Here is a 72,089-nt window from a genome sequence, read left to right as displayed (position 1 = left end):
CAAGAAAGATCTAGAGGAGAAGCTTGCGCAGGCTATGTCAGAGCTGGCCGAAAAGCTTAAGACGAGCAACCAGATGATCAAAACTCTGGTGTCTAAGGCGAAGGCTTACGAGGCGGAGGCGTCAGACATTGACGAGTTGATCTTCCGTAAGGACTTCACATCTCCGGCATCTCCATTGCATTCTTTTTGTCCTATCTCGGAAACTGACCGTGCGATTGTTTGCGTATCCCAGCATGTCTCGGGTTTGAATGGACAGCGGAATTTGGTCTTTCCAGGACTGAAGCTTATGAAGAAACCCATAACTCCATTGACGATCTCTTCGAAGCTTGCTGTGGCATCGCCAAGACGATGTCCCTGAAGAGAGCCCGCACTTCAATCATCGACAAGATGGTGAAGCTAATGAATATGGTGCCAGCTGATAAGGGATTGGCAAGAGTCTTCAGCTCATGGAGCCGCCTCGATTGCCTTGGCCATGTGCAAATCGTACTTCCCCGCCATGGACTTTGCGACAGTCGCACGCGGAGTCCCCAAGGGCACGAACATCAAGAAAGCTCTCGCGGAAACTGAAGGCTTTGACACGCTCTTTGCCCAGCGAGTGGATCACTCAGCGTGGTACAAGAAGCATGCTCCTCCGCCTGGTTTCTCCGACGATAAGGAAGATGGCAAGGAAGGCTCCGGGTCCAGCGCGCGTCGATCCGACGATGACTCAGGCGACGGTTCCGACAAGGATGGCACATATCAAGCCTCGGAGGATAACCCAGAATCTTCCGAGTGATTCCTAAAAAACAATGAGATGCATCATTTTGGCCTTTTCGTGGGTTTGTAATAAAACTAAGTATTTGAAGTAGTTAGGACGAAACATATGCATGTGGGCGGAAAACACTTATCCTGCGATCCATTTAATTTATGTATGCATGATTCGTTTGTTTGGAAAGCAAGTGCTAGTTTCTATGTTTTTCTGGCTTACTTATTTGACCTTCAATGAGCCGGAAGACCTTTAGCCGGAAACGCTCGCCGACGGCGACGAAGCCCAATGGCGATCCGTCAATAACCACGGAAACAATCCCCCAGCCAAGGTGCCGGAAGTTACTACCAAGAATCCATAGTTCGCAACAAAAAAATATTATTCACCCGAAAACTTAAGCTCACGTCCTGAAGGACGATTTTGAAAATCCCAACTTTTATACACGCCTAGGAGGAAACATCTAGCTCTGCGGTTTTAGTCGGAAAACATACACGATACAAAAATAAACAACTAAAGGAGGTAAAAGACTCAGAGAGTGAACCATATGCTTTATTTTATCGATCATGTATCATAACTATTACAAAGTATGTAATGCGAAAATTGCTAAGTATGGAAAGGACGTAGCTGTGCTATATTCTAGGGACGGTTTGTTTCATCATATATGTCACCCGGATCCTCCCTCTTGCGTTTCCGGTACCAATTGGCAGGTCTATCCTTTAACTCACGGAAATCAACGAGGTAGTAAGATCTATTGTGCAGCACTTTGCTGATGACGAAAGATCCTTCCCATGGAGATTGCAACTTATGCTCTTTCACCTGTCGAAGGCGGAGGACCAAGTCACCTTCCTGAAACGAGCGATTCCGAACTCGACGGCTATGATAGCGTCGGAGTTTTTGCTGGTAAGTGGAACGTTGGTTGGCCAAGTTCCGAGCTTCTTCGAGCAGGTCCATAGATAGCTGTCGAGCCTCGTCAGTAGTTTCTTCATTGCAGGCGGAAACTCGCGGGGAATCGCGGATGATGTCGGAGGGTTGCACAACTTCAGATCCATATACTAGGAAGAAAGGTGTGAATCCAGTCGATCTGTTAGGGTAGTTTGTAAACTCCACAGAACAGAATCTAACTCCTCAACCCAAGCTTCGGCTGCTTGCCGCAGCGGTTCTTCAAGGCGAGGTTTGACTTCGGCTAGTATGAGGCCGTTGGCTCGCTCAACCTGCCCATTTGATTATGGATGGGCCACAGAGGCGAGATCAAGCCGGATCCCTACGTCATTGCAATAATCCTTTAGTTCTCCCTGTGCGAAGTTTGTGCCATTGTCTGTGATAATGATGTGTGGGATGTCGTATCTCACTACTAGGCTGCAGACAAATTTTAGTGCCGTAGCACCATCGGCTTTTCTCACTGGCTTTGCCTCGATCCACTTACTGAACTTGTCAATAGCGACCAAGATGTATTCAAAACCGCCAGGAGATGATTTCTTTAATTTTCCGACCATGTCGAGCCCCCAGATCGCGAACGGCCAAGTGATAGGGATGGTCTTAAACTCCCGAGCCGGAGCGTTTGGTTGAGTAGCATAGTATTGACAACCTCGGCAAGTTTTCACTATTTTCTCAGCGTCTTCTTTAGCTGTCAGCCAGTAAAAACCTTGCCGGAAGGCTTTTGCAACAAGGGATCTGGGAGCTGCGTGATGCCCGCAATCACCTACGTGGGCCTCTCTGAGGATTTCAATGCCATCTTGATTTGAGACGCATTTCAGAATTACCCAGTTTGCACTTTGTTTATAGAGTTGTCCATCAACTATTGTGTAGGATCTTGCTCGTCTGACGACCTGTCGTGCGAGGACTTCATCCTCCAGCAACTTTTGGTCAATGAGGTAGTCCAGGAAAGGTTGGGTCCAAGCCGGAGTGATTGCCATCACTTCCTTAGCCGGAGACACCGCCACATCTGGGTTTTCCGGGTTAGCGCCCTTTACCGAGGGTGTCCGTAGATGCTCAAGGAAAATTCCAGGCGGAATGGGTTTCCTGCCGGATCCGAGCTTGGATAGCATATCTACCGCTGTGTTACCATCTCTGCTGATGTACTTGACTTCATATCCGAGGAAGCACTTGGCGATCTCGTCAACTTCGTCTCTGTAAGCCGCCATAACGGAATTTCTGGCGTTCCAGGTTCCGGCTACTTGTTGTGCCACCAGGTCGGAATCTCCGCAGCATATGATGTGCTTGATCCTGATTTCCTTAGCGATGCATAGTCCGTGTAGTAGAGCCTCGTATTCCGCCATATTATTTGTAGCTTCGAAATGAATCTGAAGAACGTACTGCAGTTCTTCTCCGGTTGGTGACTTCAGGGTAACTCCAGCCCCGAGCCTTGATGCTGTTTGGATCCATCAAAATGCATGACGCAAGCTTCAGGCTCCGGCACAGGTGTGCCCGCCGGTGCTTCAGTCCAATAAACGAAGAAATCCGCCAAAATTTGAGACTTGATCGAGGATCTGGCTTTGTAGTTGATGTCGAAGGAGGAAAGTTCTATTCCCCACTTCGCTACACGCCCTGTTGCGTGGGAGTTGTTGATGATGGTTGATGAAAGTATAGTGATGGTAAACCTAGAGGGGGGGGGGTGAATAGGTTTCTACAGATTTTAATCCTTTCTTTGCAATATTAGGCTTTGCGGAATATAAAGGTGAGCCTAATGCAAACTAGGTGAAGCAACCTATATGAAGATACAACTATCTCGAGCACGAAGGCTCTCTCAGGCAGTTTAAATCACAAGTAAGGAGTTCGGTTAGAGATAACCGATAGCACGCGGAGACGAGGATGTATTCCCGTGTTCCCTTGCTTTGCAACAAGGTACGTCACGTTTGGAGGGGTGGAGGTCCCACGAAGGATTCCCCACGCCACGAAGGCTCACCCTATTCTCCGGAGCCTATCCCACGAAGGAATAGCTCACTCACTTGTGGTAGACTTTGAGGTAGCCTCCAAACCTTCACAATCTTGCCCGGAGCAAATCCACAGCCCGGATGCTTCCGGACTCCTCTTGCCCACCTAGGGTTTCCAAGGAACCCTAGAAAGCAAGCTTCTCGATGAATACAAGGGGGAATGAGATTTGGCTTGGTAGAACAGTAGATCGGGTCCTCCTCTAGTGATTCCCGGAGGGATTTGAGTTTGGGTGGAGGAGGAGGGAGATCGGAGGCTTTTGGTGTTTCTAATAATGGAGTAAGAGAGAGAGAGCTCAAGAACAGCTTGTAGTATGTTGCCTGACCCTTCCAAGGTAGGAGAAGGGGTATTTATAGTGCTCTTCGAAAATTGGCCGTTGCAACTTGCCACATCATCAATTTCCTTGAGGAACCCGGTCGACCGGATTTGGCGCCGGACTGGCCGGCGCACAGGCCGGTCCGACCGGGTCTGTGACCGGGTCGGCCGGTTTCAACCGGAGATGGGACCGGGTCTTGACCGGACGAGCTTCTGAGCTTACTGGATCATGCCCGGATGGCACAAGTGCAAACTCCGGTTGGGCGCCGGGGATGGTCGGTCTGTAACCCGGTCCAACCGGGTCCTGGACCGGATGGGCCGGTCCAAACCGGGCTGGCGACCGAACGCTGACCGGGTGAACGCCCAGCCTTTACTGGATTCTGCCCGGATGGCACAGGCGCTGGATCCGATTGCCGCCGGGCTGTCCGGTGCCAGGGCCGGTCTGACCGGGTCTGGGACCGGCCAGGCACTGGGAAAACCTTGTTGATTTTTCGTCGAAGTGGGGGGTCACCCATTGCCATCTTGTTCCATTGTTACACCATTAAACCTCTTTGGCTAATACCTGAGAATCATCTTGTAGACATGTATTAGACCAAATACACTAGCACGGTGTCATAGTTACCAAAATAATGGATAAGGGTAAAATACCCTTACAATCTCGCCCTTTTTGGTATACGATGACAAACCGAGCTAGAGTCACATAAAGATATTATGATAAGCTTTAAACCTTGATTCCATATAAGATATTGAGACGGCTCCCCCATAAGGTGTGCACTTGGAGAATTTGCGTTTGAATGCAAAGTGCAACCTTTGTGGAACATGAGAAGCTCCCCCAATATCTTTATGAAACAAGCATGGTATGGAGATGTGCATATCAAGATACATAAGCATAACACACATAATCATCCTAACATAGAGTAGCACATATAATAGAGTTTAAGCATATAGGTACATGTCCATACACGAATTACTTAAAAATAGCAAATGGTTCTTGAAACGATAAAAGCGAGGAAGCACAAGCCATATAAGAATCAAATAAAGCAACACCCATGGCTTGTGACATCCAAAGCAACACCCCGTGAATCCTAGACTCTACTCTCTTCTCCCCCTTTGGCATCGGAACACCAAAAAGGCGAAGAAAAGAGGAGAGATGCTAGCGCACCCATCAAAAGATCTCATGCCCAACGGAGTATGAGCTCTCGCCATCATCACGCGTATCAGTAGCACCTTCATCCTCTTCAGCATCATCATCAGTAGGGACACGAGCAGGCCGAGGATGAGGACCGCCAAAGGTGTACAAGGAGGGGTCAAAATTCTGGAACATCTGATCAGTGAGAAGAGGCATCTCCCAGTTAGGTGCATGTACGGGCTCCAACTCAGGACCAGGAGGAGGAACGGGGGCATTCCTAGCAGACATGAACTCATTTTGGCGCCTCCTCGTCTCTTGGGTCATGGCAAGGCTTTGGTGTGCAACATCATTGGTATTTTTGCACATCTGCCATAAGCTAGAGAAGAACCGAGAGACACCATGCTGTGGGCGGCTAGAGGAGCTGGAGCTAGCATGGTCATGGCGTTCCTTGGACCGGTGCTCATAGGGCATCATCTCAGGTACATCTGGTCTGTCACCTTGGATAGGAATCCTGAAGGCTTCCATCCTAACCCTTTCACCTTGAGTATTGAGAGGTGCTGGCACAACCCTATTGATGAGCAGCTGGACATATTGAGCATAGTTAGGTGTCATCCGTTCGCGAACACATCGCCGCAGCTCACAGTAGAGGAAATCACACCCATCAATGAGTTTCCGGTACTCAGGATGGCAGTAGTACATCAAGTTCAGATGATAGCCATGGCATTCACTTGTATCGCCGGACTTGCTGATGAGGGTCTCACGGAAGAGCTTGGCAAGTAGCAGGTAGGAGTAGTACATGCCAGAAATAGTGGGAGGTCCAGCCGTGGGATTCGACGGATAGCAAAAGGCAATGTCTCCCTTGGCGAACTTCTGCTGAGAGTATATCTTGAAACCACGAGCACGACCTCCACCAAACCCCAGGGCTTCACAGAAATCAAGGTAGTTGCAAGTGTATTTCTTTTTGATAGTCATCCAAGTCATAGTCCGAGCTGCATCATCATGGAAAAAGACTGTGCAATGAAACTGCCTCACCAAGATCGGACAGTAGCATTCATCAGTGGGCATCAGGCACATAAGCTCATACAGTCCCATCCGCTTCAAGGTCTCAACCGCAAAGCGAAACTGAGTGTCTTCATGCAGTGCAAGAACATCCTTGATGGCCTTGGGCATAACAAAAGTACCATTCTTCATGTGATCTTGGGTGTCATAGTACTCTTCCCACATCCTCTGCTGTGTCTTAGTCCAGAAAAAACGATCTCCCCCTGTATAAGTGGGTTCCTCAAAGCGATAGGGGTTGGAATCTCTAAGTCGTCTCCATGCCCCAACTTGTACATCGCCAACATTATATGTTGGCAAGATCTCATCTTCTTCCTGGGCTGCTTGCTTATCTCTCTTCCTGTTGGGAACCGACTTGGTTCTTCCAGAGGAGGTACCATCAGTAGGCACACGACCGCTCGTACGTCGTGGTGGGTGTCCTACATGCCTCCCTCTCTTGGCAGTGGTGTCACGGTCCTCACCGCTCCAATCTCCTGTGAATAAGCAATATAGGGCGAGGAGAGCAATGAGGTAAGTGTACATGTCATCAATATATAGGGAGGCCAAAGAAACATAGCATATATCCAAGTGTTTCGACGAGTTTGTGCGAAGAACTGGGCGAGCCGGCGCACGGGCCGGTCGGACCGGACTACAGACCGAACGGGCCGGTTGTACATCCGGTTGACCGGGCGGCACACCGGAACGGCCGGTTGAGAGGCCGGTCGACCGGGTCTGAGACCGGGTGCTGCTGACTTGTGATGTTTGCCCAGAAATTCGACCACAAAATCATACAAAAACTCACAAACTTGAACATAGACTATACCAAGGGAGTGAATAATGTGCATAGGGGTGTGAGACACTCTAGATGGCATGAGGACTTACAAACCCTGATGGGGATATGCCCATAGGGGGTGGGTCGCCAGTCCCACTCGCCACAAGGATGAAGGCCCAGGAAGGACCGCCAGTCGCCCAATCGACTGGGCCCGAAGGCGACTGGGCCGAAGCTCTAAGGAGAAGATCTGCTCGATTCAAGATAGAGATTACTTGAAGAAGGGTGCGGTATCCCGGATTTGTAGTAACTGATACGATTCGGAGTTATCCCTTTGTAACCCTAGGTCGGGGGTGGAAATATAAACCCCCGGGCTAAACCCTAGAGGGACACATCATCTGAGATCCAATCTCCTCATTGTAAGCTCTTGGCTTCTCGCCGACTGAGCCCCCCCATTGTAATTCTCCACTGAGCAATAAAGATCTAGCAGGACGTAGGCCTTTTACTCTCCGGAGGGGCTGAACCTGGGTAAAACCCTTGCGTCTCTTGCACCTTGACCCGTAGATGGCGACGTTCCCTTACCCTCGCATCAATGAAGTGCTACCCCCTGTAGCATCTGCCGTGGTCACATCCACGACAGTGGCGCCCACCGTGGGGCATGGGACATCAAGCCTCCGAGCTACGGCGAGGCCCTACTCGCCAGTGCGGCGGCCGGTTGCTTCCGGTAGGATGATCGCCACCGGCAATTTCTTCCACATCCAGCCAAGCACCTACCGGCCCGCCTCGTCACCTCTCAAGCACGCCTGGATGGTGCCGATCGGCTCCATCAACCTCTTCGTTGGGCTCGCCGGTGTCAGCGACCCCACCGAGCCTCGCCCCGGTCGGTCGCACGACCCCTTCGCGCCAGGACAACTCCTCACTGCTACCCGCCCGGTCACCGGCGAGGTATACGCAGAGACCGAGTCGGCCCTAGAAGATGATGCCGATTCGGCGGTCGTGGCGCCGACCGCCAACTCCATCGTTACCTCGTCAGCCGCCGACTCCATCGACACAGTCCCAGCCATCGACTCCGTTATCGCCGCGATCGACGCCGACTTCACCGACATCATCGCTATAACATCGGTCGCTGGGTCCACCGCTGCGTCCCCGACTGCCCGCTCTATCACCACGGTGTCGGCCAAGGACTCTATCTCCTTGGTTTCTCACCCAAGCGACTTCGAAGATGGCTTCGAGGACGACTCCATCCTCTCCCTCTTCGGCAGCGACTCCGACCCGGACTCCGTCGAGGCCCCACGCTACCGCTACCCGACCGCAGTCTTCATGGCGGGGGGCGAGGAAGAGCTTCCGGTCGACGCCTTCACCACCCCCCTCCCTGCAACCGCCACCGCGACCGAGATCGAGGCGCACCGGGTGGCCCTCGAAGAGCAGAGGAAAAAGGAGCTCGCCGAAAGGCAGAAATTTCGTCTCGAGCAAGATGAAGTAAGAGCCGTATCTCATTATCGTCAGCAGCGAAACCGCCGGCGCACGGAGCGCGCCCGCGCGAATGACTTCCCCAGCGCTCGCCTTAACTTCGACGACCCAGATGGGGAAATCCGGGTCGCCCGAATCCAGAACCCTGACATCCCGGAAGGAAGTCGGGCTGCTGCCGATAGAGCGGCGCACGGAGCACCTCCGCCACCACCACCGCCACCCGAAGTTCCTCGGGCAGAAGTTGACGCCAACGGCCTACCGTTGCACTCGTCTCCAGCCGACAACGTTGCGGCTGCACACGCCGTCCTCGCAAGAATCCCCGAAACGGGAGACGGCGCAATCCTTGTCCAGCACGCCAAGGCCTTGGTTGCCAAGGCATTGGAGCAACAGCACGCCGCAGCCGACTCGCAAGGGCGACTCTATTCGCGCACATCCGCCAGTCGCGCGGCGTCGTCGGACGCAGCAAACCGCGCGGTTGTCAACGCCAACAACGGCCCGCCGCCAGCACCGCGCGCGGCCCACTCGTCTAACAACCGAATCGAGCCGCGCCCCGCGCGGGTGATGGTCGCCGCCAATGGACAGCCAGTTGACTCCCGAACCCACATCGTCAACGACCAAGAATGGCGGGCACGAAATCGGCTGAACGACCGCCACGCCGATGAAGCCCCGCGCCAGAGCGCGTTTACTCGAATCGGCCCCGCTTGCTTCGGGCCAATGATCAGAGGCGAGCCGTACCCCGTTGGGTTCAAGGGGCCCCGTGACATCGAGAAGTACGACACACATATCGACCCTACAGTCTGGATCGACTCGTACGCCATGGCAATGGGGATCCAAGGCCACTCCGAGTTGCTCGCAGCACGTTACCTGCCTCTCATGATGGACGGCGTCAATCGCCACTGGTTCAACACCCTCACCATCAACAGCATTGACTCCTGGGAAGAAGCCCGCGCTGCATTTATCCAGCACTTCGCCAGCGCATACACTCGTGCTACAACCATAGAAGACCTGGATCGCTGCGTCCAAGGCCCACGCGAGTCAACCCGCCGGTGGGTGCAGCGCTGGCAGGACATGTGGACGACCTCCAGCGGCATCAGCACGGACACGGCAATCTATTGCTTCCGACGCTGCTGCCGGTACGAACCGCTAAGCGCCAAGCTCCGTCGCGTCGGCGAGGATAACATCTCAATCTCCGAGCTCTTCGACATCGCCACCCGCTACGCCGACGAAGACCCTACAGTCGACTCAGACGACGAGTACGGCCAGCGACGCAATCGCCGCCCCGCGCACACGGAGCCCCGGCGCGGTGACTACCGATTCGCCGGCCGGTCTAACAACGGCAAGCGCCGCGGAGAAGGAGGACACAACGAGCTGGTCGCCACCACCGACTACGAGCAGCGCGAGCCAAAATCGTTCCGGCGCGACATTCGCGCACCACGGGAGGATCGGCCTCAGCCCAAGCGCTTCGACGCCCGAAGCCTCCTAGATGCACCATGCATCTATCACAGCAAGGAGGGCAAACCCGCCAATCACACGACGGGAAATTGCTACTCCCTGAAGCAGATAGAAAAGGCCCGCCGCGCCAAGGAAAACGGCGGCGGTAATCAGCACAAAGACCGCGCCAAAGACCAAGACCAGCACAAGGGAGAAGGCTTCGGTCGCAGCGCCGGCTCGCTCCACACCTTCACTGGGGTCGGCGACCAGCGGGACAGGAAGGTCCTCGCAAGGGCAGTGGCGGTACACGCGGTCATCCTTTCTGACGTGCCCCGGTGGCTTAACTGGTCCGAGCAAAGTATTACCTGGAGCCGCGAAGATCACGCTCCCCGCATCGAGTACCCCGGCCAAGTGGCACTAGTCGTCAGGCCCAAGGTCGCCGACTACTGGCTACCAAAAACCCTGATGGACGGGGGAAGCTCCATCAACATTATGTACTACGAAACCTTCCAGCGACTCGGTTTACCAGACTCACGCCTCGAGAACACCAAGGTTACGTTCCACGGCATCGTCCCTGGGCGGAAGGCCTTCCCGATCGGCAAGGTCACATTGCCAGTCACCTTCGGTACGCCCGTGAACTACCGCACCGAGCGGATAACATTCGAGGTAGTGAACTTCCGCAGCTCCTACCACCGTGTGCTCGGCCGACAGGCGTTCGCCCGCTTCATGGCGACACCCCACTACGCATACAACATGATGAAGATGCCAGGGCCTCGAGGCGTCATCACCATCCACGGCGATCCGGAGATGGCACTGGAATGCGAGGACGTCAGCGCCAAGCTCGCCGACGCCGTCATCGCCGACGAACAAGACAACTCCGCCGAGCTCGCCAAATATCCAGTCGATCGCAACGACCCCGCCATCCTGGAGAAGCCAACCGAGCTCGACTCGTCCGCAGCAACCTTCAAGCCTACAACAAGCACTCGCCAAGTAGATCTTGTAGAAAACGATCCAAGTAGGCAAGTTACCATTGGGACGGGCCTGTCCGCCCAATAGGAAAGCGCGCTCATCAAGTTCCTCCGTGAGAATCGAGATATCTTTGCATGGAAACCGTTTGACATGCCAGGTGTCCCGAGAGAACTTGCTGAGCACAAATTACACGTCGATCCCTCCGCGCGACCCGTTAGGCAGGCAATGCACCCTGTAGGAGAAGAGCGGCGACGCGCAATCGCCGAAGAAGTAAACCGGCTACTCGCCGCCGGCTTCATCATCGAAATCAAACACCCCAAATGGTTGGCAAACCCAGTCCTGGTGTTAAAGAAGAACAAGACGTGGCGAATGTGTATCGATTACACAAGCCTCAACAGCGCATGCCCCAAGGACCCATTCGTCCTGCCGCGAATCGACCAGATTATCGATGCGGTCGCCGGGTCCGAGTCGCTATGCTTCCTCGATGCGTACTCTGGGTACAATCAAATAAAGATGGCCAAGGAAGACCAAGAGAAGACAGCATTCATCACGCCTCTGGGTGCCTACTGCTACACGTCCATGACCTTCGGCCTCAAGAACGCCGGAGCAACATACCAACGGTGCATGAACAGCTGCCTGGAAAGCCAAATCGGCCGCAACGTGCACGTCTACATCGACGACGTGGTAGTCAAGTCGACTCACCAGGCCGACCTCATCAATGACCTCGCCGAAACATTCGCCAACTTACGGCGATACAAGATCAAGCTCAATCCTCTAAAGTGCACCTTTGGGGTCCCTTCTGGACAGTTGCTAGGCTACGTCGTCTCCAAACGAGGCATCGAGCCCAACCCGGAAAAGACACTGGCGGTTATGCGCACGAAGCAGCCGACCTGCCTAGTCGACGCGCAGAAACTCGCCGGCCGAGTCACCGCCCTCAGTCGCTTCATACCCCGGCTCGGCGACAAGGCCATGCCACTCTACCGCTTGCTCAAGAAGTCGGAGTCGTTCAGGTGGACGGATGAGGCGCAGCGGGCCCTGGAAGAACTCCAACACGCCCTTTCGAATGCCCCTATCCTCGCGGCCCCGCTACCAAAAGAGACTATGCTCCTATACGTCGCCGCATCGAACCGCGCTATAAGCGCGGTCATGGTCGTCGAACGGAAGGAAGAGGGAAGGGAGCAACTGGTACAGCGCCCGGTCTACTACATCAGCGAAGCTCTAATCGAATCCAAGCAGCGGTACCCGCATTACCAAAAGCTGGTGTACGCCGTCCTCAGGGCTCAGAGGCGACTGGCCCCTTACTTCCACGAGCACCCCATCAAGGTAGTCGCTTCAACACCACTCGCCGACATCATCCGTAACCGCGATGCAACTGGCCGGATCGCCAAGTGGGCAGTCGAACTCGGCGTCCACAACATCACCTACGAGTCGCGCCACGCCATTAAATCTCAGGCACTCGCCGACTTCCTCGCGGACTGGGAAGAGGCCCAGCAGCCAAGCTCCCCCGCGGACCTCAAACACTGGACACTGCACTTCGACGGTTCTAAGAACCTCGAGGGGGCATGCGCGGGAGTCATCCTCACATCACCAAAGGGCGACACCGTGAAGTACGTCCTGCAACTCAGATTCGAGCCCTGCACCAACAACATGGCCGAGTATGAGGCGCTTCTACACGGTATGCGAGTAGCAAAAGAGATGGGCGCAACGCGGCTGCGCTGCCTCGGCGATTCCGACCTGGTCGCCAGTCAGACTTCCGGCACCTGTGACGCCACCGACGCCAACATGATTGCATACAAGCGCGCCGTCGACCAAGCCGGCGCTGGCTTCGCCGGCCACGTCGTCGAATGGGTTGAGAGGCGCAAGAATGAGGAAGCCGACGCACTAGCCAGAATCGGGTCCAAGCGACTCCAACCCCCTGCGGGCGTCGTCCTGGATATCCTCAGCCACCCCTCGGTGCGCGCACCCCGCGAGCTGGTGTTATCACCGGAATTTGACCAAGTCAGAGGTGGGCCGCGATCAAGATGGGTTTTAAGATTATATACTGAAGAAGTACGTGAATCGGCCTTATATGCGAAGTTGGGCTAGATTGCCCATGTATCTGTAATATAGTAGATCGCATCTTAGATAGAGTTTCACCCGTGCACGGTTAGGTGCACGCCTAAATTAGAAAGTCCCCTGGACTATAAATATGTATCTAGGGTTTATGGAATAAACAACAACCAACGTTCAACCAACCAAATCAATCTCGGCGCATCGCCAACTCCTTCGTCTCGAGGGTTTCTACCGGTAAGCAACATGCTGCCTAGATCGCATCTTGCGATCTAGGCAGCACAAGCTCCACGTTGTTCATGCGTTGCTCGCATCGAAGCCTTTTTGATGGCGAGCAACGTAGTTATCATAGATGTGTTAGGGTTAGCATAGTTCTTCGCGTAACATGCTATCGTAGTGCAACCCTTGCATATCTAGCCGCCCTTACACCTATCTTAGGTGTAGGGGCGGCACCCCGCTTGATCATTATTTAGTAGATCTGATCCGTTACGGTTGCTCCTTGTTCATCAAGGATTAGTTTAATATCTGCAATAGTTAGGCCTTACAAGGGGCTGGAGGATCCAGCGGCACGTAGGGTGTCGTTCGCTAGTCCTAGACAGGATGTTCCGGGGATCAACCTCGTGTTGGTTTTTAGGCCTTGTCTAGGATCGGCTTATGATCACCGTGCGTGGCCGCGAGGCCCAATCCTGAGTAGGATGATCCGATTATGCGGTGAAAACCCTAAATCGTCGTAGATCTCATTAGCTTTATCTTGATCAAGCAGGACCACCATATATTCGTGCACCTCGTACGAATCATGGGTGGATCGGCTCCCTGAGCCGATTCACAGGATAACCTGAGAGCCGATCGAGGCTCGTATTTAATGTTTACGTGTATGCCATGCGAGGAAACTAAGCGAGGCATCTCCATCACCTTCCCGACCGGGTATAGGTCAGGTGGCACGCCCTGCATCAGCATCGGACGTGTGTACCGGAAGGCTTTGCGGGCCGTCGCTCGGAGGGACCTCGGCCAGCCGCAGCCCTAGGTTGTTCCCGGCTCTACGGTGTTGCCCGTCGCTGCCCGCCGGTGGGTTTTGGCAGCAACACATTCCGGCACGCCCGGTGGGACAAGCTTCTACATCAACCACATCGCCATCTACATCTGAGATGGCGGACGGCACGCCAGTCACGTACGAGGATCTGACCGACGAACTCAAGAATAAGTATGACGAGATCAAAGTCATCCTCGAAGCCGACCTCATCGGCTCATATCACAGAACCCGTTCACATGGCATCAGGTGGAAGGGGTTCTCACCGGAAGGCGCGCTCGATGGAGTGGACCTATCCGTCCCGTCAGAAGAACGTACCAGGGCTGTGCGCCAGGAGATTAGCGGCATGGTGACTCACTCGTTGCATCGCCATTCTGAGAGCTCGGTGAATACTTTGGAGCATGTCGCCGTTCGGATGATCAAGGAGGTCATGAAGTATCAGCACTCTCTATTAGAACCAGCTCTCGGGACCTACCAAGGAAAAGTGCCACTTCAGTCCTGTCCACCGTCGTCATTCACATTGGCGGCGCCAGAAGTGCCTAATTCACCGTCGTGCGCCGTTGACAGGGTTAACTACACTTACCCTGAGAGGTGCCAGCCAAGATGCTCGTTCAACATCAACATGATAGAACCGGGGCACCCCACGATGAGGGTAGAGGCGAGGGCAACTGCTCTCGTAGCGAAGATAAGGAAGAAGCTGCTCCACGTGATCGGCCCCGACACTGCCGAAAGATCCTGGTGATGATCAAGATGGAAGCCGATTCTAGCGATCGGCCTGTATTATCCGTACCACCTGCTCTCCCAGTATATGGCGTCGACCTCACAGGGGACGGAAAGCTAGGGTATGGGTTTACATCGGCTGATGAGCTAGAGGAAGTCGACATTGGTCCTGGGGATAAGCCGCGACCGACTTTTATCGGCAAGAAGCTAGATCCACGGCTCAGGGGACAGATGATAGCTCTGTTAAAAGAATACCCAGATTGCTTTGCATGGGATTACACGGAGATGCCTGGGTTGGACAGGAGCATCATTGAGCATCGACTCCCCCTTAAGAAAGGATTTCGGCCGTTCCAACAACGAGCACGTCAGATGAGGGCTGAAATTCTGGAAGAAGTCAAGAAAGAGATCGAGAAGATGTTGGCCCCCTGGTTCATCAGGCCATGCAGGTATGCTGAGTGGATCTCCAGTATCGTTCCTGTAGAGAAGAAGGACGGCCGATGGCATGTGGCCATCGATTTCCGAGATCTCAATAGAGCCACTCCAAAGGACGAGTATCCGATGCCTGTGGCAGAAACGTTGATAAATGCCGCTGCTGGCCACAAGGTGTTGAGCTTCATGGATGGCAACGCCGGCTATAACCAGATCTTCATGGCTCCGGAAGATATACACAAGACCGCATTCAGAGTGCCGGGGGCGAGTAGGTTTGTTTGAATATGTGGTCATGACCTTTGGGTTGAAGAATCGTTGGTGCAACGTACCAACGAGCCATGAATTATATATTTCATGATCTGATCGGAAAGTTGGTGGAGATCTATATCGACGACGTGGTAGTCAAATCTGTCTCCATGGAGGGACACTTGGATGATTTACGGCGCGTCCTAGACCGAACTCGGAAATTCGGACTGAGAATGAATCCGAAGAAGTGTGCCTTTGGCGTGACGGCTGGTCAATTCCTAGGTTTTCTGGTTCATGAACGGGGAATTGAGATCGGCCTGAAAAGTCAGGAGGCGGTGCGTACCATGCAGCCGCCAACCACGAAGAAGGAGCTCCAACGTCTCATCGGCAAAATCAATTTCGTCCGACGATTCATCTCTAATCTGTCGGGGCGAATCGAGCCGTTCATGGCGCTGGTGAAAACTAAATCTGACGACGAGTTTCATTGGGGGGCAGAACAGCAACAGGCGTTTGATGAGATTAAGCGTTATCTGACGACGCCGCCTGTGCTAGTTCCGCCCCAGCAAGACAGGCCGTTCTACATCTACTTGTCAGTAGCTGACACATCCATCGCTTCGGTAGTGGTGCAACTCTACGAAGGTGTGGAAAAGGTTGTTTTCTACCTTAGCAGAAGGATGCTGGACGCGGAGACAAGATATCCTGAGGTCGAGAAACTTTGCCTCTGCCTGTTCTTTACCTGCACCAAGCTTCATCACATCCTTTTGACGGCAGAGATCATCGTCATATGCAAGTCAGATGTTGTCAAGCACATGTTGTCGGCCCCTGTTTTGAAAGGCCGACTTGGTAAGTGGATGTTTGCGTTGTCAGAGTTCGATCTCCGGTATCAGCCTGCGAAAGCAGTCAAGGGACAAGCGTTGGCCGATCTCATCGCTGAACAGATCAGTACCAATATAGTAGCACTATCTATACGTGCATGGGCTATGTTCTTCAATGGATCGGCTTGCGACGATGGTTGTGGCATCGGCATACTGCTCGTGTCGCCCCGGGGGGCAGAATACTCCTTCTCCATCAGATTATCTACCCCTTGCACCAATAACGTAGCAGAATATGAGGCAATACGTAAGGGAATGGAGTTACTACTGGAAGCCGGGGCGAAGCGAGTAGAGCTTTTGGAGACTCCAAGTTGGTGATTAACCAGCTCACGGATGAATATAAGTGCGAGAGTGAATCGCTTTTCCCATATTGGATGGAATGCCGTGAGTTGATGACACTGTTTCGGTACATCAACTTTAATTGGGTCCCAAGATCCCGAAACACCGAGGCCAACAATCTCGCACAAATGGCGTCAGGCTACATAGATACAGCCGACGGGTCAGAAGTTCAGGTACAATTCCTGGAACAGGATGATTGGAGAGCCGAAATCTTCAATTACTTAAAAGATTCGGCTCGGGGGGCACCTAAACGGATAAGATACAAAGCCATGAAGTATGTCCTCATAGGAGACGACATGTTCTACAGGACGTTGGAAGGGTTGCTGCTCAAGTGCTCGGGACCAACCGAGTCTAATCGGCTCTTACATGAGGTGCATGAAGGCGCACTGTGGAACGCATCGGTCGGCTCATAAGATGAAGTGGCTGATCGGACGATCGGGGTTTTATTGGCCCACCATGCTTGAAGATTGCTTCAATTATTACAAGGGGTGCCAAGCGTGTCAGATGTTCGGGAAGATTCAGATGGTACCAGCATCAGCGATGAACCCCATCATCAAGCCTTGGCCGTTTTGGGGGTGGGGCATGGATATGATCGGCAAAATCCATCCGGCGTCAAGCAAAAAACACGAATGGATTTTGGTTATCACAGATTACTTCACCAAGTGGGTGGAAGCCGTCCCTATGAAGAAGGTGAAATCATAAGATGTGATCAAGTTTGTGAAAGAACACGTCATTCATAGGTTCGGAATTCCCCAAACTATCACGACCGATGGAGGTTCGGTCTTTGTTTCTAAGGAATTCAGGAAGTTCTGCGATGACATGGGGGTCAAACTGATCCGATCATCTCCGTACTATGCTCAAGCTAACGGGCAAGCTGAAGCGTCCAATCAAAGCTTGATCAAGCTGATTAAGAGGAAAATTGACGAGAACCCTAGGGACTGGCATGAGAAGTTATCAGAAGCATTATGGGCCTACCGCATGTCGTGCCATGGAGCTATAAAGACTTCGCCGTACCAGCTTGTCTATGGACAGGAAGCTGTATTACCTTGGGAAATTACGGCTGGATCAAGACGTGTCACGTTTCAGAATGATCCGACAGTGAAGAATATGCAGCCTTGATGAGTGACACTATTGAGGACGCAATGTGAACTTAGGCTTTGGTCGTTGGAGAAGATTAAGGAGAACAAAGCCGGGGTGGCTCGTGCCTACAATAAGAAGGTTAGACCAAAGGAGTTTCAAATTGATGATTTAGTATGGGAAGGCTGTGTTGCCGTTGGGAACCGGGGACAAGGCATACGGCAAATGGTCTCCTAATTGGCACGGTCCGTACAAAGTTGTCCAGGCCTTGAAGGGTAATGCATACATCTCTGGAAGAGTTGAGCGGCGAGAAGTTCCCGATAGGCTGTCAATGGTCAACACCTCAAGAAGTATTTCCCAAGCATGTGGGATGATGGGCAGTAAGATGTGGGGGCCGATTTAAAATCGGCCAGTAAAAAAAAAATCACAGCCGATGCGCGGACATCGACTTGAGAAAACATATGGAAATAACAGTATGCAAATGCAGCCGATGCACGGGCATCGACTTCAGAATAACAAAGCCGATACACTGATATCGACTCTAGAGGAATAAGCTCAGATTAGCAAGTTAACGGAATCGGTTCAGACCAGAAATCATGATATGTGAGACGAATCTCCTAATGGTTGCTGAGGAGTTCAATCTGATGGTTTGGACGAGAATTAGGCCCTGCGAGGCCTGTTGGACTGTGCGTTTAGGCAACAGTTTGGTTTCAGATCACCGTACGAGCCGATGTTTCGCTATCGGCTCTCTGTACGACAACTCCATTCGACAATCGGCAAGGTTGACAAGGAAGCAAAGTTAATTAAAGGATATTTTCTTCATTAATAAGGGGATTTCTTACAAAGAAAGAGCCGATTGCTCAGGGAAGGAGAAGGCAAAAGCCAACTACTACTACTGGTCCCTAATCTAGGGGTCGTTGCTGCCCTCGTCGTCGCTGCCTCCGGCGCAGCTGCTGGGAGGCTCCTCATCAGAGCTTCCGTAGCCTTCTACGGGAGCCTCATCTTCCTCATCGTCGTCATCACTGTCGTCGTCCCACCAGGTGCGGAGGCGCTTTGCTGGTGGGTAACCTTCGAGGGAGTCGTCGTCGTCGTCCTCCTCCTCCGCCTCTTCCTCGGAGGAAGTGAAATCATCCCAGGAGAAGCGGTCGTCCTCGCTCTCCGCCTCCTCTTCCCCCTCGACGAGGAATTGGAGGTCGCCCTCTCCGTCGGTCAGGGATTTGTCATCCTCAGACCAGATGGAGGAATCGTGTTCCTCTTTGTCCCACATCGTTGGGGCGAGAATGTCGTGCGCCGCCAACGAGCCCCACTCCGGTGTCGGCTCGCGGGATGAGGAGGAGTCAGAGAAGACCGATGAGGAAGAAGAGGAAGACATGGCTATGGGAGATTGGGGGTTTTTTGGGAGCCGATGGCCAGAACAGAGCAAGGTGATGAAGTGGCAAACTGCTCAGAGCGGTTAAATAAAGGGGCTATAGTAGAAATTCAATGCCACAGCAGTTTCCGAGGCGGTGGTGCCCAAAGACAACGGTCAAATCACGCGGAAAAGTTGAGAAGACAGGGCATCATGATGAAGAATGCTGCGACGGTTCTGCTCTGCCATGACATGACCCGACGAAGAAAAAACAGAGTGATTTTGGAATTATCAATTCCAAAACCAGGGGGGCATGTGTTATCACGGAATTTGACCAAGTCAGAGGTGGGCCGCGATCAAGATGGGTTTTAAGATTATATGCCGAAGAAGTACGTGAATCGGCCTTATATGCGAAGTTGGGCTAGATTGCCCATGTATCTGTAATATAGTAGATCGCATCTTAGATAGAGTTTCACCCGTGCACGATTAGGTGCACGCCTAAATTAGAAAGTCCCCTGGACTATAAATATGTATCTAGGGTTTATGGAATAAACAACAACCAACGTTCAACCAACCAAATCAATCTCGGCGCATCGCCAACTCCTTCGTCTCGAGGGTTTCTACCGGTAAGCAACATGCCGCCTAGATCGCATCTTGCGATCTAGGCGGCACTAAGCTCCACGTTGTTCATGCGTTGCTCGTACTGAAGCCTTTTTGATGGCGAGCAACGTAGTTATCATAGATGTGTTAGGGTTAGCATAGTTCTTCGCGTAACATGCTATCGTAGTGCAACCCTTGCATATCTAGCCGCCCTTACACCTATCTTAGGTGTAGGGCGGCACCCCGCTTGATCATTATTTAGTAGATCTGATCCGTTACGGTTGCTCCTTGTTCATCAAGGATTAGTTTAATATCTGCAATAGTTAGGCCTTACAAGGGGCTGGAGGATCCAGCGGCACGTAGGGTGTCGTTCGCTAGTCCTAGACAGGATGTTTCGGGGATCAACCTCGTGTTGGTTTTTAGGCCTTGTCTAGGATCGGCTTATGATCACCGTGCGTGGCCGCGAGGCCCAATCTCGAGTAGGATGATCCGATTATGCGGTGAAAACCCTAAATCGTCGTAGATCTCATTAGCTTTATCTTGATCAAGCGGGACCACCATATATTCGTGCACCTCGTACGAATCATGGGTGGATCGGCTCCCGAGCCGATTCACGGGATAACTCGAGAGCCGATCGAGGCTCGTATTTAATGTTTACGTGTATGCCATGCAGGAAACTAAGCGAGGCATCTCCATCACCTTCCGACCAGGTATAGGTCGGGTGGCACGCCCTTGCATCAGCATCGGACGTGTGTACCAGAAGGCTTTGCGGGCCGTCGCTCGGAGGGACCTCGGCCAGCCGCAGCCCTAGGTTGTTCCCGGCTCTACGGTGTTGCCCGTCGCTGCCCGCCGGTGGGTTTTGGCAGCAACAGCTGGACATCGCCGAGCCTCCTGCTCCCGACTCCACCCTAGTCGCACTCACTGCCGACAGCGTCGACTGGACCGAGCCATACATCAGCTACCTCGAGCGCCAGATACTGCCAATGGACGAAGCTAAAGCACGAGCTATCGTACGCAGGTGCAAGTCTTTCACCATCATCAACAATGAACTGTACAAGCGCAGTGTCTCGGGAGTGTTCCAACGATGCGTCGACAGCACGGAAGGGCGCAACATCCTGCGTGATATCCACGCAGGGGACTGCGGCCACCACGCAGGCGCGCGTTCAATCGTCGCCAAAGCCTTCCGTCACGGCTTCTATTGGCCAACGGCCCACGAAGACGCAGTCGCGCTCGTCCGTTCATGCGTCGGGTGCCAAAAGTACGCAAGCCAGCCGCACATGCCGGGGTCAGCATTGAAGACCATTCCCCTTACTTGGCCCTTCGCCGTCTGGGGCATGGACATGGTAGGGAAATTCAAAACGGCCCCCGGCGGATACACTCACCTCCTGGTTGCGGTGGACAAGTTCACCAAATGGGTAGAAGCAAAGCCCATAAAGAAGTGCGACGGGAAGACAGCCACAAAGTTCCTACGAGAGCTTATCTATCGATATGGCTACCCTCACAGCATCATAACCGACAATGGCACCAACTTCGCCAAAGGGGAGATGGCCGACTTCTGCGAAGAGAAGGGCATCCGACTCGACCTCGCGTCAGTCACACACCCCGAGTCGAACGGCCAAGCAGAAAGAGCAAACCAGAGCATCCTTCACGGACTCAAGCCGCGCCTGGTTGTGCCCCTGGAACGCGCAGCCGGTTGCTGGGCAGAAGAGCTCTCTTCGATACTTGTGGGGCATCCGCACAACACCAAACAGGTCAGCGGCTTCACGCCTTTCTTCTCGGTGTATGGCGCCGAGGCCGTTATGCCCACGGACATCGCCTACGACTCGCCTCGGGTCGCCAACTACGCCGAAGAAGACAACGAGCGAGCTCGCCAAGATGACATCGACCTCCTTGACGAGGCCGAGAGATCTCGCACTCTCCGGGACCGCCATCTACCGACGGGATCTCCGTCGCTACCACGATCGTCGCGTTCGGAGTCGCTCCTTCCAAGTCGGAAACCTCGTACTCCGGCTAATCCAAGACAAGAAAGGCATGCACAAGCTGTCACCGCCCTGGGAAGGACCATTCGCCGTCAGCCGCGTACTCGGCAACGACTCCTACTACCTCACAGACGTCCGCAAGGACGACAAAGGTGAACCGCTCACCAGAGAGGTGGAGCGCCCCTGGAACGTGAACCTCCTCCGACGGTTTTACACCTAAGGACAAAATGTAGCCCGCAAATTCAGAGGTTAATAAAAATCGCCGACCGCATTGATCTCCAACTCCGACTGCCTTTCCTTCACCCGCCAGATACCTCCATCTCTCATCCCGGTACATACCGGCCCAGTCGCCGCGACAAGCGACTCGGTGCGAGAGACCTTCGGTCGCCGCTGCTGGAAGAGTGAAGTCCACGATCGGCCAAGTAGCCGGGCTAACAAGGGCATGGCGGTGTGACTGGACGCAACACCAGGTCCGGCCGCCCACCACCCCTTACGCCGTCGGGTGAAAACGGCGACTGGAACCCACAGCAGGGCCGCATGCTCGGCCAGCCCCACGGGCCATGGCGACCGTCTCGTGCTACGCTATACAGCACACCAATGCCCTCCTCTACCTTAGGCTGGCGAATTGCGCGGCTAAGTACTTCGACTAGGGACCCCGCAAAACGGACCCGCGGCTCGCCAAGGAAAAACGCCCGCAATGACCCCCTTTGGAGTCGCCTAGCGACTGGCTCACCGAGCCACGACGAGTGGCGCGCTACATATAAACAGCGCAACTACAAACTTACCGCTACTCCACCCATGAGGCTGCTATTCGCACTATAACGACTACGTCTTCGCGGCTGGGGATGCCCAGCTCGACAAGGAAAACGATCAAGTCGATAGCCTTCATCGGGGTCGCAAGACGACTGGCCTGAAGGCCATGGAGAGTCGGAACCAACTCCAAAGCATCGCCGCCACAATAACATAAATTCAAAAGCAACCATCGAATTATAGTTAAGCAAAAACTATCAATTTATTTACAACTGACACCCGCTCGCGGGAATTCAAGTTACTTTTTACACAGGGACCCTTTAACCTAGGAGGACGGCCCCGGAGCCCCTTCTACGACAGGCTCGGCGCCACCATCGCCGTGACGAAACTTCGGTGTGTACAGGACGACCGGGTATGTGGACAAGGAGCCGGTGGCCGCGGCGTGGAAAAGGCGCTCCGCGGGGTAGTCCACCGGGCTTGGCTCCTTCTCCGTGTCCCCAGGCGCCGCTTGGCTGGAGATGTGAGTCTCCAAGTGAGCAGTCGCCAGCACCCGGTCGGCAAAGGGGCGCACCGCATCCATCAGGCGCAGCACTTCGGCAACGTCGAACTCACCAGTCTCCGAGGGGAAGCCAGCGGTGACCTCCTCCACATCAAACCCCTCGGAGTAGTGCGCCAATACCATGCTCAGAGCCATGGTAATGCCAACACGGCAGGAGGAGCGGCGAAGCCAGTCAACGACGGCCGGGATGTTGGACACGGCCTTGAAGACGGACGGCGTGTCCCGCGGAATCACCTCCCGCGGACTCAGGTACTGGAGCGCAGCCAGTATCTCCCCCGCGCAGGCAATGACGCGCGCGGTCGCAGTCGACAGGCATTCCCGCGGAGTCGCCGTCTCCGTGAAGTCGCTCGTACCTACATCCAAACACATAAGGAAGAGAAAATAAGTACTCACCTTCGACGTCGACTCGCCACGCTCGGGACTGGCCCCCGAGACCGCCTCGCCACGCTCGGGGACTGGCCCCCGAGACCGCCTTGCCACGCTCGGGGACTGGCCCCCGAAGTTGACTCGCCAGGCTTGGGGACTGGCCCTTAACGCCGACTCGCCACGCTCGGGGACTGGCCCCCGAAGTTGACTCGCCACGCCCGGGGACTCGGGGCCTCGGCAATCAAAAAGCAAGGGAGCGGCAAGAACTTACCAAGAAGTTGCCGCGACATCTCACGGACGAAAGCCTCGAAGTTGGTCTTCTCGGCCTGCACCGCCAGGACAATGCCTTCGGATGCCTCCTTTTCCGCAGCCAACTCCTTGGCGTGCTGCTGCTTCAAGGCCGCGACCTCTTCCCGCAGAGTCGCGGCAGCCCCACGCGCAGAATCCCGCGCATCAGTTGCGGCCTCCAGCTTCACCTTGTACTCGGTGATGACATCTTCCAGTTCCCGGCCCTTCTGCTCCAAGACCTTCGTCAACTCCGCCACCTCAGCTTTCGCCCTTTTCCGGGCCTCTTCGGCCTGCTGCGCCCGGAACTCGGCTTCGCGGTAGAAGGATTCCTTGACAAACCCTTCCCGCGCCTCGGCAAGAGCCTTCGCCTACGCCTCTGCTACAAAAAAGGAGGACGGTGAGAACAGAAGTACAATCAAGGCCAGCGTGACTGAGAGAGGAAGGCAAACGAGCGTGACTTACTGCCCAGAGCAATAAGCTTCCGGTTCTTTTGCGCCGCCTCCTCCACGAGCGCGGTCAATCGCTTAACCTCCGCCTGCACAAAATCAAAAACAGTGCCAAGATCAATAAAAGCAGTCCAGATACGCAAAATAAGACTCGACTCGCCCTTTCAGGCCAAGTCGACCCTCGGGGACTGGGGGTGACTGGACTGCGAGTACAGAAATACTCACCACGTGTGCTTCACCGAGCGCCGTGTGGAGCTCAGCGAAGGTCAAGGTAGAAGGCGGTGGATGGCGCGACTCGGTCGCCTCCCCCGCCTGCATCATCGCTTCGGTTGACGGTGCCCTGCCTGTCCGCGTATCGGCGTCGCTAGGTGGGGCTCGGTCCCTAGCAGCCTTGGACCGGCGCTCCTTCAGCGGCTCCGAGAAGCCGCCCTCCTCGACGATGTTTTCTTCGGCTTCAGGCGCCTTCTGGCCCTCGGTCGACCCGACGCCCGCTGACTCCTCCTCCACCACGGGAGGAACGGCGCCCGATCCCATCGCTGCGCTCGCCGTTCCCCCGCGAACCATGCTGGGAAGGGGGAAGACTTCGGCGGTGGGCTCGGCGCGGCTGGTGCCTGTCTTCTCGGCCTGGCTCGTGGCGACAGGCTCCTCCGGGGCCGACCCCGTGCCCTCGAGGTCGAAAGGCGCCGCTTTCTTCTCTGCGGCCTTCTTCTTCGCCTCGGCCGCCCTCGTGGCCGCCGCCCCAGTTATGGCTGGCCTGGCCAAGATCTTCTTCTTGGACCTGCACGGGAGCAAGGTGACTCGACATCCAACCCCGCCATAAAGAGAAAAGGCTTGACGGGAAGCACTTACTTCACCGTGGGGATTGCCTTTACGCCCGGACCAGCTCGAGCTCCCGCGTCGATTGCGTCCTTCAGAGGGCGCTGGAGCCTCATGGAACCTTCCAGGATAGTCGGGCGCAGTCGCTTCGGCGGCAACTCGGCCCCTTCCTTGGAGGGCTCCGCCTCCCCCTCCGGGTGAGAGGTCGCCTCCTCATCAGCTGCGCCTTGAGACGAGGATCCGGCGCCTCTCTTCGACCCGCGTGGGAGTCGGATGAAGTCCCGCGCCTCGGAGTCCGACTCGGTGCGCTCCTCCTCGTCGTCGACCTCTTCTTCTTCGCCTTCGGTCATTTCCAGAGGCTCCTTCCCGGCGAGGGGGGGAAGGTGGTCAGTAATCTTCTGCCACCGCTGCATTCGAATCAAGGAAACGAGTCAGAAAAGAGGGACATTGCCAAAACGATTAGAGTCGCCGCACGAGGCGTTACCTGAGGCGCCGGGGTATCTTCGGAGTAGGGCTGCAGGCCGTCCTCGAAGGAGGTGAAGGTGGCCGTGGTGATCTTGGCGAGTGCCTTCCGATACTCGCTCTCGTCCCACTCGGTCGCCGTCGACCGGGTGCAGTCGTTTTGCCCCCGGTACTCCCACATGGGGTGAGCTCGGCACCGCAGGGGGATCAGCCACCGGTCGAGCCAGCAGTTGTACATATTGGCCGCCGTCAGGCCGTTATCCTTCAGCGCCTGGATCGCCTGGCGCATCTCCTTCACCACTTCCTCCTGCTCGCGCGGCAGCGACCGGACGTTGAGACGTCGCGGGACGCTGGGCTCGGGGCTGAACTGGGGAATGCAGACCTCGCCGGGGGGAGTGTACTCCTTGGCGTAGAACCAGAAGCGGCGCCACTGCGATTGCGCCTTCTTGGGGAGCACCATGTCGATGAAGCTTTCCCCGGACTTCACCTGGAAGGTGATTCCGCCGTTCGGGATGAGGGCCTCGCTGCTCTTGTTGGCCCGAGTCGCCCGCCCGTGGAAGATTGATACCCACAACGGGAAGTACGGCGGGCAACCCAGGTAGCACTCGCACAATGCTACGAACAGAGAGATCTGCTGTACACTGTGCGGCCCCAGGTCGCATATCTTGATGCCATAGAAGGCCAACAACTGGCGGATGAAGTCGGAGGAGGGGAGCGCGAATCCGCGATCCAAGAAGCTGAGGAAGAGAACGAACTCGCCTGGCCTCGGGAGCGGCTCCACCTCGTTCGCCGGCGGAACTCGCCAGCGCTCCTGTTTGAACTCGGGGATGACCCCGGCGGCGACGTACGGAAGGAGGGACTCGCGCGTAACCTTGGATTTGCCCTAGGCCCTCGCCGCCATGGTTGCGCTCAGGAGTTCTCGGCGAAAAGAGAAGGGAATGGAGGAAGAATGTGGCGGAGTGATAAGCCCTAACCCCCGGGTTCGGCCTTTTATATCGCTGCACTCGCCTCAGATAAGCATCAAATCCACCCGTTGATTCGCCGCGAGATCGCCGCCCCGAGATTAACGGTCAGGATCGGCGGCGGGATCGGCGGGACGGACGTTAAGACTAGCCGTTAACGGTCAAATCAGGCCCAACGGTCAACTCCATGCAAACGGTCTACACCTCGGTCAACGTGAAAACTAGCCGTTGCCTCCTCCACGCGTCCGCGCACGGGACCTACGCCGACTGACTTGCGGCGACTGGCATGCGCCGACTGCCCTACGACGACTGGCATAACGCCGACTGTCATGCGTCGAATGGCTCATCAAGTTCAGGCGAGTGAAGACTAGCGATCTGCTGGAGTCTACTTCGGGAGCCCGGCGGCGATTCACCTTAATCCGCCTTAGTGTCTCTCCGCGACCCGCACCGGATCTACGCTTCGTCACCACCGCGCTTGGGGACTATGCGATGGGGATATGCCCATAGGGGGTGGGTCGCCAGTCCCACTCGCCACAAGGATGAAGGCCCAGGAAGGACCGCCAGTCGCCCAATCGACTGGGCCCGAAGGCGACTGGGCCGAAGCTCTAAGGAGAAGATCTGCTCGATTCAAGATAGAGATTACTTGAAGAAGGGTGCGGTATCCCGGATTTGTAGTAACTGATACGATTCGGAGTTATCCCTTTGTAACCCTAGGCCGGGGTGGAAATATAAACCCCCGGGCTAAACACTAGAAGGACACATCATCTGAGATCCAATCTCCTCATTGTAAGCTCTTGGCTTCTCGCCGACTGAGCCCCCCCATTGTAATTTTCCACTGAGCAATAAAGATCTAGCAGGACGTAGGCCTTTTACTCTCCGGAGGGGCTGAACCTGGGTAAAACCCTTGCGTCTCTTGCACCTCGACCCGTAGATGGCGACGTTCCCTTACCCTCGCATCAATGAAGTGCTACCCCCTGTAGCATCTGCCGTGGTCACATCCACGACAAACCCTAACCCTAACCCTAATTTTTCTCAACTTTCCTCAACATGTGGCAATGGGAGAGGGAAAGCAAGAAGGAGAGGGAATGGAAGGGAGATTTACCCGAAGACATTGTCCTTTTTGCCCAAGTGAGCAAGAAGAACACGTGAAGAGGGCTTGAGGACCAAATCCCCACGATCTCCCAAACGAGCTTGAGAAGGACCAAATCCTTTGGTGAAGAAGCTTGAGAGATCCCGATCTACGGTTGGGTGTAGTTTGAGGAGAAACTAGTGGTGGGAAGGGCCTAGGCTGTGGTGGAGATGGGGGAGGCGGCGGCCATGGAAGTTTTGGAGGTGGGGATAATGAGGAAGAAGACCCCCAAGGGGTATCCTCCTCCAAGACATAACAGCCGCACGACCGGTTGGTTGCCCGGTCGACCGGGCCAGACGCCGGACGACCCGGCGCAAAGGCCGGTCCGACCGGGCCAGTGACCGGCCGAAGTCAGTTTGCCCAAAATTGTGTCATTTTGCCCCTAATCTTTGTGTAAATGTGTGTGAGTGCTCAGATGATGACATGTACATATAGATAGATAGATGATGATGAGATGAGCATAGACATGGGGTTGGAAACACAAAGTTCTCTAGGCATACCCATTGGAGAGAAAATCCAAACAAAATGTGAATAGCAACAATGGGCATGATTCGAAGTATATATCAAGAATCATAAGTCATTTTGGAAATGATGTTTGCAATAAGATCATTTGGCCTTATATAGTCAAATCAAGTTGTAATGAAGGCTCAATGAGGGGCGGGGGATTACTCCCCCTATGTGAAAGCGCAAATGTCATGTGACCGCGAAGAGACATGCTTGAGTCCATAAAATGACATTGGATCTATTTATGTTGCACACATAGGTATGCATCATACCAAGACATGGTAGGATGACTATCCCCATATGTGCTATGCCTCTAAGCTAGATAGCAAGATAAATGCAAGAATATAGTGCAAGAAGTTAATCAATCCAAGTTTTTAGGATCAAGAATACCAAGTTCTCCTCTCAAGTTAACAAAGCGGGCTTCATCCAAAGGCTTAGTGAAAATATCCGCCAATTGGTAGGTTGTTCCCACATGAGTGAGATCAATATCCTTATTGGCAACATGATCACGTAGGAAGTGATGGCGAATGTAAATATGTTTGGTGCGACAATGTTGAACCGGGTTGTTGGCGATCTTTATTGCACTTTCATTGTCACAAAGAAGAGGCACCGTACCAAGAGACACACCATAGTCTTTCAAGGTTTGCTTCATCCATAACAATTGAGTGCAACAAGATGCCGCGGATATGTATTCGGCTTCGACGGTGGATAGGGCGGTGGAGTTTTGTTTCTTGGATGACCAACTCACCAATGACCGGCCAATAAATTGGCAAGCCCCGGAGGTAGACTTCCGATCAACCTTATCACCGGCCCAATCGGAATCCGAATAGCCAATGAGTTCAAAGGTTGACCCCTTTGGATACCATAGCCCGAGAGTAGGAGTGAGAACAAGGTATCTTAGTATCTGTTTGACCGCCACTAAATGGCTCTCCTTGGGAGCGGATTGAAAACGAGCACACATCCCTACACTTAGCATGATATCCGGCCTAGAGGCACAAAGGTAGAGCAAGGATCCTATCATGGAGCGGTATACCTTTATGTCCACATCCTTCTCACCGTCACATGAACCAAGTTGCCCCTTTACGGGCATGGGTGTCTTCATTGGACTCGCATTGGTCATGTTGAATTTCTTGAGCATGTCCCTCACATACTTTTCTTGAGAGATGAAGGTGCCTTTTGCAAGTTGCCTCACTTGGAAGCCTAGAAAGAACTTCAACTCTCCCATCATGGGCATCTCAAATTTCCTAGTCATCAATAGCTCAAAAGCTTTGTTATGATTGGGGTTAGTTCCACCAAAGATAATATCATCAACATATATTTGACATATAAAGAGGCCACCCCCTTTAACCCGCTTGGTGAAAAGGGTGGAATCGACCGTACCCATGCAAAACCCATCATGTAGTAAGAAATCCCTAAGGAACTCATACCAAGCACGTGGAGCTTGCTTGAGACCGTAGAGTGCCTTATGGAGTAAATACACGTGGTTGGGCTCGGCATGGGTCTTGAAACCCGGGGGTTGAGCCACATATGCGGTTTCTTTTAGGGGACCATTCAAAAATGCACTTTTCACATCCATTTGATATAATTTGAAATTGTGGAAAGATGCAAATGCAAGCAAAAGACGAATAGCTTCAAGACGGGCTACCGGCGCAAAGGTATCCTCAAAATCCATACCTTCTATTTGGGCAAACCCTTGCGCCACTAACCTTGCTTTGTTTCGTATGACAATGCCATTCTCATCTTGCTTGTTCTTGAATACCCATTTGGTCCCAATGACATTGATGCGATGATCCTTGGGTCTCTCAACTAGAGACCATACTTCATTACGAGTGAAACAATCCAATTCTTCTTGCATGGCAATTACCCAATCCGGATCGACCAAGGCTTCATGTACCTTAAGTGGTTCAAAACTAGACACAAAAGCATGATGTTGACAATAAGTGATAAGTAATGCATGGTGTCTACGAGTTACCACTCCTCTTGAGATGCTACCAAGGACTTGATCCACTTTCATGTCACTTGCCCTTGTAGCGGCCTTGATCTTCCGAACGGTTCCTTCATGATCAATGAATTCATCTCTTGCTAGTACTTGATCATGAGGGACCACTTGAGCTTGATCATGAGTTGAGGATGTTTCTTGATCATCATCATGGTCTTGCTCCGTGGAATGAGGATCTTCTTCTTGTTCTTCGGATTGTGACTCATCTTGAGTAGAGGATGGTTCTTGAGTTGCACTTGATGGTTCAACTTGAGTTGAGCTAGGCTCCACTTGTGGCGTGCTTGAAACATCTACTCCATCATCTTGATCATCATTATGAACCTCCATGGTCCGGATGTGTCCAATGCCCATATGCTTGATGGCACTAGATGGATCATCATCATTATCTGCAACACATGGAACAACTTGCTCCACTTAGGAGCCATTATCCTCCAAGAACACCACGTCACAAGATACTTCAATAGTCCCGGTGGACCGGTTGTAGTATCTATAGGCGTGAGAGTTCTCCGCATATCCAACAAATATACCCTCTATGGTTCTAGTTTCAAATTTACTGAGCTTTGCTTTGTTGTTTTTAACAAGACATTTGCAACCAAAAACACGAATGTACATGACGTTAGGCTTGTTACCGGTAAGGAGCTCGTATGGGGTTTTGTTGTGGAGGGGACGGAGAAAGAGCCGGTTGGAGTAGTGGACGGCCGTAGAGATGGCTTCTCCCCAAAAGTTGTGGGGTGAGTTGAATTCACTCAACATGGTTCTTGCCATCTCAATGATAGTCCGGTTCTTCCTTTCAACAACACCATTTTGTTGAGGGGTGTATGGCACCGAAAACTCATGCTTGATGCCCTCATCATCAACAAACTCTTGCATAGTGTAGTTCTTGAACTCGGTGCCATTGTCGGTCCTAATTGCCTTGATCTCGGATTCATACATACGTTGAGCTTTCTTGGCGAAGGTGATGAACTCTCTATGGGTCTCGTCCTTAGACTTAAGGAGAAAGACCCAAGAGTATCTTGAGTAATTATCAACAATGACAAGTCCATACTTGCTCCCACCAAGAGTATCATAATGTGATGGCCCAAAGAGATCCAAATGAAGGAGCTCCAAAGGCCTAGATGTGGTAACAATACTCTTGATGGGATGCTTCTTCTTGAGTTGCTTTCCGGCTACACATGCACTACAAACACGATCTTTCTCAAAAGAAATGCCGGTTAGTCCCACAATATGCTCACCCTTTAGGAGTTGTTTAAGATTCCTCATGTTAACATGACCAAGGCGGCGATGCCACAACCAACCTTCGTCATGCTTGGCCGCCATTAGACATGTGGAGAAGGAGGGGCTCTCTTTCGAGAGGTCAACCACGTAAAGGTTGTTCTCCACATATCCAACAAGGACCAATTTGAGATTGTCACTCCTAAAGACTTGCACATAATATTTAGTGAAATATGAATTGTAACAGAGCATCGGCAAGATGATATATAGAAAGTAAGTTATAGCCAAGGTGTTCAACAAGCATAACCGTCTCAAGGCACAAGTCCTTAGAGATTGCTACCTTGCCATACCCAAGTACCTTTCCCTTTGAGTTGTCACCAAAGGTGATGCTTGACTTCTTGTTGATATCTTCAATGAATTGATCAAGCACACCTTTTCCTCCGGTCATATGATTGGTGCATCCACTATCAAACACCCATTTTGGACCACCGGAGGAATACCCCTACAAAATCAAGTAGAGGATTTAGGAACCCATCGATTAATGGGTTCCTTTGCAATGGCAACAATATCTTTTGGTACCCAAATTGAGTACTCTCTATAAGCATAGCCATTAGGGGGGCCAACATAGTTAGCATAGACATCACCATAATAATCAACAAATAATGCATAGTGATCGTTTGGCCCCGTGCGGTCACCACTAGTGGCTTTTCCCTTTGAGGCTTTGCCATTGTTAGTGACCTTCTTGTTCTTATCTTGAGCGGGTTTCTCCTTCTTGTAGTTGTTCTTCTTGTGGGACTTGGGAGCATATCCAAGTCCATACTTTTGATTGTTTGACCTTTGCTTACTCAAGAGGTCATCCAATCCCATCTTGTTCTTGGCGGTGGTGAACTTTGCAAGTTCCTTTGTTAGCCTAACATTTTCCTCAAGAATAGATGCTTGCTCACAAGAAGATTCATTAGGATGATAGTCAAGACCATATTTGGTCACCAAGGACTCAAGATATGCATTGGTCTCAACATGCAAAGAAAGTTCCTCTTGTAAACGAACATGTTCCTCAACAAGTTTAGCATGCTCACTAGTAAAGGAAATGGAGGAACAAGCAAGCTTTTCAACATCAATGGGATCCTTCATTGATCCAAGAGCCTTTTGTAGGATTCTTGAAGTAGATCGTGGTTCTCTCCAAGTTTCTTGAGCTCATCCTTGACAAGCTTGTTAGCTCTTTCAAGGTGGTCAAGATCCCTAGTGAGAGAAGCATGAGCAACTTCAAGCTCCTCCTTTGAGGCATTGAGCTCTTGGGTCAATAATTGAGCCCTATCAATAGTTTCTAGGTCCTTAACTTTATCAAGTTCATAAGTTTCAATTTGTTGCTTAAGGCCTTGAGATATGCACCTTTCGGTTTTTAGCTCTTGTCTTAGGAGATTGAATCTCCGTTCCTTCTCATTCAATTGATATTCTAATTCCTCAATGGACTCATCCTTTTCTTTGAGTGAGTCCATCAAGAAATCAAACTTGACAAGAGCTTCACCACGAAGGGTGCATCTAACATCATAGAGTTCCTTAAGCACAATTAATTCATCTTGATTTTCGTTCTCATCATCTAGAACACTAGATAGGGAAGGTGGAGGTTCCATTACCTTGGTTTCCCTTACCATAAGACAAGAGCCAATGATTGTAGATGAGGTAGAGTCATCGGAGTCATCATCTTGAGTTATCCTTGCCATGAAAGAGGATCCAACATCATTCTCCATGGAGTAGTCCTTGGAGTAGTCATATGTGAAGAGTGACCCGGGCTTAGAGAAAGCCAAACCGGCCACCCCGGACTCCTTCTCCTCATCTTCCTCTTCATCATCGGACAAGTACTCGGCCCCAACAAAGGCCCTTCCATTGTTCTTCTTGTATCGATCATTGATTGGGTTTGGCTTCAACCTTGGCTTGACCCCTTTGATGAACTTTGGCTTGTCTACCCTTTTCTCATAAGGGCACTCATTTGCAAAGTGGCTATCTTCATCACAATTGTAGCAAGTTCTCTTCTTCTTCTTGTCGTTGAAGAGCATTGGAAGCTTTCCCTTGTACTTCTTGGCAAAGAAGCCAAAGTCGGTAACAATGTCACTAGTTGAGGTCATCTCTTCCTCTTCTTCAAATTCATATTCTTCTTCTCCTCCATGATCGGCCCTAGCCTTGAGAGCAAGATTGCGTGGCGCTTCATGGTTGTGTGAGGCTTCATCAACACGGTTCATTGCCATGAGCCTCTTTCCCGCTTTGGCCATGTTTTCATTGGCGGCCACATAGGAGACTAGATCATCGGAGTTGAGGTCGGCACTCTTGGTCATGATTTGTAAGTTGAGTGCAAGATTGGTGTCTTCTTGTTTGACGGCAATCATAGCAATGACCTTGGACTTTATAAATGCTTCATTCATCTCGAAGCCGTCATTGCACTTCTCAACACCGAGTCCCTTGACCCTTACTCTAAGAGCACCGAGTCTTGCATAAGCATCGGCCACGGACTCTCCTTCTCGAATCATGAATTGATGAGCCTCTTGCTTTGCGGTCTCATAAAGAGCGGATTGGATCAAATCGGTTCCCTCTTGGAGTACTACGATTCGATCCCACAACTCTTTAGCGGACTCTATGTCATTGACTTGATCAAGGAGCTTGCGGTTGATGCCACTCCTAATCTTGTCACGGGCGGAGGCGTTGAGTTGACGGTTGTAGAATTCGGTGGAGGTCAACCGAATGGGATCTTGTGGCTCCCGGTATCCATGAACAATGATCTCCCACAACTCCACGCTGCAGCTGCGAATATGAGATTCCATAGAAGATTTCCAAAAAGGAAAGTGAGTTCCATCAAAATGGGGAACATTCCCACTATGGTTTATATGAGGCATGGGTGAAGTTTTTTTGGGATAGTCATGGTTGACTTCGCGATAGCTCCCTCGTGAGGCCGAAGCCGTACTAGGAGACCCACTAGTCAAGTTCTTAAGCATGGTAGACATTTCTGCCATTTGGCTTTGTAGCTCATCCTCCTTTTTCTTCTTCTCGGCATCATATGCCAAGAATCTAGATTTCATCTCTTTAACCGAAAGGTTAGAGTTTTCATCTAGACCCTCGAATAGTTTTTCCATCTCACTCTTAAGGCGGTGAAGCCCTTAATAAGAGTCCAATTGAAAGTATAGAGATGGTAAACCTAGAGGGGGGGGTGAATAGGTTTCTACAGATTTTAATTCTTTCTTTGCAATATTAGGCTTTGCGGAATATAAAGGTGAGCCTAATGCAACCTAGGTGAAGCACCCTATATGAAGATACAACTATCTCGAGCACGAAGGCTCTCTCAGGCAGTTTAAATCACAAGTAAGGAGTTCGGTTAGAGATAACCGATAGCACGCGGAGACGAGGATGTATTCCCGTGTTCCCCTTGCTTTGCAACAAGGTACGTCACGTTTGGAGGGGTGGAGGTCCCACGAAGGATTCCCCACGCCACGAAGGCTCACCCTATTCTCCGGAGCCTATCCCACGAAGGAATAGCTCACTCACTTGTGGTAGACTTTGAGGTAGCCTCCAAACCTTCACAATCTTGCCCGGAGCAAATCCACAGCCCGGATGCTTCCGGACTCCTCTTGCCCACCTAGGGTTTCCAAGGAACCCTAGGAAGCAAGCTTCTCGATGAATACAAGGGGGAATGAGATTTGGCTTGGTAGAACAGTAGATCGGGTCCTCCTCTAGTGATTCCCCGGAGGGATTTGAGTTTGGGTGGAGGAGGAGGGAGATCGGAGGCTTTTGGTGTTTCTAATAATGGAGTAAGAGAGAGAGAGCTCAAGAACAGCTTGTAGCATGTTGCCTGACCCTTCCAAGGTAGGAGAAGGGGTATTTATAGTGCTCTTCGAAAACTGGCCGTTGCAACTTGCCACATCATCAATTTCCTCGAGGAACCCGGTCGACCGGATTTGGCGCCGGACTGGCCGGCGCACAGGCCGGTCCGACCGGGTCTGTGACCGGGTCGGCCGGTTTCAACCGGAGCTGGGACCGGGTCTTGACCGGACGAGCTTCTGAGCTTACTGGATCATGCCCGGATGGCACAAGTGCAAACTCCGGTTGGGCGCCGGGGATGGTCGGTCTGTAACCCGGTCCAACCGGGTCCTGGACCGGATGGACCGGTCCAAACCGGGCTGGCGACCGGACGCTGACCGGGTGAACGCCCAGCCTTTACTGGATTCTGCCCGGATGGCACAGGCGCTGGATCCGGTTGCCGCCGGGCTGTCCGGTGCCAGGGCCGGTCTGACCGGGTGCAGGACCGGCCGTGCACTGGGAAAACCTTGTTGATTTTTCGTCGAAGTGGGGGGTCTCCCATTGCCATCTTGTTCCATTGTTACACCATTAAACCTCTTTCGCTAATACCTGAGAATCATCTTGTAGACATGTATTAGACCAAATACACTAGCACGGCATAGTTACCAAAATAATGGATAAGGGTAAAATACCCTTACAGTTGACAATGGAGCTTTGCTCACAACTGTCATAGGATGCTCCTGGAAGTAGTGTCCCAGCTTCCGGCTGCCTAGGAACACGCCATAGGCAAGCTTCTGAAAGTGAGGATATCTTTGCTTGGATTCCGTCAGGACCTCGCTTATGTAGTAAACTGTCTTTTGGACTTCGTACTCATAACCTTCTTTCTTTCGCTCCACTACGATTCAAAGTGCATCTGGTATCTGATACCAAAGTGGTCAAATGTAAGGTAATGCCAAGAAAAGTGCCCGCCATCAAGTTCTCTGCCAAGGAAAAGGGGGAAAAAGTTATGCAGAAGGGGGATGAAGATTATGCTCCCACTCCTGTACATGTCCTTCAGTCTATTGGTGTCAATCTCTGTGGTCTTCACCCATATGATGTCTCTTCCCAGAAGCTTCTTGCAGAGGAGGAGGAGAATGAAGTTATTCTTCAGTAGTATCATTTATGTATATGTTTAAGAAATGGTCTGTTTTGTGCTGGAATATTCGTGGCTTAAATGGTCGTGATAAACATTTAGCTCTTCGAAATGCTATCACTTCTAGTGGGTGTTCAGTTATCTGTTTGCAAGAAACCAAGAAAATGCATTTTGATCAGGCTTTTATTAAGCAATGTTGCCCTTCTAATTTTGATGAGTTTTTGTATGTCCCCTCCTATGGTGCATCTGGTGGCTTAATTATTATTTGGCAAAGTTCTATGTTCTCTGGCATGGTTATGCATTGTACTTCCTTTGCCTTATCTGTGTACTTCACCTCTACACATAATGCACATTCTCTCACAATTATGAATATTTATGGGCCATGTGATGGGGATAATAGAGATGTATTTATCAAATGGCTTTTTGATCTGAGTATACCGAGATGATGAGGATTGGTTAATTATGGGAGACTTTAATTTTATTAGATCCCCAACCAATAGAAATAAATCAGGTGGCAATGTTAATGATATGTTGATATTCAATGATTTCATTAGAGAGCAGCATCTTACTGAAATGCCTATCAAAGGGAGGAAGTTTACCTGGAGTAACATGCAAGATAATCCTTTGTTGGAACAATTGGATTGGTTCTTCACATCAATGCATTGGACTTTGAGTTATCCAACTACAATGGTTCTACCACAAGGAAAGCCCACTTCTGATCATATCCCACTGTTGGTTTCAATTCAATCATCAATTCCTAGCAGTAAACTATTTATATTTGAGAATTTTTGGATTGCCCACCCTGGTTTCTTGGAGGTAGTAGCAAAAACTTGGGATAAACCTACACATAAGCCCTCTAGTGCTGCAAATTTGAATGAAAAATTTAAAAGGATGAGATATGAGTTGAAAAAATGGAGTAAATCAATTTCTAAGCTCTCTATTTGTATTGACAATTGCAATAAAGCTTTATTTCGGCTAGACCAATTGGAAGATATGAGAGGTTTAACTGTGCCAGAAAGCAACTTTAGGAAAATCTTAAAGAAGCACCTGCTCTGTTTGTAGCTGAAGGATCTGTTGTGCCATATCATGATCGAAGAAAGCACTCACGGTATGAGGTATCCACTCTCTTGTGTCCTCATCAAGCAAACAACTAACTGTTGCATCTTTTGGAATTGGCATGAGATAGCAAAGTCTGTACGGTGGCATGTTAAAGATCCAGTTGTCAGAGGTAATCTTCACTGGGTCTTCCCATTCCCAATGCCCCATTGAACTTCACGGAGTAGTAAATCTCTTCCAAGCAAAATGCTACGTCAAGTATATGAAGATGACCTGGGTTTTGTAGCATGCCAAAAATCAGTATGAGGGAAGTATCTCCCTTTAAGTACTCTGGCACATAATGACGTTGGATCCGTGAGTAGCCGCCACCCCTATCAGCCAAGCATGGCTTGATTGAATAAAGGGAAATCACGAAAGCCCATGCCGCCAAGATACTTAGGAGAGGAGAGCCAATCCCATGACCTCCAATGCATCTTTTTTCCATCTTCTACACCCCACCACTCATTAGCAATGGTTGTTCGCCACTTATCACAATTAGCAATTGGTACTTGGAAGCAACTCATCACATATGTTGGAATAGCTTGCATCACCGACTTTAGGAAGGTTTCTTTGCCCGCCCTTGACATGGGTCTATCAACCACACCATTGATCCGTTTCCAGATCATATCATAGATAAAATTGAACGTCACCGTCGGTGATCAACCCACAGAAGTCGGAATACCCAAATAAAAGTCACCAAGCACCTCACTATGAACCCCTAGGTTGTCCATAACTTGTCCTTTAATGAGCATCACAACGGTTCCCAAAGAAAACTAAGGACTTCTCCAAATTTATTTTCTGTCTTGAGCCTTCGCAGTACGTCGATGACGTAGCTTTGAGAGCCTCCACACTCGTACTATTACTTCGTGCAAAGAAAATGTTGTCGTCTGCAAACAGTAAATGGGATATTGGAGGACCGATTCTACCATTTTTTGACACCTTGGAGCTCACCTCAGTTCTCACGTTGCTTGAGTAAACTAGACAAACCTTCCGTGCAAAGAAGAAATAAGTAATGGCTTATTAGGTCCCCCTGTCCAATGCCTCTAGATGAAATAACAGGATCAATCAATTCGCCATTTACCCGAACGGCATATCTCACACATGTTACACATCGCATTACAGACTGAATCCAAGAAGAAGTAAAGCAAAAGCTCGCTCAAACAGCCATGCAAGTAGTCCCACTTCACCCTATCATAATAAGCTTTCTTAAGGGCAAAGTAAGGGCGCTTGTTCGGCTCCATGTCAACGTGACTCATCCTCCCACTATTCCATGCAGGAGCCAAAAAAGAAACTAGTAAGCCAATTATTCCCGCTTTATATATGATCGGGCGGGCGGAGGATCCCCACCGCCAGACCACCGTACCGCACCGCCCGCCAGCTTTCGTCTCGCCACCACGCACCGCCGCCGGGCGGAGTAGACTGGCCGTGCGAGGAGAACCCGGGGCCCTCCGGTCGTGCTAGCGTGAGATCCGGCGTCTGGTTTCGGGGCGGCGGTCGGTTCGATGGTGCGGGAGACGGGGTACTACGACGTGCTGGGGGTGATCCCGTCGGCCACCGAGGCCGAGATCAAGAAGGCCTACTACGTCAAGGTGAATTCCTCGCGCGCTCACGCGCCTTCCACCCCGCTTGATCGCTCTGGCGAATTTCGTGTTGATTTGAGGAGCTCATTACGGTTGCCTTATTGCAGGCGAGGCAGGTCCATCCCGACAAGAACCCCACTGACCCCCTCGCGGCCCAGATCTTCCAGGCAAGTGTTCCCTCTGCTCTGCTCCTTTTCTGTTTTCCTACCACGATAACTTCTGCAGAGTGCCAACCACATCAGAGTATGTCTAACAGTCCTCTTAAAACCCGTCCACCCCGTAAAATTCCGGTGGGATGCGGGGCAGACGCAGTTTGGGCTGTCTAGCAAGCCCCGTATTCGGGCCGGCCCGTTTCGGCGGAATACGGGGCCCAGGATATCTGTACCGCTGCCCCCTACTTATACCGGGCGAAGGTGCGAGTGAGGGGTTAACCCCTCACTCGCAACCCTAGCTCTGCCGTGCGCCGCCGCCTCCCCAGTTAGCTCCGGCGAGAAATCCCGCGCGCCCTAGCTCCGCATTTCAACCGCCGGTCAGCATGTACGCACGCCGAAGCAGTACCGTGTCGCTGGTGAGCGGATCAAAGCGATCCCGCTCGCCGGACACCGTCGAGGAGGCGCGGCGCCGCCAATGTAAGCGCTCCGCCGCGGGGAGTCGCCGTGCGGCATGCCGGTACGCCGGCGCGCTTTACGTGCCGTCGTCGCTCCGTGAGTTCGCCGTGGGCGGGCGCTGGTACAAGGAGGATCCGCCGCTCAAGCCGATGAGCGGCCCCGACTTCAACAAGTGGCGCGCCGAGTGGGAGCGCAACCGCCGGGCGAAGGCGGCATGGGACGCGCGCATCAGGAGCACCAGCGGCGGAGGAGCTCCGCTCGCCGGCGAGGAGGAAGAGGAGGAGGAAGATCCCCTCTTCTTGAAGGTGGCGGCCATCGCCGCCGTGAAGGAGGCGCAGGCGCGGGAGGCGGAGGCGGACGCGTACATCGTCGACCTCTCCGACTAGAAGTCGCGATCCATAGCATCGCGCAATTTTGTATGTATATATGTTGATCCTTATGTATGATCAACAATCTATGAATTATGAATATGAACAAGTTTCTCGGGGTTTTAAATTTACGAATTTACGGGATGAAATACGGGGTCTGCTAGACGGAACGATCAATCTAGGAGCACTTTTTTTATACGGGGCGAAATACTCGCGTTTTACGGGGCGGTAAAATAAGGGGCCTGTTAGACATGCTCTCGGTATGACGCAAAACTCATCATACTGATGTAAGCCTGTAACTGTCACGAATAGTGCTGCTCACTGCTGATCAAGAAATTGCCACATCAGTCAATACTAGTGTTAGCTGTAGATGTACGTACGTAGGGGGCCATCGTGTGTATTCCTCCTGCTCTTGAGCAAAATGTGCATTTCTGTATCTGACGAGTGTTTAGTTGTATATATGAATGCAGTGTGGTAGCATCTGTACCTCTCAATATTTCTTTGTTGCTTCCCTGCTTCTAGCAATCAAAACGGCTCACTAGGGAAGTCCTTGAGTCACCATAATTGCCGCCCCTATCAGAAGTATAGGGAGGGACAGACCAAAGCATCTGTTGTGCGAGTGCTAACAGGCATCCATGTTGCAACCTCGCTGAATACGAATAGATGCTGCACCGAGACCTGTTGTATATTGCCATGGTATTGAAATTACTCTGCTAGTCTAAGAACCCTAAAAATTGATATTGTAAGTAATGTGTGGCGTCAAGATGACTGAAGTGCTCTCTGTAGCCCATCATCCAAGTGATTCATTGTCAAAAATTGGACTTGCATTAACTGAGCATATGCACCTTGTTCCCAACAAGAGGCATTGAAGAAATACACAAAGCATAATCTAGTCTCTCCCTAAATGATCATGGCAGCAGTTGTGCCTAAAATAACAAGGCTCTAATGGCATCTTGCTCCTCTGTACACCATGAATCATTCTGGACTGGCACAAAGATGAGACTAATTGCTTTGCATAATCGCTGAAGCATGTGAAAGTAATGTCCGGCAATCAGCTGATTCCTGTGTCCCCCTTGTAACTAATCGCTCTCAACCATGGGCTTGTATCTCATGTACTATTAGCATCTTGCTGTTATTTTACAAACCTTACCCTTTTCTCTATTGACTTCAGAGTAATATGCATAGGTTACATGGGCCATCTTGGGCCTTGGGCTAGACTAGACTATTTGGGTTAAATACAACTTATACACATGTTCCAACACCCCCTTTCATACTCAAGGTGCATCTGAGACATTGAGTTTGAGAACATGAAGCTTATGATGTTCTTTTGTTTGAGCTTTTGTGAAGAAATATGCAAGTTGAAGCTCTGACGGAACATATTCCAGGTGAATGGTTGATTGTTGGCAATGAGAAGATGTGAAGAAAGCATCCACACCAATATGTTTGGTTAACTCATGCTTGATAGGGTCATTTGCAATCTGGATGGCAGCAGTGCTATCACAAAGAATGGTAGTGGGTGCATCACATGGGACACCAAGATCAGCCAACAGCCAACGAAGCTAAATGATTTCTGCTGTGGTGGTAGAGAGTGCTCTTAGTTCAGCCTCAACACTAGACCGTGATATTGCATTTTGTTTCTTCGACTTCCATGCAATAGGAGATGTGCCTAGAAAAAGACAATAACCCGTAACAGAGGAACGGTCATCAGGATTACTCGCCCAAGTGGTCATATGAGCAACTGGCGCAAATGTTTCATCATAATCTCTCCCATGAGTCTGTTGAAAACCTCTAGCAACAAGTCTGGCCTTATAGCGGTCCACTGAACCATCTGACCTAGTTTTGACTTTATACACCCATTTACAAGTGATAGTGACTGATTGAGGAGGTAAAGGTACCATATCCCATGTAAGTGTAGCCTCGAGAGCAGCAAGCTCCTTAGACATGGCCAACTGCCACTCGGGCACCATGGCTGCCTCCTGATAAGACTTAGGCTCACAGGCTGCCCCAACACGAAATTCATTTCTATATCTGTTTGGAAGCTCAAGAGAGGAGCGATCACGAAGGGCATACCTGTTTGTTTGAGAGGAATCATCAGTGCAAGGTTCAGTGGTACTGGTCAGATGAGTAGATGATGAAGGAATAGGCAACTGAATATCAGATGAAACTCTTGTTTGACGACTATAATATAAAGGAAAAGGCTCAATATGACGTGGGGCTGGTGGAACAGAAGAGGAATGAGTGGATTGTGAATCAATTGGGGAATGACAAACTGGTGAGGAAGGTGTGTCTTGTTGTGGTTGATCAGAGACTGACTCATCCGAACTGAAGATCGGTGGAAGAGAAAGAAAAGAGGTGGACTCTAAAGAAGTGGAGGACGACGAGGGAGCAGAAGAGTTAAAGAAGAAGGGATGATCATCATTAAAAGTGACATCACGAGAGAAATGAATACGACGAACAGAAGGATCATATCAACGACACCCCTTGTGTTCAAGACTATATCCAAGAAAAACACACTGGACAGATTGAGCAATCAACTTGGTACGCTCACAAGGTGCTAATAAAACATAACATGTACATCCAAAGACACGAAGGTGGCCATATGTAGGTGGTGAACCAAACAAAACCTCACCAGGACACTTGCCCTGAAGATGAGAAGAAGGTTGTATGTTTATGAGATACACAACTATGGAAATAGCTTCACCCCAGAAATGAGTAGGGACAAAAGAAGAAACACCATTTTGAGCATGAGCACCAGGACAAGACAACTGGGGAAGGGTACCCTCGGAAGCAAGAAACTCAAGAAAGGATGCAAAGAGGTACTCCCCCTTGAGTCAGAGCGAAAAACATGAATAACACTTGAAAATTGAGTATGAACCATGTGTGCAAAAGCCTGATATATAGAATTCAACTAGGAACAATGTTTCATAAAATAAACCCAAGTATATCGAGAGTAATCATCAACAAATATGACATAATGTTTGTGACCACCTTTTGAAACGAAAGGAGAAGGACCCCATATACACCAGAGTGCATGCTGGCGTGCAGTTGACGTGGGAGTTAGAAATCTCTGTGGTGTAATTTTCCTTCACGTCCCCGGCAACGGCGCTAGAAAAAGAGCTTGATAACGCGTGAAGCACACGTCCGTTGGGAACCCCAAGAGGAAGGTGTGATGCGTACAGCAGTAAGTTTTCCCTTAGTAAGAAACCAAGGTTATCGAACCAGTAGGAGATGAAGGCCACGTGAAGGTTGTTGGTGGAGGAGTGTAGTGCGGTGCAACACCAGGGATTCCGGCGCCAACGTGGAACCTGCACAACACAATCAAAATACTTTGCCCCAACTTAACAGTGAGGTTGTCAATCTCACTGGCTTGCTATAAACAAAGGATTAAATGTATGGTGTGGAAAATGATGTTTGTTTGCAATGAGCAGCAGAGAAAAATGATTGCAGTAAATTGTATTCAGATGTAAAAGAATGGACCGGGGTCCACAGTTCACTAGTGGTGTCTCTCCAATAAGAAATAGCATGTTGGGTGAATAAATTACAGTTGGGCAATTGACAAATAGAGTGGGCATAACAATGCACATACATATCATGATGATTAATATGAGATTTACTCAGCGCATTACGACAAATTACATAGACCGCTATCCAGCATGCATCTATGCCTAAAAAGTCCACCTTCAGGTTAGCATCCGCACCCCTTCTAGTATTAAGTTGCAAACAACAGACAATTTCACTAAGTATGGTGCGTAATGTAATCAACACAAATATCCTTAGACAAAGCATTGATGTTTTATCCCTAGTGGCAACAGTACATCCACAACCTTAGAACTTTCACGTCCTTTGTCCCAGATTCAATGGAGGCATGAACCCACTATCGAGTATAAATACTCCCTCTTGGAGTCACAAGTATCAACTTGGCCAGAGCCTCTACTATCAACGGAGAACATGCAAGATCATAAACAACACATATATGATAGATTGATAATCAACTTGACATAGTATTCCATATTCATCAGATCCCAACAAACACAACATGTAGCATTACAAATAGATGACCTTGATCATGATAGGCAGCTCACAAGATCTAACATGATAGCACAATTAGGAGAAGACAACCATCTAGCTAATGCTATGGACCCATAGTCCAAGGATGAACTACTCACACATCAGTCCGGAGGCGATCATGGTGATGTAGAGTCCTCCGGGTGATGATTCCCCTCTCCGGCAGGGTGCCGGAGGCGATCTCCTGAATCCCCCGAGATGGGATTGGCGGCGGCGTCTCTGGAACTTTTTCCGTATCGTGGCTCTCGGTAATAGGGTTTTCGCGACGGAGAGTATAAGTAAGGCGGAAGGGCAGAGTCGGAGGAGGCACGGGGGCCCCACACCATAGGGCGGCGCGGCCCCCCCTTGGCCGCGCGGCCCTGTGGTGTCGGCGCCTCGTGGCCCCACTTCGTATCCTCTTCGGTCTTATGGAAGCTCCGTGGAAAAATAAGACCCTGGGCGTTTGTTTCGTCCAATTCCGAGAATATTTCCTGTGTAGGATTTCTGAAACCAGAAACAGCACAAAACAGAGAGCGGCGCTTCGGCATCTTGTCAATAGGTTAGTGCCGGAAAATGCATATAAATGATATAAAATGTGTATAAAACATGTGCGTATTGTCATAAAACTAGCATGGAACATAAGAAATTATAGATACGTTTGAGAAGTATCAGTGCACTAAATCGAAAGGACCGCTAGAATAGGTAGTGCTAGAGGGATAAGGAAGTTGTATCTGTTTCCCTAGATTACAACCCTTACAACGGAAAACGGCATCCACAGGAACACGGCCCAAAACACCTTGCCCAATAAGACCAGAAAACGAGAACCACATAGATGACCTAAACGATGATGCCACTGGGCGAAAGAGAACGGAGAGGTGGATCTTGACGTTGAGGAAGAGGGAGCAGATGATGCGAAAGCTGAAGAAGATGAAGGTGTCAAGCTCGTAGAGGGGCGTAGATAAACTAAGGCGATGGCCAGTACCAATGATCCTCATGCTCTGAAGATCCTGCACATGACATGAGGTTTTGCTAAAACTAACAAAGTTGTCCATATCAGTAATTTGACCAACAAACAAGAAACTCATGGATAATTCAGGAACAAAGGAAATATCAGGAATTGAAAACTTGGATGTGCAAAGAGAGCCCTGATGAGTAACATAACAAGGTGTACCATCAGCGGTAGGCACCATCCTTCACTGGCTGACATGACACAAGCTGGGAATGATCAGAGGTGACATGAAAAGATGCTCCTGAATCAAGCACCCAAGGCTGAGTAACACGAGAAGCAGACGGAGAGGCAGCTGACACGGATGCACTCATTCCTGGTTGTGGTTGTGGTTCACCTATCACAATAGGAAGACCTCCTAGTAGGGGGATGACGCTTCTGCTGCTGTTGAGGAGGAAACTTCCTTTGGTACTCAGTCAATAACTCTGGGTGTAGGACAAAACAGCTATCAACTGTGTGTCCAGACTTCTTGCATTGGGTAATATTTTAACTCTGGGTGTAGGACAAAGCAACTATCAATTGTGTGTTTAGACTTCTTACATTGAGTACAAAATTTTCGCGTAGAACCTCTAAAGGAGCCCCAAGGAGTAGCAAGAACACTGGTGTGAGTCATTGGACCAGTGGATGAGGTAAGGGAGCGAAGACATGTCTCCTCAACAATTAAGGTAGCAAGCGCCTCATCCAAAGAAGGAGGTGCAGGACGACCAAGAAGCTGAGTTGTGTTGTTCTCAAATTCCCGCCTAAGCCTCATCACAAACTGAAACATGAAAGATTGAGCCTAATAATTCTCCTTCGCCACACAAGACTCACAACCAGAACGACTCTTTGGAGTCATTAACATAAGCTGACTAGTGATTCGAGTAAAAGCTTCATAATACTCCTCTATGGACGAGTCATGCTGCTGAAGATTTTGCAAATTTTGCAATAAGGAGTAGTGAAGTGCCCCACTTGGCCGAAGATATCGCTGCTCCAAATACTTCCATATTTCTTTTGCAGTGATATGATGCTCAAGACTCATCCGCAGCGACGGAGCAACATTAAGGATTAAGGCACCCATGACCTTAGAATCTGTTTTCCTCCAAGCCTTTTTCATGGCCTCATCCTCCTTAAAATCTGGAGGATCATCAGTCAAATGGTCATCAAATCCAGCAGTCCTCACATCAGTTCTCACTGAGAATGCCCACTCTTCAGTAATTTGGGCCATCAAACTTGATGTCAATAGAAAAGATAGATCCGTCCTTGGCCATTTTAACAAGCTAGCAAGAAATCCCTTGCAACAACTACTGAGCAGAATACAGGGCACTAGCAGCTTCAACCACTGGCAGAGTAGTAGAGAGAACAAGCAACTATAGAGAGTAAAACTAACACTGAAAGCAAGTGATGAACGGGCAGACTAGCGGATTTCAGCAGCTCCTTGCAGAAACAAACAGCTGGAGCAGCAATAGGATGAACAAGCACAACAAACCTGGTCCGATCTGGATTCACACAGGATGAAGATGACAGCAGCAGCAGTGAGTCCAACCTGGACGCAGCGAGCATCACGACGGGAGACGGCACAAGCCCTACTTGAGCTCGTGCGAAGACGACGGGAGCAGCCGCCGGCGAGTTGCCAACGGTGGCGGCTGGAGCTAGGTCACGAGCAACCTTGGCTCTGATACCATGTTATTTTACCAACCTTACCCTTTTCTGTATTGACTTCAGAGAAATATACATAGGTTAAATGGGCCATCTTGGGCCTTGGTCTAGACTAGACTATTTGGGCTAAATACAACTTATACACATGTTCTAACACTTGCAAGCCAGTATAATACAATATCGAGTTACTTTTGCAATGTGTTGAGCATTGCTGAAGACTGAAGTAGTGCTACTTTGCAGTGGATCTTGTCACTCTTAAATACTTACTATGACTTCTTAAAAAAGTTATTTCTTTATATTGTATGGTGTAAGGGTATTTTACCCTTATCCATTATTTTGGTAACTATGACACCGTGCTAGTGTATTTGGTCTAATACATGTCTACAAGATGATTCTCAGTTATTAGCCAAAGAGGTTTAATGGTGTAACAATGGAACAAGATGGCAATGGGAGACCCCCCACTTCGACGAAAAATCAACAAGGTTTTCCAGTGCTCGGCCGGTCCCAGACCCGGTCAGACCGGCCCTGGCACCGGACAGCCCGGCGGCAACCGGATCCAGCGTGTGTGCCATCCGGGCAGAATCCAGTAAAGGCTGGGCGTTCACCCGGTCAGCGTCCGGTCGCCAGCCCGGGTTGGACCGGCCCATCCGGTCCAGGACCCGGTTGGACCGGGTTACAGACCGACCATCCCCGGCGCCCAACCGGAGTTTGCACTTGTGCCATCCGGGCATGATCCGCGAAGCTCGGAAGCTCGTCCGGTCAAGACCCGGTCCCAGCTCCGGTTGAAACCGGCCGACCCGGCCACGGACCCGGTCGGACCGGCCTGTGCGCCGGCCAGTCCGGCGCCAAATCCGGTCGACCGGGTTCCTCGAGGAAATTGATGATGTGGCAAGTTGCAACGGCCAGTTTTCGAAGAGCACTATAAAAACCCCTTCTCCTACCTTGGAAGGGTTAGGCAACATACTACAAGCTGTTCTTGAGCTCTCTCTCTCTTACTCCATTATTAGAAACACCAAAAGCCTCCGATCTCCCTCCTCCTCCACCCAAACTCAAATCCCTCCGGGAATCACTAGAGGAGGACCCGATCTACTGTTCTACCAAGCCAAATCTCATTCCCCCTTGTATTCATCGAGAAGCTTGCTTCCTAGGGTTCCTTGGAAACCCTAGGTGGGCAAGAGGAGTCCGGAAGCATCCGGGCTGTGGATTTGCTCCGGCAAGATTGTGAAGGTTTGGAGGCTACCTCAAAGTCTACCACAAGTGAGTGAGCTATTCCTTCGTGGGATAGGCTCCGGAGAATAGGGTGAGCCTTCGTGGCGTGGGGAATCCTTCGTGGGACCTCCACCCCTCCAAACGTGACGTACCTTGTTGCAAAGCAAGGGAACACGGGAATACATCCTCGTCTCCGCGTGCTATCGGTTATCTCTAACCGAACTCCTTACTTGTGATTTGAACTGCCTGAGAGAGCCTTCGTGCTCGAGATAGTTGTATCTTCATATAGGTTGCTTCACCCAGTTTGCATTAGGCTCACCTTTATATTCCGCAAAGCCTAGTATTGCAAAGAAAGGATTAAAATCTGTAGAAACCTATTCACCCCCCCCCTCTAGGTTTACCATCTCTATACTTTCAATTGGTCACCAGAGTTATTGTGATTGCAGGAGCTCGGCGAGGCGTACCAAGTACTCAGTGACCCCGCACAGCGTCAAACATACGACTCATATGGGAAATCTGGTATTTCAACGTAAGTATGATTGAAAAAATACTTATTGTGAACTTTTTGGACTAATTTTCAAAAAAAGGTATTCTTCGTGGATATATATTTTTTCGAGCAAATGGCAGGAGCACTTTTTTATTAGATAGAAGGAGAAACTTTATGTACAAGAACCTGCGTTTTTGTTATTTGTGTAGTGGTTTAGTTGACTGCCCCTAGATATATTGTTTGACAATGTAAATGGTGATAGCGTGCTGCCGAAACTTATCAGATGATTATCTTCTTACTGGTTTCCTATTATCATTTATACAGGGAAACAATGATTGATCCGGCAGCTATTTTTGTTATGCTATTTGGTAGTGAGATTTTTGAGGATTACATTGGTGAACTGGCGATGGCATCCATGGCCTCACTCGATATTTTTGGTGAAGATGAACAGATTGATGAAAGGAAGTTGCAAGACAAAATGCGTGTATGTCTTTGTTAACAAAAAATAGTGTATGAACATGAGCTGTTTTTAGCTTCAAACTATACACTGTTCAACCAAGTCATGATGCATACCTATATTCCAGTGAGATCAATATTTAACACTACGCTCTGCTACACTAGAAGCCATAATGCCTCTGGAAAGCCTTCAAACCCAAGAAATTATTTTCTATTGTTCTTGTTTCGCTGGTTCGTTACACTTCTCATGTTAGTATCAAATATTGCATAACGTATTGTTCTTTCTGCATGATATTTCTTATGTGGAATATTATTGTTCATACTTCTCAGCCTCCACAGTACTCCGCTGCTTCTAGCATACACACGGAGTCACTTAGTGTTTGCAATAGCAATTAGATGAAATTAGGGGCTGATGGCTTAATTGCTAGATTACAACTAAACATTCTTTATGTCGTTATTGTAATAAAAAAGACTAACTAAGATACATGTTCGTTTTCAGTGCTGCATTTTTTTTAATTACTAAGTGGTACCATGTTGTTCTTGCTGTCATACTTAAGCTCTTAACAACTACTGCAGACTGTACAAAGGGAAAGGGGGGAAAAACTAGCAGAAAAACTGAAGAATAGATTGAACGTTTATGTTCAAGGAAACAAACATGAATTTATCCAGATTGCTGAGGCTGAGGTGTCGAGACTTTCTGATGCAGGTGCGCATCCATGACAATCCTCTCATCACTCTGAAAGGCTTATCACAAAATTTTCTCACTTGCTCACTGCTCTATACTTTTATCTATTTTTCCTTTGATTTTTTTTTCACAACCTCGGGTTGTCTTTTCTGCTTTTTTCCCAACTAAGTAGCTCTGGAACTGTTTGATCATTTTGTTGGTGTATATTACCTATATGAATCAAACTTTGAGATTCCCTTCTTTCTCTATGTTCATAAACCTGACTTTGATCAGCTGAATGTTCTTTTCTGGTTTTCATGTCCTGCAGCATATGGGGTTTATATGCTGAGTACTATTGGTTACATGTATTCAAGACAAGCTGCCAAGGAGCTTGGAATAAAAGCTATCCTTTTGAGGGTTCCGTTTATAGCTGAATGCTTTCGAAACAAAGGTCATTTTATTAAATCCCAAGTGACAGCTGCAACAGGTAAATCTTATTTTATTATTTGTCCTATTGAATAACTAATGTTTGTTTTGCTACATGCTATGCTAGTTTACCAATTAAGGTTTGTATTTTGGTTTGATTTTTTCTCTGCAGGTGCAATAGCTCTTATGCAGTTGCAGGAAGACTTAAAGAAGCATCTTAGTGCGGAATGTAATTACACCGAGGAGGATCTTGAAGCTTACATGAAGAGTCATAAAAGTGTTATGGTTGATTCGTTGTTGAAGCTTATTGTTGCTGATATAGAGGCAACCCTGTCACGTGTCTGCCAAATGGTCCGTCCTCATATCCTGACTCCCTTAAACTATTCTGGCACGTCTGTTTTTGTGTTCATCTTACATATTATCATAAGTTGTAGCACTGGATTTAAATATTCTACCATTATCAGGTGCTTCAAGATAGCAGTGTTAGGAGGGAGGAACTGAGAGCTCGAGCTAAAGGATTGAAAACTTTAGGCAAAATATTCCAGGTATCATTCTTCATAAATTTATTCATTATTTGTTGGTTTTGACATGTAAGTTGTCTGGTGATCTTCTTGGAGTTAAGTTGGGTTATTCTGTCACAGCGTGTTAAGCTCAACGTTGAAGGGGAAGCACCAAACAGTGCCGAATACGATAAATAATTTTGATGATAATGTTGGTATCTCTCCTGATTCATCACCCGAAATTCTCAGGGGGCAGCCATTTTTAAACAGAAGGCACGAAAGCCCAGCTTTAAATTAATAAAGCATACGGCCGATGATACAACGATGCTGCAAGCAGCTTAAAACACCACGCACACCCCAAGCACAAAGAAGATAAGAAACAAGCCCAGCTTGAGGTAGACAAAGACCTCCAGACTCGGAGCCTAGCTGAAAGCTGACGACAACAGAGGAACGGCCAGACGCCATTGAAGCCAGCACCAAGTGAGCATCTTCCAGTGACTTAGGTAGAGTACCAACCTCCTTCCTCGCCGAAGAGGGTCCCTACCCTCTCGCCCTGGATCGAGAGCGCCGAACCGTCAAACGAGGAGCTGCTCACCCTTGAACAAGGAGGTTGTACCGACCCGGAGACCAACACATGGGGAATGCGTCACAAAGCCCTTCTCGCAGCGACGAGCACACCACAGCCGCCACTGCACGAACAAGACCAACCGAGACGGAGGGAAAGCTAGAGGCAGACACAGCTCACAAGGATGCAGGGGAGCCAAGCGCAGACAACTAGCGCCTCCAGCAGCAGCACCCCAGCCACAGAACCCACCACGCCCGGCATCACTCACCAGCAACCACCGCCCCCAGACGGCGCCTCCAAGGAGGGTACGACGCCCCTGGCGCCGCCGCCGTCCAATCTGAAGGATTATGAGCATTCGCCCGGAACGGTGGTGGGGGTGGGTGGTTTGGGACCTCTGCAGCGCCTCCAGGAAGGTGAGCGGCGCCAAAGGCGTCGTCGCCGAAGTGGTCAAAGACCAAGAATTTCTTCCGGCCCCAAAGCTCCCCACCAGCTCCCGCACAGCGTCTACTCCGGCGCCAAGGACGCCAAAAGGTGAGACCTGCGGGGAGGAGAGAGAGCCAAAAACCGAGGGAACTGACCTTCCTGATCTGTCGCGAGACGGCCGCAGCCGCCGGCGCAAAGCCTGCACCCACCGAAGAACTGCCGCCCGCACAGCCAGATCCCCGGGCCACCGCATCCGCGGACGCCGCCGACCGCGCGGTCGACGGCGCCTCACCTCACGAGGCCGCCGCCTCGCCGCCCGAAGCCTCTACGACAAGCGCAGAGGGGAAGAGCCCCCACCCAGGAAGGAAGGCCGCCGCCACCAGACGCCTCGCACACCTCCGGCCGCGCCGGAGCCCGGCCCTCGGCCCAGGAGACGCCCGACGACCCCACCCGGCGCGGAGATCCCCCAGCCAGGAACCGCGCGGGTGGCCAGGAGCTCAGATCCCCGCCGCCCCCTTCACCGGCGTCGTGGCCTTAGGCCGGCGACGTCTCTGGGGCGACGAGGGGAAGGGGAGACGGAGGGGAGGGGTGGCGGCGGCGGGCTAGGGTTTGCCTCCTCGGTCGCCTAGGGGGCGACGCGAGGAGGGCGAAACGTTTTTTTTTTTCAACACCTCTAGGGGGCAGCCATTCGATGCAAACCCACCGTATATCAGGTGCCTACCATCTTCCGAAAACATTATTGTGACATCTGTAGCCTAAAATGCAAGCTTTTATACACGGCTGTTTTCTAAAGTATCATTAGATAAAAACTTCAAAAGCTGAATCCACTTTTTTTTTTGCTTTGTCTATGGGTGCATAATTCTTTTAGCCTATGGCCCATTGCGCAAAATAGTCATGGTTTTTCTTCTATTCCTTAAAGGAAAATGATTGTGTTCCCCCGGGGGATGAAGCGTTTCCATCCTCCGTCTTGGCTGCGCGCCGCGTGTCTCGCTGGGCCCACCGTTTCTCACGCGCACCTTCCTCCTCCACTCGTTCGTTCCAGGGAGTCAATCCCTTTTCTCTCTCCAGCTCGCTGCCGCACTACCAAACCGCCGCCGCTGGCTGGCGACCCATGGTCGGCCGCCGCGACCAGCGCCGCCTTCCTCGCCCGCGCGGACTGCCCCCAACCTTTCGCGCGCCACCGGCCCGTAGTCGAGCGCCGCCGCCGCCACTGGCTGGTCGCCGCCGCCGCAGCGAGTCGACTGCGTCCAACGCAGAGGGCCGCGCCACGGAGCTGCGGCCTCTTGCGCTGTCGTGGCCGCACACGCAGGCCTTCCACCTCGCCTGGCTCTCCCTCTTCGCCTGCTTCTCGCCGCCTTCGCCGCGCCGCCCATCCTCCCTGCGCTGCGCCCGGCACTCGTGCTCGCTCCGTCCGACGCCTCCGCCGCCGCCGTCGCCTCCCTCGCCGCCGCGCTCGTCGGGCGCCTCGCCATGGGCCCCGCCTGCGACCTCCTCGGCCCGCGCCGCGCGTCCGGGTCGCCAGCCTCGTCTGCGCGCTCGCCCTCGCGCTGGCCGCCGTGTACGCGTCCTCGCCCGCGGGCTTCGTCGCGCTCCGCTTCGCGCGGGGCTCTCGCTCTCCAACTTCGTCGCCAACCAGCACTGGATGTCCCGCATCTTCGCGCCCTCCGCCGTCGGCCTCGCCAACCCCGCCGTCCAGATCAGTGCTAGATGGAGGCGAAATCAGTGCTAGAATATAAAGCATATTTTTCGCGAATTTTTGGGAGTTTGCTGCCTTAGGCCTCGGAGGTTGCTACCAGCGAAGGCAGGCTTTGCTACCTGACGTTGCTACTGGCGGAAGCTGGGTTTTGCTACCACGGAGGTCGTTTCTGCTACATTAGGTGTCAGGTGTTGCTGTCTTGGTCGGAAAGTTTTGCTGAATTAGTATTTTTTTTTGCTACACTTTTTATGTGGTTTTGCTACCATTGTACAATACGGGGTCTCCGGCGATGTCTCTGGCGACTTTTCGTCGATATCTGTTTTTGCTACAGTAGTATAATTTTTTTGCTACGAGCTCGCCGGCGAGGTCTCCGGCGAATCTCCGGCGAGCTCAGCCTTTTTATTTGATTTCGTGGCTGAACCGTTTTTTGCTACTATGTAGCAAAAGCGGGTTATTTTTTTGCTGCCGGAAGGTATTTTTTTGCTGCATCCGGTAACAGCAGATCTGACCGTACAAGATAGCCGATCCAACGGCTGGGGACCCGTGGGCTGGGAAATCAAATACCCCGGGGGACGCCCAGCACTGTCCGAACGCTGAGGCTTGCAGTAATATATTGTATATGAAATGTTCCTTCCTAGTTTATTTAATATGTGTGTAGTTGTGTAGTGTTGTATAGCATGCGTGCGTGGCGAAAATACCGATTGGAACCTAGCAAGCGGCAGGCAACTGACAGCATGTGTATTTCTAGCACGTATATGATATGTATGCGTGGTCACTGTCGCGTATTTGCATTAAATCTTCTGCCCAGGTTCCTCCTTCCTTCCCACCGCTTCCTAAGGGCATCTCTAACGGAGCGACGCATTTAATTGTCCGCGAGTGTTTGTTTGTGTCGTCCCGTGGTCCGTGGAAGGCGAAAATGACCGTTTTTGTCCGCGCGTCCGTTTTTGTCTGGGGTGAATCTAGCAGGCGACGCATTTTTTTCTACTTGTTTTTTTTCCTCTTCTCCATTTAAACATAGTTCCAAACATTACATATTGGAACATAGTTTTACACAAACTAATACATAATTGGGAACATGGTTTACACAAACTAATACATAGTTTGAACCATGGTTGACACAAATAAAAACATTGTAAAAAAGGAAAGTCAGTAGTGTTGGTTCCGTATGTTCGCTGCCAAGAAAGAACACTCTCGGGCACTCTCAGTCACCCAAACTGGAAAATCTAGCTAGTGACGGTATCCCCGTTGGTTTTTTCGAGGAAGAACAACCAAAAACCTTCACTGCTGGCTTCAACTGGCCCGTAGCCATATTCGCTGCAAAGAAAGAACACTCTAAGTTTTAACTATTGGTGTCCGAGCCGGATTCGCCGGTGTGGTAGTGCCTGCGGCAGACTGTGTCGTCGAACACCTTGACGAACATCTCGCCGTCCCCCTCGTAGAGGAAGGTGAGCTGGCAGCCGGTCTCGAGCGCGAGGTCGCGGGCGAACTTGTACCACCCCGTGTGTAGGTACATCTTGCCCTGCCCGTCAAACAAGACCTCGACAGTCCACCGGCAGCAGTTGCAGCTGGCCTCCCGTAGCTGCAAGTGTGCCGGCTCGACGCCATCGACGAACTCGGTGAACTTGTTCGGGAGCCGCTTGATGTTGAGTGGGCCGTCGTCGATGCGGAGGAGGAACTCGAAGCAGCGGTCCTCCTGCGAAGACGAGGAGGGCGCAAGCGACGGTGACCGTGGGGCCGTAGCTGCTCCACCACGGTGGCCCCTGCCCTGGCCCCGGGGGCACCCAGGCCCGCGGCCTCGACCGCCTCACCGGCCACCAGGACCCGGCATGGACTTCGTCGTGGGCCTGGCTGCGTCGCAGGAAGAACTAGGCGACGCTACTGTGGAGCTTGTGGCGGCTAGGTTTTGTTTGGAAGAGTGGATGAGGAAGAAGAGCGCGCGCCCTCTTTATATAGGCCGGAGGCAAGCGACGGCCGCGGGATGCGTGGCGTCGCCATTACTGCATTGGCGGAGGTGGCCGGCGGCCGCTCGGCAGGCAAGGCATCGCCATTAACATGGCGCAGACTGCCGAAGCGACGCCTCGGCGCCAGTCGCTGGCGCGCCTGAGAAGAAGCATCGACGCAGGGTCGCTGCCAGGCGGGCCCGACGAAACGTCCGCCAGACGCGAGCGGACACTTTGCGCGTCTGCGCAACGTCCGCAGAGACGCATCCGAGGCGCATATTTGGTCCAGGTTTACGTCGCCGCGGACGGCCCGGTCACTTTGCGTTACCCCACTGGAGGTGGTACCAGACGCATTTTTCCGCCCGACGGATGCAAACGGTCGCTCAACGTCGTTTGTGTCGCCCCGTTGGAGATGCCCTAATCAATCGCGATCCTCCGCCCGCCGCATCCCCTCTTCCTCCTCGCCGTCCTCAAGCAGGTTACCCGCCACGCGTCCTCGAGCTCACTAGCCCCACGCGCCTTGGATCTCACTGGCCCCGCGCACCCTCGTTCCTCCTGTAGATCGATGCTCACCGCCCCCGCTCCCATCACCCGTTCCCGCCCCCGAGCTCCAGCGAGCCTCCTAGCCGACGGTGATGCCCACCACGGTGTTGCGGGCTAGCTTGACGACGACGCCAACACGGCCGCGCTCGTCATCACGCTCCGGTCGTGTAAGGACAGCAGCGCTAAGGGCGTCCAACCCGGCGGTGCTCGAGGTCGCCGATGACGCGGACCCGGCCGCGCTCGTCGTCGCGCTTCGGTCGTCCAACGAGAGCAGCGCTCGACGCCGACCCGGCCGCGTCAGGTGAGGCTCCCGCTTCTTTCTCATCTTGTCATGTCCGGGTCCTGGGTTCTAGCTGGTTTTTCCCTGCCCATGATGGATCTCTCTTGGTGGTTTAGCCTTTTTTAAAACATAAGGTCCTTGGCTCGGCTTTATATATAAAGTGTAAGGGTATTTTACCCTTATCCATTATTTTGGTAACAATGACATTGTGCTAGAGTTTTTGGCCTAATACATGTTTGTAAGGATAATCCCAGGTATTAGCCAAAGAGGCATAAATGGTGTATCAAAGGAACAAGAAGGCTAAAGGAGACCCCCCCCCCCCATTTCGACAACAATCAAAAAGGGGTCTCCAGCAGGAATCCGGCCAGAGACCCGGTTGGACCGGACCGTGCGCCGGCTGGCTCCGGCCTGCCGCCCGGTTGACCGGGCGCACGGCCGGGCGCTCCGGCACCGACCGGCTCCTGCGCTGATGCCAACCGGGCGACCTACTGGAAGACACGAAGTGCCCCCCAGTCAGGGTCCGGTCTGCTGCCCGGTTTGGACCGGCGGGTCCGGTCCCTGGCCCGGTCTGACCGTGCTCTGGACCGGGCGCCCCGGCGCCGACCGGGCTCTGCGCTGACTGCAACCGGATGGAGTACTGCGCGACATTTCGAGGGTCCGGTCGTGGTCCGGCCTACCGCCCGGTTTGGACCGGCGGGTCCGGTCCCTGGTCCGGTCCGACCGGCCCCTGCACCGGACACTCCGGTCTGTGGTTCGGTTGACCGGGATTCTCGGGAGAAAGCTGATGTGTCAAGTGAGCAATGGCCATATTTCAAGTGACACTATAAATAGCCCTTCTCCTACCTCTGAAAGCTTAGGCACTACACTACAAGCTGTTCTTGAGCTCTCTCTCTCATACTCCATTGCTAGAAACACCAAAAGCCTCAGATCTCCCTCCTCCTCCACCCAAACTCAAATCCCTCCTGGGAAACGATAGAGGAGGACCCGATCTACTGTTCTACCAAGCCAAATCTCATTCCCCCTTGTATTCATCAAGAAGCTTGCTCTCTAGGGTTCCTTGGAAACCCTAGGTGGGCAAGAGTGGTCCGGAAGCATCCGGGCTGTGGATTTGCTCCCGACAAGATTGTGAAGGTTTGGAGGCTACCTCAAAGTCTACCACAAGTGAGTGAGCTATTCCTTCGTGGGATAGGCTCCGGAGAATAGGGTGAGCCTTCGTGGCGTGGGGAATCCTTCGTGGGACCTCCACCCCTCCAAACGTAACGTACCTTCGTGCAAAGGAAGGGAACACGGGAATACATCCTCGTCTCCGCGTGCTATCGGTTATCTCTAACCGAACTCCTTACTTCTGATTTAACTGCCTGTGAGAGCCTTCGTGCTCGAGTTAGTTGTATCCTCATATAGGTTGTTTTACCTAGTTTGCATTAGGCTCACCTTTATATTCCGCAAAGCCTAATATTGCAAAGAAAGAATTAAAATCTGTAGAAACCTATTCACCCCCCTCTAGGTTTACCATCTCTGAACTTTCATAAAGCCCTCATGGGAACCACAAAAGTAGCGATACACAACACAACAAAGAACCAGTCTGGTACCTCCATACAAACCCAACAAGTTTGGAACCAATATAATACTCAAATACAAACAAGAGTAGCTAATATAGTGGAAATAAACCAGGTAAGACAACACAGACTCCTCGCTCCAGCATCCACCAGGACGTCGACAGCGTCAGTGTCCACCGACCCGTATCCGCGACTGCAGCCTCCTAACCTCGTCCGGTGCCACGTCCAGAAGTGGTCGGTCCCTCAGTCTGACCAGAACCCTCCAGTTCTGCATATAGATAGACATTTTTAAGATGGCGTCAACCGGGTTGGAGATCAAGGATCCTTCTATAGCTAGCTTGTTGTGTATGTTCCAGAGCGCCCAGCACTGTGCGGCGAAGGTGAACCAAGCTATCCTACAAAGTCGACCCGACATGCCATTAGCGATGGCAACAAAGTCCGCAGCCCCTTCTGGGTTCCACGAACAGGATAGGAGTTCCCTAATTCATGTCCACATAAATTTGACGATGTGGAAAGTGAAGAAGATATGGTCGTAGGTCTCCCACTCGCCACATAGGGCACAACTCCCATTCGCTGGCCCGTGCCTTTTCATCAGTTGATCTCCGGAGGGGAGTCTACCCTGATAAGTTTCCAGAGGAAGACTTTAATCTTTGGCGGCACCCTGGTATGCCAAACCTCCTTAAAGTGGGTAACCGCCCCCCATGGGACAACTTGTTGTACATCAAGCTGGTGGAGTAATCCCCTAATGGCTCCAAAGTCCATCTAACCACATCATCACCAACGGAGGAGGGAGTGAGGACAATTTTTTTGCAGAGGTTCTCCCATTCAACCCTCTCTGCCAGGCCAAAGGTGCGCCGGAATCGAATTCTCTAGCCATCGTTAGTCCTAACTCCTTGAACTGTGGTGAAGTGGTTGTCGCAGCATGCAAACAGCCGTGGAAAGGTGAAACAGAGGGGCCCCGCGCCCGTCCACCAGTCCAGCCAGAAATAGGTCCGCCACCCGTTGTGGACCTTGTGTTTCGCTTCCATTTTGAAGTACCACTTGATCTTCTGAATGGCGTTCCAGAATTGCGATCCTTTGGTGGGTACCGTCGGGGAGAATAGGTCTTGATCCCCCAGGTACTTGGCCCTCAGAAGGTCTGCCCAGAGGCCTTCCTCATTCTGGTAGATCTTCCAAATCCACTTTAACATTAAGGCAATGTTCATGAACTTGGTGTTGAGGATTCCCAACCCTCTGAACTCCCTTGGATTGCACACCGAGGCCCAATCCACCATATGGTACTTACGCTTGGGTCCCCTCCCTCCCAAAAGAAGCGAGGCCGTTGTTTGTCCATCACCGCATGGGTAGTGTCATGCAAGAGATAGATTCCCATAGCAAACATCGGAAGGCTCGAAAGACAAGAATTGGTGAGCTCAAGCCTTCCAGCGAAAGTTAAGAACAAACCCTGGCAAGGCTCAACCCTGTGGCCCACCTTCTCAGTGAGGAAGTTCCAGTCCGCGACTGAGAGGGGGCGATAACTGACAGGGATACCAAGGTAGTGCATCGGCAAGCTCTCTAGCTTGCAGTTTAGAGCGTCAGCAACCTTTCGACACTCTAGGTCAGTGACCCCAGTCACCACCACTTCACTCTTAGCAAAGTTGATCTTAAGTCCCGATATATTCTCAAAGCAGAGAAGGAGAAGCTTAAGGTTAGCCAACCCAATATCAGTGGGGTCAAGCAGAATCAAGGTGTCATCCGCATACTGAAGGTGGGTGATCCTTCCCGGGACCAGGTGGGGCACAACTCCCCTGAGGTGCCCAGACTCGGTAGCCCTGGCGATGATAGCCACCAGAGAGTCAACCATGAAGGCGAACAGGACTGGGGATAGAGGGTCCCCTTCCCTTACACCCCGAGCATTCCCGAAGTTCTCCCCAATGACCCCATTCACATTCTGCAATCTGGCCACCCGAGACTAGCTGCATCAAACAGCGCACGATCATGGGAGAGAAACCCTTTCTCAGCAGAACCTCTCTCAGGATGTCCCAGCTAACCTGATCGAAAGCTTTCTCGAAGTCAAGCTTGAGGAGGAGACCCTTGAAATTCTTGACCCTCAAATCATGGGCAATCTCATGGAGGGCAAGGACACCCTCGTGAAGGCATCTACCCTTGATAAAAGAAGATTGGCTACGATCGGTGGTCCAATGTGCTACGGGAGCTAGATGAGATGCATAAGACTTTGCGATGAATTTAAAGATAACGTTGATAAGATCTATGGGCCTAAACTGCTTGATGGTATCCGCTCCCTGGACTTTCGGAATAAGAGAGATGACTCCAAAGTTTAGGCGCGATGTCAACCCTCCCTAGGGCAAAGTCATTGAGGATCCGGAGGATAGGATCTTTGAGAATTTCCCACAATTTCTTAAAGAATAGAATCGGTAAGCCATCCGGACCCGGGGCCGAGTCTGGTTTCATGCCCGCAAGCACCTCATCCAGCTCCTCAGGAGTGAACGTAAGCTCAAGTGTCCAGTTCTTCTCCTCGGAGATCCTCTTATCCGCCAGCCAAAGGTCCTTCTACAGGGAGAAAGCCCTTTCCTCCCCCTCGGCGCCCATAAGGCCCTGTTAGAATTGGTAAACGTGTCCCATCATCTCATGTTCGTTAGATATCTCCCCGTTATCAATAACCATTCGGGGGGATCAGACACTTCCTGCGCCTCCCGTTGGTGAAGGCATGGAAGAAAGTAGTGCAGGAGTCCCCTTTAAGGGTCCATTGAAGCCTGCTACATTGTCGCCAGTATTCTTCCTCCACGCCATCTAGCTGCACAATCCGATCCTCAAGGAAGTAGTGGAGGGCCCATCCCTCCTCATCAAGCCCAGAGGAGTCAGCGATCTAGTCCAGCTCTTTAATTTGGCAAAGGATGTTGTCCCGGGCCTCCCGTCTTTGTTTGCCTAAATTAGCCCCCCGCCCTCGGAGGTGTTGGCGAAGGCACCGCGCAATGCATTGTCGGAGGTCAATGCTGCACCGATGAGGCCCCCGCTGCTGGATGTAGAAGATCAACTTATCCTTCACCATATGTTCAAAGCCAACCACCCTAAGCCACCAGGACTGGAAGAAAAATCTCGCGGGCCGACGAATCCCCTGTTCGTCGTCATCCAGGAGGAGAGGGTTGTGATCGGAGCCCACCCGCGTGACCGCCGTGAGAGAGCACATCGGGAAGAGCGTTTCCCGCGAAGGGGAGACGAAGACCCTATCTAGGACCGAGCGGATAGGAGAGAGTTTCTTGTTGGTCCATGTGAACCTGGCCCCGGTTGTGTTGAGCTCCCGAAGGGATAAGGAAGCAATGGCATCGTTAAATTGACGCACCCTTGGCCAATTGATATTGCAATTGTTCTTGTCCTCCGATCCTATAATGAGGTTGAAGTCTCCCCCCACGACAAGGGGGTATCTACAGTTCTCAACCTCGAAAGCCAGTTCCTCCAAGAACTCCCTAGTTCTGGAGTGGTCAGCCGGGCCATACACAAGAATTCAGGTCCATTTGACCCCGCGGCTGCGGTGGTAAAGGTCGGCACTGATGAAGAACCTCTCTTTCCACCAGGTCCCCACCTCGAAGCAGTCATCCCGGGACCCTAGAAGCATCCCCCGGATTGTCCTGCGGCCGGCACCCAGTTCCAGCAAAACTGACCGCCACACTCAAGGCTTCGAAGTTCCGCGGCAGAGAAGTCCTATCTAACTGTCTCTTGAATGCCTAGGATGTCGATCTTATCGCGCTGAGGTTCGACGCCCTTGTCCCCCAAACCCCCTGAGGTTATAAATCAAGGCTCTCATTTGTTAGAGCGTTTCTTGTACTGTCTCTTGGAGACAGCAAGCACAGGAGCCTTTGCACACTTCCACCTTGGGGGGAGCACAGAGGACCGGACCCTTCACAGGCCACCGCGGATCCCGCAGGCACCAGCCCAAGTGACTCCGGGGCCTGTTTAGTCGCTTTTGCAGATTTCTGTGTCTGCCTGGTTCTTGGAGAGACGCAATTTTTCCTTGGTTCCTGCCCCAGATGGATGTTGTTTTCTTGTTCAATGGAAATTGGGCATCTGAATGTGCTCTGCTCTCGAATGCTCTATGAAATTAAGATCGAACTTAGCTGGAAACAGAGGAGGTTTAAGTTAGTTATTAGTTTGTAGGTTGGATGTCCACGTTGAAATGGTCCGGCTGAGTCGAATTCTCGCAGCAACGGAAATGTAAATGGCAGTGTCACAGAGCTCAGTTCTTTCTTTACTAGGAGAGTCTAGCTACTGCATTATCAGTATCGGGTTATTGTTGTTTATGGAAAATCAATTTGACCCTTTTGCGTTTTTTATTCAGGAGAACGCCGGCCTTTCTCTAAGCTTATGTGTTAAATCATCGTGCTTTCACGTTACTAATTGTTCCTCGTATGTTTTGAACGCAGGATCCTGCCTTTGGACGGTTGAACTGTCTGAAAACACTGTCAAATGTTTGTGGAAGGATGCTGCTGATCAGGTGTATATGTGGGAAATTTTGAGAACAGAATCAGGGTGAGGCCCCTCCCTGTGCGTTTTTTTTTTTTTGGTTTGGATCATGTGCTTATCAAATCGGTGCAGCAGGGATTCATCTCACCTTTTGTGCTAAAAAGTAATCGATGGCTTGCAAGTTTTAATCCTGAGCATGTTCAGTTCCTCCATCGCTCAGCTCAACTATGAAATGATGTATCTACCCGGTCCAGACTTCAGATCTGGAAATCATTTTTTTAGCACAAACTTGATTTTGTAAACAGATGTCTCAAATATCAATGGTGTATGCTATCATTTGTTGATATAATTTATGATTTTGTAATTTTTACTATCTGCATCATTGATTGGAAAATTGTGTTTGAATCTTTGTGTTCCATGACGGATCTTTCCACATCTGCGCCCCCAATTGTTCATTTTGACAATTTTCCATCAATGATTAATTGGGAAAACTATCAATGGATCTTTCCATATTTTAAAAATAATGTTCCAAAAATATTTTTACAATAGAAAACCATAAGTACAAAATTTCCATTTTGGATTAGTATTCTACGAGCTAAAAGTTAATCTTACAAATCCGAATTGCTTCCAAATGGAGTAATCAGTAGGAAAATTGTGTTTTAAGAGTTCCTCCAATGGAAAAATATCCAAAATATTCGTTCCTATCATGCTAATTGTTACTTAATTATGTACTAAGTAAGGCTTAATTTTCTGCCGCTGCATTCGATGGCAATAACAGGAGGAAAAAGCACGACAGCATGCATGCACATTAAAACTACTATATGACTTTTCTTGGCCATGTGTGTGTAAGGAGTAGTAATGATCCTGCACCTTGTACCGCATGTCCGCATGTATGGGCGTCGCCGTATGTACAAGCATCTGTATATATCTTACCAAATCGCTGGAAAACACCGTATAAGATAACTGCTATATTACATGCTAATGGCCGCGCATGCATGGGCGGACGCGATGTCGACCTCGCGCGTTGCATGAATCCAAGGAGACAAAACATTGACTATTAACAGTTCGTAATATGTATTGATTGAGAAAATGTTTTCGTTGTCATCCAGTGATCTAGAACTCATTATGTTTCTTTGTTGCTACATTTTATAGTATTTACCTCTAGGATCGGTTTTATATTCTGGTTGCTAAGTTTCCATATCGAGATAGATTCAGGTGACCCTAGATTCGTATCAATGAGCTTCACAGCATACCAAGTGATAGATCTTATGTTCAAGCTTACGATGAAATTTCTAAACATAGAGCGCTCCGAAGTTCATTAATCTACCAGATGTTTTTTCCTTAATATTATGTGACTGGTGTGGATTTTTTTACTCCTAGCTAATCACTAAGTAATTACCAAATCATCATGTGTTTACACGGATGGAATCAAAGGGGTAAAATTCCCTCAACTTCTATGTCTTTGCACATGTTTATTTACTTTGCACTTCGAAGCAACGAACAAGCAACAAAAGGAAAGAAGCTAAAATGAGCGAAACAACAAACACGATAAGCAGTCGTACAAGCGGGGAAAGGAAGATAAGATAGACGAAGGGAGTATGAGCGCAATCAAATCCAGAATTTTTTTAGGTAGCTGAGAGAACTTAAAACTCCTCCGCACGAGCATGTGTTTTTTTTTCTACGAAATAAATAAGGAAAGCATATTTATATCAGAGTTAGGAATTGGCAAGGCTCATTGGTGGGTTAGTGATGATAAAAATCCATATAATGTTCTATATGCAATGACGCACCCATGATAAGGTATCACTATAAATTGAGGAAATAATAACGATTCTTTCGATGAGAACTAAGCTAGCTGGAATGCAAGATGGCAAAATTGTATCATAAACGTGCCATATTTCTTGTCTAGAACCATATAGTTTGGAAGTTGTCGACAGAAACTCGCTTGGAAGATGGACTCATTGTTACTATGAATGTATCATGCGCTATTTACTACATTTACATTTCTTAGACAATTACATCTACCTTATTCTTATTGATGTTCTTTTTAGTCGATCCCATTCACGTACCGTTTGATGTGTCACTTTTTTTTTGTTAATAGTAAACTGTTGTGTCATACGCTGGTGGGGTTGAATAACCTCGGGCCTTGTGCATATCATGACTTTTGTGAACTATAAACTTGATAATTTTTATTGTTTTTGTTGCTATAGTTGTAAGGAAGAAAAGCACATTTGTATATGATTTTGAAGTAGGGAGGGGCTTTGAACTCATAACTCGTGGGTTAGCGATGATAAGGATTATCTTGTGAATGTTCGACATGCAAATGTGATACGGTCTCCATGTATGTTGAGATATAAGTATTGTTTTGATGAGACTAAATGCGCAAAAGTGGCAAATGGAAAGACTACTTAAACGTGTCACCTTTTTTTGTAATACTGACCATATTGCTTGGAAGATTGAAAGGACGAGATGTCACCTAGAGGGGGGGGTGAATAGGTGTTTTAAAACTATTATGGATTTGGCTTGTGAGAATGCGGAACTAAACTAACGTTTATTTTACAAGCACAAAACCTAAATATGATATGTTCGACTAAGTGCAACAACAACAACTTAGATAAGCATGATAGGCAAAAGATATATAGTACAAGAGATAGCAAGATATAAGTACTTCAAGCACGATGGCTATCATAATGAAAGTAAACTCGGGTATAGAGATAACCGAGCCACGTGGAGACAAAGATGTAATCCCGTGTTCCCACACACAAGGTGAGGTACTTCACGTTGGAGAGATGTGGGCTACCACGAAGGTCTCCCGAACGCCACAAAGGCTTACCTTCTTCTCCAAGCCAAAACCACGAATGACAAATGCCTTTCCCTTATGGCTACCTTTTTCTCTACTCCGAAGATGGCAAGCTCCACAACCACTTCACAAGCTCCATGAAGGTGAAGCCTGGGCCTCTTCACAATCTTCCACGAAGAGGTCACCAGAGAACCAAAAGCCAAGCCAACTAGGAGGTTACCCCTCCAAGAGTAACAAGCTCACGGTCTCTCACTCGAATTAATCGTATTGGAGAGCTGAACACTATGCAATGATGCAAAGCAAGAACACCAAGAAAAGTTCTCAAATCCTTCTCTCTCAAATCCCACCAAAGCAACAAATGCTATGGAAGAACTAGAGAGGAAGACCAAGGGTGGAAATCAACAAATGACTCCAAGATCTAGATCCCAAGAGTTCCCCTCACTTAGAGGAGGAATTGATTGGTGGAGGTTGTAGATCTAGATCTCCTCTTTCAACACCTCGAGAATATGCAAGAATCATGGAAGAAAAGGGACATGAAGCAAGCTCAAGAGGTTCAATAATGGTGGTAAAAAACATGCTCAAGAACCCTAAGAAACAATGGGGAAGAAGACCCCTTTTATACCCCTTCAAGAAAATGACCGTTTGAGCTAAAATCAAGCCACCCGGTGTTGAACCCGGCAGGACCGGCCAGGGTACTGACCTACCCGGAATAGGGCCCGGCATGCCGGCCCAGGTGCCGGGCAGCCCGGAAGCAGCACCCGAAATGCCGACTCTCGCAACGAGAACAATAGATCCCTTAAGAAAAATATGAAAACTTTTGCATCCGAACTTCGATTGAGATGAAACCAATTTTGTTGGAAAGATAACGATGAATAGAACCTCAAAAAATATTGAGACTCCTCACGGAATGTTTTTAGATGATTTTAGAGAGGGAGCCTCCCAACATCAAGAAAGGTAAAGACATCCAAACTCGAAAACGCAAGAGAAGATACATATGGATTCCATTTTTGATGAACTTGGGTTTGTTGAAAAGCTAGCAACAAGCTCAAGAACCTCACACATAGAAACATTAGGGAGAAACAATAATATAGGGATGCAAAGGATGCAGATGATTGAGCTCCCTAAGACGATGCGATCAAGTTACCCAACTGAAAGCCTCCGTTGATAGTGTGGCTATCTATCCTATAACCTGGTCTCCCAACAACCACCTTGAGACCGGTAAAAGGAAAACCTAGCAAGGCCATACCTTTTACTTGTGCATCCCACATGATCTTGATGATGGCTCTTCATGCTTCAATTTAAGCCAGAATGCCCACTTGATCATTATTGCTTCGTGAAGACTCATGATTGCTCCCCATACACCACTATGGGAAGGCTTCATTTGAAGAACATCTTCCTAAGTCCATTATCACCAAATGGACGGCAAGCTTCAACCATGATTGATGACCCACAAGTATAGGGGATCACAACAGTCTTCGAGGGAAGTAAAACCCAAATTTATTGATTCGACACAAGGGGAGGTAAAGAATACTTATAAGCCTTAACAGTGGAGTTGTCAATTCAGATGCACCTGAAAAAGCACTAGTAATAGGGGTGATGTGAAAGAAGAAGTAATATGAGAGCAAGAGTAACACAACAGCAGTAGTAGTAACACAGAGGCGATAGCACTAGAAAGTATTCCAGTGCGGAGTTGATTGTAGAAAAATGATGATGACAGAAGGACCGGGGTTCCCAACTATCGGCACTAGTGGTAACTCTCCAAGCAAATAGCATGTGTTGGGTGAACAAACTACAGTTGGGCAATTGATAATTGTGAGGACATGACAATGCATGCTATGATAAGATAAAGTTACTGTGGTATTTAATTGGGCATTACAACATAATACATAGACCGTAATCCAATTGCGTCAATGACTAATAATCCACCTTCAGGTTATCATCCGAACCCCTTCCAGTATTAAGTTGCAAGCAATGGATAATCGCATTAAGCAATGTGTGTAAAGTAAACAATAGAATCATCCTTAGACAAAACATTACTGTTTCTCCCTAGTACCAACATCACATCTACAATCTTAGAAGTTATTGTCACTCTTCTAGAAAACTAGAGGCATGAACCCACTATCGAGCATAAATACTCCCTCTTGGAGATACAGACAACTACTTGATCAAGGTAACTACAAGTACAGGAGAGCATGCAAGAACTTAAATAATAGTAGTATGATAATATGATGAACAATCTGATCACAATTCCACAATTTATCACAAGGATCTCAATCATGTAAGGCAGCTCATGAGATCATTGTATTGAAGTACATGGGAGAGAGAGTACCAACTAGCTACAGCCGAGAACCCGTAGTCCAGGGGAACTACTCACGAACCATCATGGAGTCGAAGTGGAAGTGGTGGATTCGATGGAGATATATCCGGGGGTCAATCCCCATCCCAGTAGAGTGTCGAAATAGGAACTTCTAACCCCGAAACTTGTCTGGAAGATGGCGGCGGCGACGGAACTTTTCATGGACGGAGGCTGTATATTCAGGGTTTTCTCATCGAAGGGAATTTATAGGCGGAAGGACGAGGTCAGTGGAGGCCAGGTGGCCCCAGGCCACCCCTAGGCAAGGGCCAGGGCCAGGCCGCGCCTAGGCATGGTCTGACACCCTGTTGCCCCCCTTCGTCTCTCCTCCGGAATTCGTCTTTGTTTCGGTAAAATACCAACTTTGGCTTTTGCTTCGTCCAATTCCGAGAATATTTCTTATACAACTTTTCTGAAATACAAAACAGTAGAAAACAGGGAACTAACACTATGGCATCTTGTTAATAGGTTAGTGCCGGAAAATGCATAAAAGTGCCACGAAGTGTAAACAAAACATATTGGGATTGGTGTAAAACAAGCATGGAGCATAAAAAATTATAGATATGTTTGCGACGTATCAATGATCTTGTTGCGTTGCTACCATTAAACAAAATCAGTTTTAAGCGTGTGGATTAGAAAATTATCTTTTAGAGTCGCACCAACAAATTAAGAAGTGCACAACCTTTAAATATTATTATAACCTCTACTTCGTAATATAAAATGTTTTGTTATGCTATTTTAGCTTAACAAAACTTTTTATATTTATTACTGGAGGTCTTAAAATATCATGTCTCCTATAGCCCTTTTTCTTTTTCTAAAAATCTAATAGAAAAGAATATGAAGAGTGATATCTTTGAGCAACTTCTCGAGATGCTCATCTTGATTCTCAACCTTGATGACATCCATACTTGATGCCATCCTCTCATGGGCCATATGATATCATACTCTTGATACATGCCCATGGCAAGATACCTAACCCACATAGACAACACAAATGCACATATATAGTGGTTTAGCTCATGAAGCATAAGCGGCAAGGCTTAAGTGCTTAACACACCACAAGATCACATGAATCAAGGTGGTACAATCTTTAGGATTCATGTGTTGACCAACTTGACTTAAATCCTCACTCTTAGTCTTGGTCAACCTTGTATCCCTTCATGCTCTATCATATATCTTGAGGTACATAAAAGAACTCTTCATTTGATTGCATGCTCTAAACATTATAATAATCTTATCTTCAAATCAATGATTTTGATGCCAATACCAAAGGTATATGTTTATCTTCATGACATTCAAACTTGAATCCAACACATGGACTACAAGCCATACCTATCGAGCATTCATTCATATGAACAAAATAAAAATATTAGTCCATCGAGGATTGACATTAATTACCAAAAACACACTTAGGGGCAATGTACCCTTGCAAAGATGTTGCCAAAAGAGCAAATATATAACTCTAGGAAGATGGACTCACCATTGCTATTATGCAGTATTTTTTATGCCATATGTGTTACTCATTTGTTTTCTTAGACAAACATTTAACTCATTCTCATTCATGTCTAGAAGAACTAAAGATTCCTCATAGCTGACATATCAAAAACTTTGATAAAAAGTTTTAGTGTTGTTGGTAAGGACTTTGAATGAATACCTTCTCGGTGGGTTAACATTAGCAATGATTATGAGTTGGAGAATTTTCTACACACAGTGACGCAATAGTGATATCCCTATAATAAGTTGAGAAATAACAATTGTTTTGATGAGACTAAGTACTTGGGAATTCTAGATGAAAATGTGATGATGACTACTAGCAACGCCAAAAAGATCTTGATACATTGGGATTCTAAGTGTAGAGTGTTCTATCAGCAGAGTATCTTCCCCATAAGGATGACTCGAGTGTTTATATCGAACTCTCGGAGAACTGGACAAAGAGTATTCTCTTCTCCCTTCTTCTAGCAATCCTGCAAGTAAAATAAAAGCCTTGTGTCCCCAACTCCACCGTGTGATTGTCAAGCACAATGTTTCACGTAAGTAATAAAACACAAGTAAAAAACAAAACAAGTAAAAATAGATGAAATAAAGTAACTAAGTAAAGATCTGTATAGGGGTTGATTGCTTTTGGTGTTTTGGATAAGAAGAAAAATAAATTTTTTTGTATTTTCGGATTAAAATAGTGTAGAGAATAGAAAACAAGATAAAATCAATATAAAGGTGTTTCTTATGATAAAAAGTGGACCAGGGTTCATAGGTTCACTTGACTATTCTCTCTTTAAGTTGCAGTGGACAAATAGTAATTCAGCAATGAGATATGAGGGTGCAAATAATAGTATGCGTAAGATCAGAATTAATACGGGCATCACGTTATAACATAGAGATGATGCAAAACATCTCTTTTATACTCAACACAAGAAAGGGAAAACTCCATGCAATCTTGTATTAAGAATTAACAAAGCATAGCCATAAGTACTTTGATATGATGTTTGAATATCAAATATGCTACCTTGAACAAACAAGATCATCACTACTGTTATGTGACAAACATAGCACATGCATTAAATTTATCCCTAGTGAGGTAGCAAAAGAAAAGGCCAAGGCCATAATAGATCTTGAACATATTGTCACTATCCAATCATTAAAACCATGCTACTCCATCTAATACACATATCACCCCACACACTCTCTTGCATAGATATTTGATCAGAACAAGTACTTAAGAATGGGGTACAAAATTTACATCTATCAATACATCTTACACATAATATGATCAGATCTCATAGCACAATGTCATATATAGATTAAGGATCCACCACATAGGTATTATAAATATGGCCATAATCATGTGAGGCAGCTCATATGGCACTAAGAACTATGAACAACATGAGAGAAATAGATCAAGCTACCGCCACAAATCCATAGTCCAGAGATGGACTACTCTCCCTTGATCATGGTGATGATGATGAAGACGTTGGAGAAGGTGGAGATCCCTCCGGCGGTGATCCTGGTGAAATTTCCCCCTCCAATCTTCTCTGCAACAGCCTCCGTTTTCGTGTTTATATGTTTGTGTGGTGCTCCCCTCCCGAGAACTCTTCGGGGCCATACATATAGTGATTTTTAAGTCAAAATACGTCGGTGGGTGAAAAGATCACATGGTTTTGATGATTGATGGCCGAAAGAGCACACGTGGCGCATCCTAAGTGTTTGGGCGCGCCACCTGAGATCTTTCGGGCCTCAGGCCTCTCCAGGTGTGGTTCCAGAGCCCAGGGTACTTCTTACGATGAAAAAGTGACGCTCCAAAAATATCGGTCAATTTGACTTCGTATAGGTCTCTGAAAGTGAAAATTACACAAAAAGGGTCTTCCTGTTCTGCAAAGTTGTAAATCAAATAAAGGGGATAATTGGTAAATCCCCATAAATCAATGTAAAACATGGTATTATCATCATGTGTGTTGCAAATATGTGTGAATTCAATATGATAAAGGATAAAGTTCATGTATGCATTTTACATGCATCAACATCCCCAAGCTTAAGACTATAAGAAAGTTGCCATGGATGACGAATTGAAAGTCGCGTCGTGGATGCTGATGCACTATCCCCGATGATTTTTTCTCTTTTCGTGGTTCATGTCAAAACTTTATATTCTCGTTTCTGAGGCCATTTAGCCTGATGTAAACGTGGAAAACTTCGCGTATATATTTTGACCCGGGACGTGGTGCATGATGAATTCTCAGATGCACCGACCAAGTCAACGCAAATCCGCACCACCCAGGGATATAGGACCCAGATGGCAGCGTCTCTAGCGATTTTTTTCTCGGTCATGCTATTTCGTTCACGTTTTCCGATCGAGCTGTTTACGTTGGAGGCTCATGGGTCCCGCATGGCATCCTCTTTGAACGATAAATGTTTATTTTATTGGATTTTTTGAGCCCCTGATTTTCGGCTACTTACTTTTTCTTTCGATCGTGCTGCCTTAAAAACGTTGAGACCGCTGCTGCAAAATGAGACCCGTATGCCATCCTCTATGTACAATTAAGTTTCTTTTTTTGGAGTTATTTTTGGCACATGATATTTTGTCACTTGCCTTTTCCTTTCAATCCCATGCCGCCTTGGAAACATTGAGACCGCTGCTGCAAAATGGGACCTGCATGTCATCCTCTATGTACAATAAAAGTTTCTTTTCTTAGATTATTTTTGGCTCCTGATATTTGGTCAGTTGCCTTTTCTTTCAATCTCATGCCACCTCTGAAACGTTGAGTAAGCTGCTGGCTCATGGGTCTGCATGTCATCCTCTATGTACAATAAAAGTTTCTTTTCTTAGAGTTATTTTTCCCCTAATTTCTGGCTACTTCCTTTTTCTTTTGATCACGTGCCGCCTTGGAAACGTTGAGACCGCTAGTGCAAAATGGGACCCGCATGTCATCCTCTATGAACAATAAATCTTTCCTTTCTTGGAGTTATTTTTAGCTTTGGTCAGTTGCATTTTTCTTTCGATCCCGTGCCGCCTTTGAAACGTTGAGGACGCTGCTGGCTCATGGGTCTCACATGTCATCCTCTCTAAACGATAAATGTTTCTTTTCTTGGATTTTTTTGACCCCCCGATTTTTGGTCACTTGCATTTTTCTTTCGATCCATGCTGCCTTGAAAACGTTGAGATTGTTGCTGTAAAATGGAACCCATATGTCATCCGCTATGTACAATAAAAGTTTCTTTTCTTGGATTATTTTTGGCTCCTGATATTTGGTCACTTGCCTTTTTATTTCGATCTCATGCCGCCTTTGAAACGATGAGGAACCTGCTGGCTCATGGGACCGCATGTCATCCTCTATGTATAATAAAAGTTTCTTTTCTTGGATTTTTTCCACCCTCTAATTTTTGGCTATTTCCTTTTTCTTTTGATCCCCTGCTGCCTTGGAAACGTTGAGGATGTTGCTGCCTTATGGGTCCCGCATGTCATCCTCTCTAAACGATAAATTTTTCTTTTCTTGGATTTTTTGACCTCCTGATTTTCGGCTACTTACTTTTCCTTCCGATGTCGTGCCGCCTTGGAAACTTTGAGACCGCTGCTGCAAAATCGGACCCGCATGTCATCATGTATGTAAAATAAAGTTTCTTTTCTTGGATTATTTCGTGATATTTGGTCACTTGTGTTTTTCTTTTGATCTCGTGCCGCATTGAAAACGTTGAGACCGCTGCTGCAAAATGGGTCCTGCATGTCATCCTCTATGGACAATAAACCTTTCCTTTTTTGGAGTTATTTTTGGCACCTGATATTTGGTCATTTGCCTTTTTTATTTTGATCCTGTGCCGCCTTGGAATCGTTGAGACCGCTGCTGCAACATGGGACCTGCATGTCATCTTCTATGTACAATAAAGTTTTTTTCTTGGATTTTTTAACCCCCTGATTTTTGGTCACTTGCCTTTTTCTTTCGATCATGTGCCGCCTTGGAAACGTTGAGGACGCTTCTAGCTCATGGGTCCCACATGGCTTTCCGGCAGGTTGCTTCTGCGTTGT

At 49.6% G+C, this 72,089-nt stretch overlaps 1 protein-coding gene across 2 annotated transcripts; it reads left to right on the top strand.

Moving 5' to 3' along the window:
• Positions 1-38,403: 38,403 nt before the first annotated feature.
• Positions 38,404-61,668, top strand: LOC124653561 (chaperone protein dnaJ 10-like). 2 transcript variants are annotated; one of them, XM_047192619.1, is made up of 10 exons: positions 38,404-38,569; positions 38,668-38,727; positions 47,877-47,959; positions 48,242-48,401; positions 48,950-49,079; positions 49,366-49,524; positions 49,636-49,814; positions 49,928-50,008; positions 61,385-61,490; positions 61,557-61,654. In XM_047192619.1, exons 1-9 carry the CDS (start codon positions 38,483-38,485, stop codon positions 61,475-61,477), a joined length of 1,032 nt encoding a protein of 343 aa, XP_047048575.1. In that variant the 5' UTR covers positions 38,404-38,482; the 3' UTR covers positions 61,478-61,490; positions 61,557-61,654. The 2 variants fall into 2 exon arrangements, with proteins under 2 accessions (XP_047048575.1, XP_047048576.1); XM_047192620.1 differs by having other exon boundaries at positions 38,405-38,569; positions 61,560-61,668.
• Positions 61,669-72,089: the final 10,421 nt, after the last annotated feature.

This window comes from Lolium rigidum, chromosome 5 (genome assembly GCF_022539505.1).
Source record: "Lolium rigidum isolate FL_2022 chromosome 5, APGP_CSIRO_Lrig_0.1, whole genome shotgun sequence".
In the NCBI taxonomy this organism is placed as follows: Eukaryota; Viridiplantae; Streptophyta; class Magnoliopsida; order Poales; family Poaceae; genus Lolium; species Lolium rigidum.
Note: the sequence above shows the minus strand (reverse complement) of the source record. Positions and strands in the feature narration are given on the sequence as shown.

Bases quoted from the DNA above. Each gene is read 5' to 3' on its own strand.
- LOC124653561 (XM_047192620.1), top strand. From the start codon at position 38,483: ATGGTGCGGGAGACGGGGTACTACGACGTGCTGGGGGTGATCCCGTCG. The intron at 38,570-38,667 runs GTGAATTCCTCG...GCCTTATTGCAG, and splicing joins AGAAGGCCTACTACGTCAAG to GCGAGGCAGGTCCATCCCGA. The intron at 48,402-48,949 runs GTATGTCTTTGT...CAACTACTGCAG, and splicing joins AGTTGCAAGACAAAATGCGT to ACTGTACAAAGGGAAAGGGG.